General features: G+C 34.1%; 5 protein-coding genes and 1 pseudogene across 7 annotated transcripts; 4 read left to right on the plus strand and 2 right to left on the minus strand.

Moving 5' to 3' along the window:
* The first annotated feature begins 3,035 nt into the window (after positions 1 to 3,035).
* Positions 3,036 to 11,920, plus strand: LOC133306938 (topless-related protein 3-like). Of its 2 annotated transcripts, none has more exons than XM_061507350.1 (25): positions 3,036 to 3,379; positions 3,996 to 4,175; positions 4,278 to 4,391; positions 4,579 to 4,737; positions 5,152 to 5,326; positions 5,426 to 5,555; positions 5,842 to 5,957; positions 6,089 to 6,221; positions 6,325 to 6,434; positions 6,613 to 6,682; positions 6,756 to 6,829; positions 6,901 to 6,996; positions 7,073 to 7,165; positions 7,454 to 7,581; positions 7,704 to 7,938; positions 8,030 to 8,200; positions 8,289 to 8,372; positions 8,795 to 8,947; positions 9,037 to 9,147; positions 9,269 to 9,448; positions 9,528 to 9,656; positions 9,769 to 9,864; positions 10,601 to 10,783; positions 11,006 to 11,181; positions 11,442 to 11,920. In XM_061507350.1, the coding sequence occupies exons 1-25, from the start codon at positions 3,300 to 3,302 to the stop codon at positions 11,656 to 11,658; spliced, it is 3,393 nt and encodes a 1,130-aa protein (XP_061363334.1). In that variant the 5' UTR covers positions 3,036 to 3,299; the 3' UTR covers positions 11,659 to 11,920. The 2 variants fall into 2 exon arrangements, with proteins under 2 accessions (XP_061363334.1, XP_061363335.1); XM_061507351.1 differs by having other exon boundaries at positions 8,030 to 8,197; positions 11,445 to 11,920.
* Positions 11,921 to 18,426: 6,506 nt separating this feature from the next.
* Positions 18,427 to 22,121, plus strand: LOC133306929 (pre-mRNA-splicing factor 38). 2 transcript variants are annotated; one of them, XM_061507329.1, is made up of 6 exons: positions 18,427 to 18,778; positions 18,937 to 19,058; positions 19,138 to 19,228; positions 19,717 to 19,846; positions 19,947 to 20,017; positions 21,344 to 22,121. In XM_061507329.1, exons 1-6 carry the CDS (start codon positions 18,489 to 18,491, stop codon positions 21,792 to 21,794), a joined length of 1,155 nt encoding a protein of 384 aa, XP_061363313.1. In that variant the 5' UTR covers positions 18,427 to 18,488; the 3' UTR covers positions 21,795 to 22,121. The 2 variants fall into 2 exon arrangements, with proteins under 2 accessions (XP_061363313.1, XP_061363314.1); XM_061507330.1 differs by having other exon boundaries at positions 19,717 to 19,834.
* A 5,491-nt stretch (positions 22,122 to 27,612) lies between these two features.
* On the plus strand, positions 27,613 to 30,575 carry LOC133306936 (single-stranded DNA-binding protein, mitochondrial). The gene is made up of 6 exons (XM_061507348.1): positions 27,613 to 27,736; positions 28,198 to 28,397; positions 28,872 to 29,080; positions 29,155 to 29,255; positions 30,083 to 30,142; positions 30,316 to 30,575. Exons 1-6 carry the CDS (start codon positions 27,670 to 27,672, stop codon positions 30,330 to 30,332), a joined length of 654 nt encoding a protein of 217 aa, XP_061363332.1. The 5' UTR covers positions 27,613 to 27,669; the 3' UTR covers positions 30,333 to 30,575.
* A 1,632-nt stretch (positions 30,576 to 32,207) lies between these two features.
* Positions 32,208 to 35,580, minus strand: LOC133306923 (probable protein phosphatase 2C 5). The gene is made up of 9 exons (XM_061507320.1): positions 35,433 to 35,580; positions 34,490 to 34,721; positions 34,014 to 34,185; positions 33,720 to 33,937; positions 33,529 to 33,636; positions 33,298 to 33,423; positions 32,969 to 33,201; positions 32,610 to 32,801; positions 32,208 to 32,530 (listed from the first exon to the last, which is right to left on the minus strand). Exons 2-9 carry the CDS (start codon positions 34,697 to 34,699, stop codon positions 32,497 to 32,499), a joined length of 1,293 nt encoding a protein of 430 aa, XP_061363304.1. The 5' UTR covers positions 34,700 to 34,721; positions 35,433 to 35,580; the 3' UTR covers positions 32,208 to 32,496.
* A 321-nt stretch (positions 35,581 to 35,901) lies between these two features.
* LOC133306916 (uncharacterized) lies at positions 35,902 to 39,483 on the plus strand. Its single transcript, XM_061507310.1, has 4 exons — positions 35,902 to 35,992; positions 36,072 to 37,656; positions 37,820 to 39,178; positions 39,429 to 39,483. The coding sequence occupies exons 1-4, from the start codon at positions 35,902 to 35,904 to the stop codon at positions 39,481 to 39,483; spliced, it is 3,090 nt and encodes a 1,029-aa protein (XP_061363294.1).
* A 7,416-nt stretch (positions 39,484 to 46,899) lies between these two features.
* Positions 46,900 to 53,662, minus strand: LOC133306919 (kinesin-like protein KIN-14G; annotated as a pseudogene).
* Between the last annotated feature and the right edge of the window lie 11,937 nt (positions 53,663 to 65,599).

Consider the following 65,599-nt stretch of genomic DNA (forward strand, 5'->3'; position numbering starts at 1 on the left):
ACGACGATTAATCCTCAAAGTTAATCTAAAAATTACATATTCCAGAATAAAAGAATACAACGAATTAATCACAAAATTTCAATCATGTTCATTTACAAAATTTGGGTCATAACTCATATAATCAACACTTTGATACTAAATACAAAAAATCACAAAATAGGATTATATGATATTAGAATACTAAAAGATTTAAGCTTCTTGTTGAAAACACGATTATTGATTTTTTGAAAGGTCATCTTGCTTCTTACTTGCTTAGATATTCGTGCAACGTTTGAAACACTATTCTTCTGCAGTTTAGGCACTCCCTATGTACAACTGTGGGTGGGACAAGTTGTGGAGCGACTATTTTTCAACATATTGTGAATGTAGAGAGAACCTAGCCAAACTTATTAATCATTGTCTCCTTTCTATCATGGGCATATGGTTTAAGCCTATACTATTACACATTAATCAGTACATGTTGCAGATATCTAAGTCCAAATCAATTGATCACTTAATTAAATGAGTTTTATATTGCTCCCCTAAATGGGAGATTTTTTAAAGTGATCCCGGACTATTTTTTTAAGGTGATTGGAAAAATGTGCTTCCCTTTTTGTCCCTCATTTCTTTGAAAATTCCCTCTCACTCCCTTGTCCTTTGCTACTTTTGGAATGAGACCATGTGTACCGGTCCCACTAAAACAAAGGCCAAAGCTCCCTAAATGGACCATAACTTAGTCCATTTTTATTAAGTCCATGTTTGGGAGCTCTTTTTTCTAACTTCTCTTCTCCTTATAAGCAGGAGTTTAGCCAAACATAATTTTACAAATACTCTTATCATAAAGAGTTTTTTTTACAATGAATAAAAAAGTTAAAAGTTAAAAGCTCTTATATAAGAGGAACTTTTTTTTCAAGTTGTATGCAAGTTTTTTTTGAATTCCCATATTTATTTTCTAATTATACCTTTATTCTAAACTTCTATTTGTGAGTTTTATAATTTATCCTTATAATTTATTTTAATAACAAATCATTTTGTCTCTCTCCCTTCAAAATCCTAAAAACAACTTTATACAATTGTCAACCAGCTTTTGGAGTCTGTTTGAATTAATTTTTTTAAAGCTAAAAGTAAATTTTAAATTAAAGCTAAAAAAAAAGAACTTAAAAAAAAATTAAAAGCTGTTTGGTAATTACATAAAATTTTAAACTTAAAAGCTCAAACCTCATTTTTAAGAAAAATTGATAAGAGCTTAAAAAAAAGTTTCTCCTAGGAGCTTTTGACTTTTTTCTTCATTATAAAAAAACTCTTCTTATTATAAAAGTTTTTGTAAAAATTTATTTGTTCTAACTTTTGCTTATAAGGAGAAGAGAAGCTAAAGAATACAGGATTCAAACAGGCACTTAATTAGCTTTATTCTTAAGCTTTTTTTTAACTTTAACTCAAAAATAACTTTTAACTTAAAAAAAATGTCCCAAAAGGCTCTAAAACAAGAAAAATTATAATTGATTGAAATTCATAATAATTATAAAAAAATTCTAACATTATTATGAAATTATTAAGTAGAAGTTTGGACGATTTTATATTTATTTATTATTTCAAAGTTAGAGATAAAAACTTAAAACACAACACGTAACTACAATGAAGATAAAGGGTTATGTGTAAGACTTTTTTATAGAATATTTTTCTTGTTTGTTAGCAGTTAATTACCATGTTAAAAATAACATCAAAGTATAAAATCCCTAAAAAAGCTAAAGCATTAATTGTAGACAAGCAAATACAGAGAGGAAATGAAAGTGAAAATAAATATGATATGACACGCATAATTCTTGCCTGATTATATTTGCAGTAAAGCTGCATTCAAAGAGTTATATGTTTTTATGATTCTGTTATATTATTGTGAATAATTATATTTTATAACAATTATATTATTAGGCCCGTATGAGATATTTTAAGGCCAAATTTTTAAATTGGAACTTGAGACTTTTGTGTTAAACGAGCTTTTGTATAAGTCCAAATCTGATTCAAACAATTAATTTTAGACATGTAAGTTCAGACACGAGTTAGACCAAAGGCCTTTGAATAGCCCCTGATTCCTTTACCATTCCTATTTATTTTTATTTAAAATTGAAATAATGCTATATCTTTTTTGTAAATTCTCTCATATCTTTTAAATTATTTAAATAAGAAAAAGTATTTGTCATTTTAAATGACGTAAAATTATGTCATTTTAGGAGAAAGATAGACACAAGAAATGAAAATCATGGAAGAGAAAATGAGTGATTTTTTTTTAATTTATTTTTTTTAAAAAAAAATTATTTTGTGTCTATCTCTCTCCTAAAATGACATAACTTATGTCATTTAAAATGACAATCATCAAACCCTTTAAATAATTATAACATTCGACATTTTAAGTATTTAAAAAGTACTAAATATCTTTTGATAATTAAAAAATATTAGGAATATAATGTTTCTTAAGAATATTTATTGACCCATTTGTAGTTTATTTTAGAAACAAACGAAATAGCTCATGCCATTGATACTGAAATTAATGGCCTCATTAATATTGGTCATTATAGTATAATAATTGGTTAAGACTCAAGACATTGACCAGATTGAGATCTTTGATTCTGAGTCTGTGACAACTAGACAAGAACGAATTACTAAAAAAAAAAAAAAAAAAGTGGGCCCCATAATTAAACTCCACCCGCGCGTGGAATTTGTATACTTTGAAAAATCAAATTTCGCGAGAATATGGGAAACTGAAGAGAACATATAAGACGCGGAGTAAAGAAATTGATATCTCGATCCAAAGCGAAAGCGACAGCACCAAAAAGAATGGGGTCAGGTGGACGTGTGCGGAGAATATTCACTATATTTGAATTAGTAGTTTGGAATCCGCGATTCTCTCTCCGGTTGGCTTATCACTCACGAAATGATAGCTGAGAGTGATAAGCACAAGTGCTTATCAAATAACAAGATGGACTTATATCTGATGGGTCAGTAGAAAAAGAAAGACCCACCCCTGTACAAACGCATCGAAGATAGCGAGACCAAGTCTCTCCACTCACTCTCTCTCTTCTTCTTATCCGCAGCCTTTCAAACCCTAGAAAATCTCGAACACCGAGCGCTTATAAATAATCCTCAAGAGGCTCTAAATTTTTGAGGATTTTGAGTTTATGTGGTTCGACTCTGATTTTCCTCTGGTTGGTGGAATTGTAGTTCTGTGCTCTCTTGTTTTCTTTTTAGCCTTGAGGTTTTCGTGTTCGAAGATCGGTGTTCAGATATCGAAATTATCGGTCCGTTTTCAGATTTGAGAGGCTGCTATGACTTCTCTGAGCAGAGAATTGGTGTTTCTCATACTCCAATTTCTGGAGGAGGAGAAGTTCAAGGAGTCGGTGCACAAGTAAGCCCTCTTTCCTTTTTTGTTTTCTTTTTCTTGTTTCTCCTGTCTTTTTCTCTGCAAGTTTTGGATGTATGTGACATTGCGTGTGGTTGGGGGTGGTATAAATTAGAAATAAACTAATCTGGTTTTGTAACGTTTTTCGGCTTACTGTTAACGTTGTTCTTCTTGTAATTTATAATTTGGATGTGATTAGCTGAATTGCAGTGTCGCGTTGCAGTATATTATCTACTTGACTGGTATATTGACCATTGATTTTTTTGATTTTTTTTTATGAGGATTCTATCACCCTGCCAACTAGGCAGGGGTATTACAATATGTATTTGTTCTTTCTTTCTTCGTTGCTGTTACTCCACTTGTCTTTCTAAGGTGGGGAGGAAAGCAATGAACTACTTAAATATACGGAAGTAAAACTTGTAAACCTATTTGATGGTACTAAACCTGTTTCCTTTCGTCCAGAAAGGCTTAGCAATATAGTGTCGTTACATGGAAGTTGTAATTGAGATGATAATTTAAGTAGTTCTGTTTTTTCAGTTGTCTATTGTAAGAATCTTCGTTGTCATTTGGCATCAGCTTGACTGATCGTTTCACTCTTTTAAATGGTTCTTAATGTGGGCAGGCTTGAGAAAGAATCTGGGTTCTTTTTCAACATGAAGTACTTTGAGGAAAAAGTGCAGGCTGGTGAATGGGAAGAAGTTGAGAAGTACTTGTCAGGGTTTACCAAAGTGGATGATAATAGATACTCAATGAAAATATTCTTTGAAATCAGGAAGCAGAAATATCTGGAAGCACTTGATCGGTATATAGAACTTTCTGTGCTTTTGAATTTTTTCTAAATGTATTTGTGCTTGTTATGGAACTTCACATCTTGCTTTGTCTCTGGCGTTCTTTTAAATTTTAGGCAAGAACAGGCAAAGGCTGTTGAGATATTAGTGGGTGATTTAAAAGTGTTCTCCACCTTCAATGAGGAACTATACAAAGAAATCACCCAGCTATTAACTCTTAGTAATTTCAGGTAATATCTTGAATATATAATCTAATGTGATGCATTGTTGTCAGTGCCTTCTCTTCTGTTAGGTGGATGAGATTGCACAATCTGATTCATATCTCAAATCTTGGCGAATCTTGATTCGGAACTCAGACTAATTAAGTAGTAAGCTTGACAATTGACTGATTGAGTGGTATTTCGTCTCGTTTGACAGGGAGAATGAGCAGCTGTCCAAGTATGGTGACACCAAAACTGCGCGAAGCATTATGTTGATAGAGCTAAAAAAACTCATAGAGGCAAATCCTCTTTTCCGTGATAAGCTCCTCTTCCCTACTCTTAAGTCATCGAGACTGCGAACTTTAATCAATCAAAGGTATATGATTAAGCAAGTTAAAGCTTTCTGCTGATTCTCTCTCTCTCTCTCTCTATATATATATATGTATATATATGTGTGTGTGTGTGTGTTTATTCATTTCTGCAATTTTAGTCGGACTCTGTCATTTTCTTTTCACCCGCATGGCTCATGGTGTTCATACCACAACGTGGCAAATGTGAAATAAATCACATGGCTTTTGCTTTCTGGACATGTATAACTAGTATATTAAGTATTTTTTGCATTAGGTTTTAACTCCTTATATATTATTGGTTTATTTGGTAAATGATAAGAGCTTGGAAGTTTTTCTACACCTTTTTTAATTAATCATTGTAAATTTCGATTTTTAGCTTGTTATGCGTTTCCTTTTCTTTTTCTGATTAGTTAATCTATCTGTTTCCTTTATGAATGCAGTCTGAACTGGCAACATCAGCTTTGTAAAAACCCAAGGCCAAACCCAGATATAAAGACTTTATTCACAGATCACGCATGTACACCTCCTAATGGTCCACTGGCTCCTACACCTGTCAACCTTCCCATTGCTGCAGTTGCAAAGCCTGCTCCTTATACTTCACTTGGGCCTCATGGTGTATGATACCTTGCCTTTCAAACAACTGGTTACATACATTTTTAATTGATTAATAATCTAATTGTTACCATGTTCATTAATCAATAATTTGTTGTGTAGCCCTTCCCACCTGCTGGTGCAACTGCTAATGCTAATGCTTTGGCTGGTTGGATGGCCAATGCCTCAGCTTCATCATCTGTCCAAGCAGCTGTTGTCACGGCATCAACCATGCCAGTCCCACAGAATCAAGGTTAAAATTGCATTTACCCTATTACCCTTCTTTTTCTAACAAAAACTGTTATCCTATTTTTACCAGTAACTCTCACAAGTCCCATGAAATTTGCATGTTATGTACCCTAGTTTCTTATACTTTTTAACTTCAATTCAAGAAAGCTTACTATCGCTATCATTAGTGTCTGGGCTGTTGCAATTGTTTTAATTGGCTAAGTGAGTAAGAGAATATCTTCTTGATATTTAGTTTTATTCAATAATTTCAGAAGATGATTTCATGACTTCCCCCACCCTTTTTTAAACAGTGTCTATCTTAAAACGTCCTAGAACACCTCCGGCAACTCCTGGGATGATTGATTATCAGAATGCTGATCATGAACAGCTAATGAAAAGACTTCGTCCTGGTCATTCTGTAGAGGAGGTAATTTTGATTAATTTCTATTCAATTTAGCTGTGCTTTGCATATTTCATGATGCCAAGTGAATTTCTTTTACTTATGACTTTGTAATGGTCGGTGACTCATGTCTTTATGGTTCATTTATATAATTTCAGGTTTCCTATCCTTTGGCTCGACAAGCCTCTTGGTCCCTGGATGATCTACCAAGAACGGTGGCTATGACTTTGCATCAAGGACCCTCTGTGACAAGCATGGATTTTCATCCTTCTTACCATACCTTACTTCTGGGTATATTTTATCATGATTAAGTGTAATATCCCTGTAGTTAAAACACCAACAAAAATATAACTTATAAAATTCCCTTCTGATGCTATATATTTCCAATGAGCAGTTGGTTCTAATAATGGTGAAATTACCCTCTGGGAGCTCAGTTTGCGACAAAAGTTGGTGTCAAAGCCGTTCAAGAAATGGGATATGTCGACATACTCATTACCATTTCAGGTTTCATACTGTGCCATATTTATTGTTCTACAGTACCCTCAGTGAGCCAGTTGTCAGTCTGAACTAAGAAAATATGTCTAACTTAAGCTATCATGGCCACTATATTATTATGCTTGGCCATTAGTCTTGGCACATGAGAATTCAAAACCTTTGGAATTTATAGTTGAGAACTTTTCAGGCAGCTATGGTCAAGGATCCACCCATGTCTGTCACCCGTGTCACGTGGAGCCCTGATGGAAGTTTAGTGGGTATGTGACTCAATATTTCTAAAACCAATTTTGAAGGTCTTATGTGAATATCTAACTGGTTACTTTGCTGTAGGTGTTGCTTTTACTAAATATTTGATTCACTTATACGCGTACACTGGATCCAATGAGCTAGCCCAGCGTATAGAGGTGATATTCTTCGCATCAAACATAGCCAATTTTTTTATTGCAGTTTGATTTACATTTCCTTTTTGACGCAGGTTGATGCCCATATTGGTGCCGTGAATGACTTGGCATTTGCTCATCCAAATAAACAGTTGTGTATTGTGACTTGCGGGGACGATAAGTTGATAAAGGTGCTTAGAATCTACTGATTGCAATTTTGGATTATGCAAAAATTATCTATTTTTCTGAAGAAGAAACTCTTAATAGGTGTGGGATTTAAATGGACGAAAACTATTTACTTTTGAGGGGCACGAGGCATCTGTATATTCTATCTGTCCTCATCACAAAGAGAACATTCAGGTACGAAGTAGATATCATTATGGAGGCAACTATAATTTTGGATGTTTATTCTTTGGAAGGTTTAGTGCATTATTTCATGTGCTATAATTCGACATATTTTTACTCTACTAATTTACCTATATCTATATGTGTAGATACATTTATAATAGTCTGAGAAAATTCCAACCCCCATCCCCTCACGCACATATATATTGGCCCCTTTACATGAAAACATGTATTGTTTAATTGCTTGCAATTTACATGTACTCACACACATGCACACTAAAGATTGTTATTGTAACTTTGTAGTTCATATTTTCAACTGCCATTGATGGGAAGATAAAGGCCTGGTTATATGATAACATGGGTTCTAGGGTTGACTATGATGCCCCTGGTCACTGGTGCACGACAATGCTTTACAGCGCTGATGGAAGTAGGTAAGTTGGATTTTGGTGAGGGTAATTATTTCTCTAAGTGTCATGTTCAATGTATGATTGAGATGTTTTATATTAAAGTGTCTTATCATGTCTTCCAATTTATTTTCCCCTCCTTTCTCCAGATTGTTTTCTTGTGGGACAAGTAAAGAAGGAGAGTCTTTTCTTGTTGAATGGAACGAAAGTGAAGGAGCCATTAAGAGAACGTACAATGGGTTCAGAAAGAAGTCTGCTGGTGTTGTGCAGTTTGACACAACCCAAAATCGCTTTTTGGCTGCTGGTGAAGATGGCCAAGTGAAGTTTTGGGACATGGACAATATTAATCTTCTAACAAGCACTGATGCTGATGGTGGATTACAGGTCAGATTTTTATTATTAACTGTTTTAATTATTGTGGAATATAATTTCACATTATAAAATACCCCTTGTATGGTTGCTTGAATCTATTCAGGGCCTTCCCCGCTTGAGATTCAATAAGGAAGGAAATATTCTTGCTGTTACTACTGGGGACAATGGATTCAAGATACTTGCTAATTCTACTGGTCTTAGATCCTTAAGAACAATTGAAACCCCAGCATTTGAAGCATTGAGGTCACCCATTGAATCTGCTGCAATGAAGGTAGTGATATAGTAATTTAAACTTTTGCTTGGTTCCTGTTGTTTAGATCAAAATATGTATTTGTAATGTCCTCTTTGTTTATATTATATAGGTACCTGTCTCTGCTAATGTTAATGTCAGTCCCGTCAACTGTAAAGTGGAAAGAAGCTCCCCTGTCAGGCCTTCTCCAATTCATGTATGAACCTGATTCTGTGAACTTAATAATCATTATTATGATGGTAGCATTATGACATTGGTAGACATTTCATTTCTCTATTCACTTGCACACACTTAACCCGTGGACTGGTTTGATCCTTTTATTCTTTCTTATAGTATGCTTAATTCCATTATGCAATACCCTTGCATGCCATGGAGGACCACCTTTTGGATACCTCTGCTTTCCACTTTATGGGGAACATGTTCTTCACCATATTGTGGGCTTACTATTAGATCCAAAAGGTGTACTTGAATGTTTTACATTATCATTAGATGATTTTACTCCTTTGTGGAATAACTTAGTTAATTGTAATTTATATCTTTTAAGTTGCGTATGAATTATTTAGTGGATCTTTATAATTGTTTGCTACACATGGATTTGTTTTGGCTTTTTCAATCTAGAATGGAGTTGATCCCATGGGTCGAAGTGTAGAGAAACCAAGAACTGTGGAAGATGTAATAGATAGAACTAAACCATGGCAACTGTCTGAAATACTGGATCCTGTCCAATGTCGCTCAGTTACCATGCCTGACAGCACAGATTCTTCCAGCAAGGTGTGTTGACTGTTGATTATATGAGATTGCCATTATTCTATTGCAAACTCTGTTCTGTGCACTGCTTTAATGCTCTGATCCAAATATAGGTTGTTCGACTTTTATATACGAATTCTGGTGTTGGTATTTTGGCCCTTGGTTCAAATGGTATTCAGAAGCTGTGGAAGTGGGCTCGCAATGAACAGAATCCTACTGGGAAGGTCGTATTAAGCAAATAATTACTGTACACATTTCCCCCTTCAGTCCCTTCTTTTCTTTATGCTTTTCATTAGTTTTTCCCTTTCAATAGAGAACTTAATTCTGAAGTTTATGTTATTACAGGCCACTGCCAGTGTTGTTCCACAACATTGGCAACCCAACAGTGGTCTTCTTATGACTAATGATATCTCGGGAGTCAACCTTGAAGAAGCAGTCCCTTGCATTGCACTCTCAAAAAATGACTCATATGTTATGTCTGCCTGTGGTGGAAAGGTTTCACTGTTTAACATGATGACATTCAAGGTGTGTGTCTGGATATACAACCCTGATATTCCATTCAGTTGTTAAGTTTATTGGCTACTTATGGTTTACGTTTTTCTAGGTAATGACAACATTCATGCCGCCACCTCCTGCTTCTACCTTCCTAGCTTTCCATCCCCAGGATAACAACATTATAGCCATTGGGATGGAGGATTCTACCATTCACATCTATAATGTCAGAGTAGATGAGGTAATTACTATCTGTGACTGCTTATTTCCTTGTTTTGAGAGTCACATTGTTATTTCCAAATATTCTCACACACCCACTCATGTACTTTTTTATTTTTGGGGGTATGTTCTAGGTGAAATCAAAATTGAAGGGTCACCAGAAGCGTATTACTGGTTTAGCCTTTTCAACCAATCTTAACATCCTGGTTTCATCTGGTGCTGATGCTCAAGTAAGTCTTGTACCGTTCAACTTTCTTACGAGATTCAAAATGGCATGGAAAGCCTTTTATGTAAATCAGTTAGTGCCTAATAATTTGTTCTAGAGATCTTTTTGTTGGTTATCATACTTTCCATTATTTGTAATTATCCTTGTTATGTTAGTTCTACTTCTCAATCTAAAGGGTGACAGAATAATAGCCTTGCTTGTAGATTCTGGACTATTGTGAAATTAAATAAATATCCACTTCATTCAAATTATAATATTAGAAGGTGCCATCACTTATGATTTTGTTAATTCAAAATCAATTTCTCCTTGTTTTCTCTTTGCTTTGACTCCATGATTTTTTTTGTTCTTTAATTTTGTTTATTTAATCTAACTACCTTTGCTATTTTGTCTCCGTGGGATTCTTTGTTTTTTGTTTATTTTCCCCCCCTGTATGTCTATCCAAGGATTTCTATGGTTAGCTAAGAAGAGGTTGAAGAGTTTGTACATGATGAGTAAATGCACTCTTGTGCAATTTTGTTGTTAGCTTGCTGCAATCAATAAATTTGTGGATTTTCTTTGTCTTGCTCTTTTTTCGGTGCTAGAGTTGAATTACTTGTGTTTTACTCATATTTGTGCCTCTAGTCCTCTACTACTCTTATCAATTCCATTTTCTTCCCTATTAGGAAATTATACCACTTGCCGTGCTCAAGTTTTTGCTTTTTTATTTTTTTTATTTTAAGAATTTCTATTATGTTGTACAGCTGTGTGTGTGGAGCATTGATACATGGGAGAAAAGAAAATCAATTCCAATACAACTACCTATGGGAAAGTCACCTGTTGGTGATACACGAGTTCAGTTCCATTCTGATCAACTTCGCTTGTTGGTAGTCCATGAGACACAATTGGCAATTTATGATGCCTCTAAGATGGAACGCATTCGGCAGGTAGGCAGTTTCTTCTAGTATTGATAGTGCTGCTTGATAGAGACCAGGAAGTGGATGATGTACGACCTAATTCATCAATTAATATAAATATACAGAAGATAGGAAAGTTTTATCCTATCAATTGGTGAATTGGGCTGTACATCATCCACTTCCTGGTCTCTATCACTGCTGGTTGTTGGCAAAATTTAAATTGAGATATGCTCATAAAGTCTTTTGCTGCAGTGGGTTCCACAAGATGTTCTGCCTGCTCCCATATCATATGCAGCCTATTCTTGCAACAGTCAGTTAATATATGCTACATTTTGTGATTCCAACATTGGGGTTTTTGATGCTGATAGCTTGAGACTAAGATGTCGTATTGCATCATCAATATGCTTGTCACCGGCGGCTTTAAGTGGGTAAGTTTCAAATTAGTGGGTTGGACTCAATTTAGTCTTTATTGTATTAAATATTGAACATTTGTTCAAGGTTTTGGTTACTGTTTCAATTTATAGATATTAATACGGTGTTATTTATTTCAATTTAAAGATCATCCATACTATGCATTTTGTGAAACAAAAAAAAAAAATCCTTCCTTGGATTAGGGTGCGTATGATTTTTTATTTGCAATTGCAAAATTCTTTAGAGCTTGATCCTTGATCTGGGTTGTGTTTTGCAGAAGCCAAGCTGTGTATCCTCTTGTGATTGCGGCTCATCCACTAGAACCTAATCAATTTGCTGTTGGGTTGACGGATGGGTCTGTGAAAGTGATAGAACCCGCTGAGTCAGAGGGTAAATGGGGATCTTCTCCACCTATGGACAATGGAATATTGAACGGCAGGACAGGATCATCATCTACAACAAGCAACCACACGGCCGATCAGGCGCAACGATAAGATTCCTTGTATTATACTAGCATAGTTCTTTCCATCTGTAATTTATCAGCCTAGATGTTTAGAATTTGATTCACCAATTTGTCTCTCTTCGGTATCAGGTCAGCTTGGTTATAGAATGATAAATGTTTAGATGAACGCTCTTGTATACCTTGATTTATTCTTAACTCAATTTTATTGTTTATATCTTATTGTAATGTTCTTGTCTCTTGCTAACAATGTGTATCTATTAATTCTCCTAGCATATGGTATATATAAAATCTGTCGTCAAATTATCCATTTTTGGATTGGAATTAGGAAATGTGGGAGAGAATTCCATCCCCAAATTAAGTAGTCAATGTTTCTATTTATTTATCTGGTATATTCTTCACCTCCAAATTTGCAAAATTACTTTTTTTTTCCGGTGTTTTAATTCTCTTTATATGAAAAATAGATAGTTATTACCAAAAAAGATAGTTTATTGTAACATTTGAAATCTTCAGAATAATGAGACTCAATAGTCATAAAAAATTGTATTTTTCATTGATTTTTAAAATGATATAAATACGGGATAAAAAATAATTTAAAGAGTGTTATAAAATTTAGAATTTTTATTATTCATTAAGTTAGAAATTCTATCTGTTAAGAAACTCGTAAAATAATGCATAATATAAAAGATGTAAGAAATTTTATGTTATTACATATTGTATTTATATTTATGTGTATTAAATAAGGAATTAGTGTTTTCATAGGAGATAAAATTATTTTCTATACATATATATAAAATAGTTTGGGTCTATTTTTGTTCTCTCTCTTCTTCTCATGTGGCTCACATGGATTTCACATACAATATATATATATATATATATAGGAAAAAATATTTATTCTTTTAAAGGACACAAGTTGTGTTATTTTAGTTTTTAACACTATGTATAACGGGTAGTACATAGTTATAATATTAAAAAAAATTCTCTCCAGTCATTTCAGTTGACATGGAGAGAGAGAAAAAAAAATCTTTTGATATTATAACTATGTATTACTTGTAATACATAGTGTTAAAAATTAAAAAGACATAACTTGTATCCTTTAAAAAGATAAATGTTAAACCCATATATATATATATATATATATATATATATATATGAAATAAAATTATCTTTTTAACATTAACTTCATTAAATAATATATATTTTATCAAATAATGTAACGTAACCAATAAAGCCATATTTGCTATTGCTTGGGAGATACGGGGAACTCATTTTTGTTAAGCTTTAGTAAAACTCCTTATAGAACCTTGCTCAAAAGCCAATTCAATTATCACTTCGCATTCTAGACAGTGATCGTTTAATCAAAGATCACATTTTAGTAACAGCAGTTTCCCACATATTTTTTACTTCGAATTTCTATATCAAACCTCCACCGGTCTTCCAAGGCTGGAAGTACCAATTATGGACTTTGTGTGGTTTACATTGAGAGAGAGAGAAAGAGAGACTGCTTTCGGTATCCGCAATTATTTTATTTTATTTTTTTAAATTGGAATACATCCATTGCTGAAAAGAATTCAATTCCTCCGATAGTTCTCGAACTCCCGTGGTTAGTTCAAGAATGAAAACACCAATGTTAGGGATTTACCTCTAAGATTGAGAGAAAAACGAAGAATATAACTGAAAATACGAGTTTGTTATTTCTGATATGTAACATGTTACATCGTTTCTCCCTTTATACAACAGCTCTCCCATTATAATGTTAACAAGTAACAACCCACTACTGTAACCAATTACATGTATTCACGTGCACAACTACTGACACTGATCCTACGAGGCATAATCCTCCAACGTTATTGGTCTTCTATGTATACGAACAAACCTCTTATGCTGTGTAACATTCCCCCCTCTTCAGATGGGACCTTGCCCTTAAGGTCAAAAAGGATATAAACTACAAAACTCACTTTCTCGTACCCAGGATGCCTCATCTGAAAGGCTATTGAACCACTGGACAAGTAGCTCCCATATTTGTCTACCGCGAACAAGAGTTGAACGAACATCCATAACAACAACTAAAACTTGAACTAGCATGTTATCAACAGATAACTCTGGTAAAGGTCTCAAATGAACTGGGTTCGAAGAGACAAATGACTTCAACTAAGATACATGAAACACAAGATGAATTTGGGAGCCAGCTGGTAGTAGCAACTCATAGACCATAGGGTCAAGCTTCCCGATGATAAGAAACGGGACAAAAAATCATTTGCTGAGCTTGTGATTGGCTTTACGCTTAACACTCACTTGACGGTATGGCTGAAGTCTCACCCAGACTCTATCACCAACAGCAAAAGAACGTTCTTTGTGGTGCCTATCATGCTGAATTTTTATTCGATTCTGTGCACGATGGTGATTGACCCTTAGGCGGGCAAAAATCTCATCACGCTGTTGGAGCAATGTATCCATGGAAGAAACCTTCGTCAACCACGACGGTAGAAGGGAACCATAGGAGGTGGTTTGCCAAAAACAGCTTGATAAGGAGGCATTCCAATCACTGAATGAATTGCAGAGTTGTAGTGATACTAGGCCAAACATAAAATATTTGACCACTTCTTCGGTTGCTCAAAACAGAAAGAATGTAGATACTGCTCCATATATCTGTTAGTTGCCTCTGTGAGGCCATCAATTTGGGGGTGATAAGAAGATGAAGTCCTCAGTGTCGTCCCACTCAACTTAAAAATGAGTTCAAAACTTGCTAACAAATATGGTATCACGATCAGTGAGAATTGAGCGAGGAAAATCATGATTTCTAACCACCAGTTCACAAAACAAATTAGCAACTGATGCAACAATATATAAGGAAGATAAGCGACCAAAATATGCAAATTTAGATAACTTGTCAATGATAACCACTATCGTCGTATACCCTTTGGAAGAAGGTAACCAACGATAAAGTCCATTGAAAGGTCCTAAAAGTTACCTTCAGGTAATGACAGAGGCTGCAACATACCAACATTTTTTGAAGTCTCATACTTCACTTGCTGACATGTCAAACAACTGATAACAAAATGTTGAACATCTTTGCGCATTGTGCTAAAAAAAAATTAGCAGATAATCTGAGAAAAGTCATGGAGACACTAGTGTGGCCACCATCCAAGGAACAATGATCTTCCAAAATTAGAGTAGGGATCAACGAAAAAGTGAGACTTAGAAGATATCTATTCTTCTGAAACAAAATCTCATCTTGTCACTGCACATCAGGTACACTAGTAGGCTGGTCAATTAATTGCTGATGTAACTAAACCAAGAAAGGGTTTGAGCTATTTTGCTGCTTAATAGTAGCCAACACATCAAACTGAGGCTCAGAAAATAACATGTTCAAGGAGCTTTCTTCATAGACACGTGAAAGAGCATCAACAACTAAGTTTGTACGGCCTGGTTTATACTCTATGTGAAATGAGTAACTGTTAACTCTCCCAGATGAGAGTTAATTTGTTATTTTTATGATGAATTTGCTGCATAAATTCCATATAAGTTGTCTTAATTGCATGATTATTAAGCTAATTACTGCATATTCATGATTAAGTGCTTTGAGATGACTAAGTATGAAAAATGAGACAATTGGTTTTGTGTAAGAAAAGATGACTTGTTGAATGCTTTATCTTTGCAGGAAAAGTTGATGTTCAAGTGCTGTAGCAGAGAAGCTGATGAAGTAATGATATAGCAATCGGGACGGCATGACAGCAAGGACAGGGGAACAACTGAAATTCAAATTTTAAAAGTTAGTTATTTTCCCAACAAACGGATAAAGCACTAGCAAACAAGGGATAAGGACGTTTTTGAAGATCAATTCTTATCTCAAATCCCAACAATCAAGGATAACAAACTCCTATCTAGTCAGCAACAATATTGGCAGAATAAAATCAAGAAGATCAAGATTTTATCCAATCAAATGCCAATAGCCCAATAAAATAAGGATAAGATAAGGCTACAACAGCACAAGTTATGGATTTTCACTCATAAATCTGAGGCCCAATTAACCAACCATTTGTTCTATTTAAAGAGGAGTCCCCTACGAATTCTAAGGCCAGGAACGACTGAAGGTAACACCACACCATGTTTAGAGAGAGAAAGGGAGATTCTTGGAGGAAGAAGAGCTGCTGGAACGTTGCCGAAGCAAGACCGTGACAGAGTTTTACAACATCTTTTTAGTCTTCTTTTCTATTTTTCCACGGATTCTTTCTTCTTCTTTTCTGTTTTCTTTAATTCCATCATGAGCTAAATTGCTCCTTAGGTTAGGTGATAAAGTACCTATGTTGTAACACTATAATGGATGCCTAAACTTTGTTTTTATTAATGTTTAATTAGTTTTTCAAAGAGTTTCCTTATTCTTATTCATATATGCATTCGAGAGATACATATATGATATTGAGGAGGTTGGGTCCGAGAGGTTTCCTAATCCAAACCCTTATTGAATGGTGTGGATTAATTAGATTAAGAAAAATAACTTAATTAAGTTATGGGTAGAGAAATCATTCACACCACATAGCCTTTGAAGTTGAACTTTAACAATTCAGTAATTAATTTGGCCATAGAAATGTGAAAATTAGTTATTGGGTATATATATTAGGTTGGTCAAAAGTCCGAGCATACTTTTATATTTGGTTAGTACTTAAGCATTGATAAAGCATTGTTATAGCATAATTAATTGCTTCTACTGTATCAGGGTAATTTTAGATCTCAAGTATTAAAGAAAATTATAATATTCACGTAAAGCTATAATCGGTAAGCCGCATGTACTTGACCAAAAAAAAAAAAGAGCATCTATTCTTCTTTTTTTTGGAGAAAACGTCAAACTACGTGTACAAGATTGAAAGAATTCAGCATATATCAAAATAAGAATGAAATTGGTATCCCCGTAAAAATTATGTAGATTACTTCTTTAATATAATATGGGAGAAATTTTTTTATGTTAAGAGATAAATAAAATGGGTCTTACCAATTTATAGAAAAAAGAAAAAGAAAAAGAGAGGCATATTTTTTGAAGTGAGAATAACATGAGAGATTAATCTCATGTAATATAAGAATATGATTTTCAAAAAACCATATTTAAAACATCTTTCTATGCTAGTAGAACATTTTTTAAGCGTTCAAAGTTGAGCCAAAAACAAGCTCCTTTTTTTGGCGTTTCTATCTACTTGAAATGTTTAAGGAGATCAGGGTTTGAACAAATTTGTGGTTTTTAACTCATGGAAACATATATAGAATATTAAAAAAAAAAACAGAATGATATACCTACCTATCAAAACTTACACGAATTTGACCTAATTATTGACTACCAACATCTATTATATGATTAACATTTATTACTAAAAAAGGTGTAATCATATATTGAGTTTTATAATAAATTTTACTAACCAATAAATAATTCGTGAGTTATTACGTTTAACCGGTAACCCAATTGTAAATTTTTAGGATTCTTTTCTAAAGTTACTTTAGACAACTTTATCTAATGTTCGTTGAAACAACGTCGTTTTGAGGCAAAAATCATGGTGTATTTGTAATTTTAATTTATTTCAGGGTTATAATAGTCTGTATTATTCTAAATTTTTAATTTTTCAACCTCAAAACGACGTCGTTTTAGTGAACATTAGACAAAATTGTCTAAAGTAACATTAGATACTTTTTTCCTAAATTTTTATTATAAATGTGAATTAATGATAGGCAAAATCATTTTTGCTGGTGTGGTAGAAAAAATTTAACTGACACATATTTATTAGGATACGGCATTATTCTGGTAATTTTCTTTTTTAAAATAACAGTGAATCTCAATTTTTTATTTCTATAGCAAATGTTTGCTTTCTGCCTCTACTGTACAAAAATCGAACCTCTAATTATATGAAAAATAATGAAGATCCCATAAAAAAAAAAAAAACCCAAGAAAAAGTGGGGCAAGATCCAAAATGGGGCCGGTAGTCCAGACTAGTGAGACCCAGAAATTAAATTGTTTTATATTCTTAAAGTTAAGGACTATGAAGTACCGATACTTCAAAAATCTTGACGTGTCGTGTCCGACACTTCCCGACACACTCCGACATTCCCCGACACTCCAACACACATTATAGAAATTAAAAAAAAAAGGTTCAGAGGTTGCGTTGCGTTGAGTTTTTGGTTTCAACTATTAGATTCTTTGGATTACGATTACCATTTTATTAAATTTAATATAAATAATTGGGATATCTTATGTTTCCTTGCAAAGTTGATGAATATTATAAGTTCGTTTTCATTTTTTTGTTAAATTATTGAATATTAAATATAATATACACTACATAAATTAAAAATATTATTTAATATCAAAACGTGTATTAACGTGTCGAAATCTAACATTTTTTAGAATTAACGTGTCGGAGTATCGTGTCGTGTCGTGTCACGTGTCCCGTGTCAGTATCGGTGCTACATAGGTTAAGGGCTTCGATGTTTGTTATTTTAAATAACATAAATTATTATGTCATTTTATAAAAAAGATAGACATAAATAATAGAAATCACGAAGGAAGGTTGTGAGTGATTTTTATTTAATTTAAATTTTAAATAAAAAATTTATTTTGTGTTTATTTCTTTCTTAAAATGACATAACTTTATATCATTTAAAATGACAAATACTTCTCCCAAAAGTGTAAAAACCAAATTTTTTTTTAAACAAGTAATGTGCGGTGAAAATCGTGAAATCGAAATGCACCCCCCCGTCTGAAAAAAATCTCTCTTATTTAAGAAATGAAAAAAAAAAATAAAAAAATTTGTCTATGCACGAGGGGAAAGGATTAGGGTTTATGTAATCCAATTACCGTGCACTTCGCCGTTGGCACTATTATTGATGGCGAATCGTACGGATCCAGCAGCAAGGAGCATAAGAGGGACGAATCCTCAGAACTTGGTTGAGAAGATTCTCCGATCGAAGATCTATCAGAATACCTATTGGAAGGAGCAATGTTTCGGCTTAACGGCGGAGACCTTGGTCGACAAGGCGATGGAGCTCGACCACCTCGGCGGTACCTACGGTGGCAACCGCAAGCCCACCCCATTCATGTGCCTCGTCATGAAGATGCTCCAAATTCAGCCCGAGAAGGAAATCGTCATTGAGTTTATCAAGAACGAGGATTACAAGTATTTCCTTCCTCTTTCTCATCAATAGCTGAAAATCGTTGTTGCTGATGTTTGTATTACTAAATTTCGAATGATAATAATGAAATGGTTTCAAATCTAACCCTAAATCTCTTGATTAGCTTCTAAAGCTGTTAACATTTTTTAAATATGAAATGCAGATATGTGAGGATACTTGGTGCTTTTTATTTGCGTCTTACTGGATCTGATATTGATGTGTACCGGTACCTGGAACCTTTATACAATGACTATCGGAAACTGAGGCGAAAGTTAAATGATGGACGTAAGCTATCAGTTTTCATGTGCAACTTTGTTCCAGATCATTTCTTCATCAGTTTAACTTAACTCTTGTTTTGTTGCAGAGTTTAGTTTGACACACGTGGATGAGGTCATTGACGAACTTCTCACAAAAGATTATTCCTGTGATGTTGCGTTGCCGCGCGTCAAGAAAAGGTATCTTATTATTTTATTTTATTTTTTTTGCTTCTCAATTCGAATGTTTAATTGTAAAACCTACTTCTTGTAAGACCATAGGAGACGTTTGAGAACAAATTACTGTAATTTGAATGTTTTATGCTAGCTGATGAAAACATATTTTTTCCTCAGAGAATACTAGGGAGAATGTAGGAGTTAAAGTAGTCTTACACGAAAGACCGAGCATCATATGTTATGCTTTTTTTTTGAAGCATTTAGGTGTTAAAGTAGTGATTTCTTTTGAAATTTAAATTCATGAGTTATCTGCTTTATATTTGAAATTGAGCTTTGAGCAATTTTTCCGGGTTGTTTTGCTATGCATCAAGAATGATCTTTATGATATTTTTAGAGTTATTGTTTTTGGGCATGTTCTTTGTTTGTTTGCGAACTGTGAAGTTGATACGAGATTACAAACGTGTGTTTTGGTGATATGGAAGATGTTTAGTCTCGTCTTTTGTTTTCTATAGGTGGACTCTTGAATCTCTTAGTCAACTAGAACTTAGACGAAGTGCACTTGAAGAAGATTTTGAGGAGGAAGAAGAGAAAGAGGATAATGACCAACCTGTTGATGAGCTTGAAGATAAGGCCTATGAGAAGGTGCTTCCCTTTCTTTCCTAATTATAATATATCTTCTTTATCTTATTTTTTGAATGTAAGAAGTTCTGATGTTTTGGGTTATTTATTGAATAATTTACAGGATTATTATCGTGGGCGAAGCCCTACAAGGGAAAGAGATAGGGATAGAAGACGTGATAGTCATAGATACAGGTACTGTTCTATCCTTGCAAGTGTTTTGTAACTTCATATGAATTGTTATAGATGTGAATCTTGTCACTGAAAAAACCTTTCTGGTACTTCTTTTCATTTGCTTTTTGTTTTTTTCATCAACTTATTTGCTAGTGAAGACCAATATCTGGGCCCCTGGGTCTTAAGCCTCAAATCAATCATAATTTTCTTATAATAATGTGATTTTAGGAAGACTAAGCTTTTTTTCCTGTGGATATGAGTGAGTTATATTGGAAGCTGTTTTTGAACTTGCACAAAGCCACACACATACACCCACCATCTATCTATATACATATCATCAAAGTTATACTTCAATTTCCACTATGGCATTCAGAGCCATATGTGGTATACAACTGCTTCCTATAGTAAAGTTTAATGATCCTGCCAGGTTTCTCTGCACTGACAGTGTGCAGTGAGAAGTATGATGGGTCAGACAGTTATGTTGCATTGATAAATGGTGCTCCATTATCATGGTCCAATATATTGAAGAGTTGGTTTATCCTTTTAAATGTTTATCGGCTCATCTTCTTACCCTTTTTTTCTATTCATTTTCATTTTCTTGATTTTCACACTTGGTTATCAGTTATCACAGCAACTGGTTTTCCCAACTGTGATGTGTTGTCCCCTTATGCTTTGTCTTTTTTCTATGAGATTACCATTGAAGATCTATCAAGATAGTTTAATTTAATATAAAACTTTTGTACAATAATAGAAATTGCAATGGGTAAAAATAGGAAGATAGTACAAGAGGCAAAGGGCAGAAAGATAATAAATCCTCCAGGAACTTAAAAAGTAGGATGAACTTAAGATGAAACTTTATCGTAGCACCAATAGTCCTTGAATGTTATGTAAATGTTGTAGTTTATTCTTTCTTTCTCTTCAGCATGTTAGTTCATGATCCCTTCAACATGCGACTAAGCTATTTGAAACTGAGTTACTTGCAAGTTATTGTTAGGGCAGCATTATTATAGTGAAGTGACAATTATCATATGTCAATTTTAGGAACTGTATTGCTTGCACATGCATCTGAATGGTTGTTTAATTGCTGCTGGTAGTTAAAGCAATCAGGTTGCTTGACATTTTGATTTATTGATGGTCTTATTTCCTTGATGCTGTCGTGTTCTTGAAAATCTTAAACGGATCTTTAGTGCGAGATTCTGTTGGTTATCAGTTCCCTCCTTGTAACTTTAGAATGAAGTGACCGTGGCACTCTATGAAGTGTAGAATGGACACATTTTGTCATTAGTGATAAATTTCTTTGGCTTGTCAAGTTTACATTTCATTTGCTTTTTTATGTCCTTTTCATAGGGATCGTGACTATGACAGAGATTATGATAGAGATCGTGGACGTGGCCGAGATAGAGACAGGGAAAAGGAGAGGGATAGAGATAGGGAGAGGGACAGAGATCGATATCGTCTAAGGGAAGAAAAGGATTATGGTCGTGAGAGGGAGGGTAGGGAGCGGGAGAGGAGAGACAGAGATCGGGACCGTGGAAGGCGAAGGAGCTACTCAAGGAGTCGTAGTAGGAGTAGGGATCGCAAGGATCATGATGTTGGGGACTACAGAAAGAGACATGGTCGGAGTAGCTTAAGTCCTAGAAGGCATGGAGATGGACTTGAGGATGGTGAGCCAAAGAAGAAAAAGGAGAAGAAAGAAAAGAAGGAAAAGAAGGATGATGGGACTGACCATCCAGATCCAGAGATTGCAGAAGCAAACAAGCTACGAGCCGCCCTGGGTTTGAAACCACTGAAGCTCTGATTTGAGCAATGTGGCTTGAATTTGCTCTTTTGGAACCACGGAAGACCCGAAGATAAAATGGTAATAGCATTTTACCTCGTGGTTTGTGGCACTTGACGCGCTGCTTGCCTTTCCTGCACTTCCCAAGTGGCAGTTATCCGATCAATGGGAAAAGTGTCTCATAAGTTTACTGTTCGCCAGCTTGAGCTTGGTTGTCCATAGCTTTCATTTTGATTGATTGCATATGTTTTGATGAGACCATATCCGGAGCCTAAATATGAAATTTGAACTACAGAAAATTTCAGCAGCCTTGTCATTGGAGTATATAATTAACTCTTAATCGAATTTCATGGGTTGATTGAATATTGTGATTTGGTTATTAGAAAATTTGAAAATACGACTCGAATCTGTGAGCGGATAATTTGGTTGAAATTTACTGTTAACATAAGAAGAATTTTAAATTCAGGTAATTTGATACACAGAAATTGAAATTATAAAATTTTATAAATTCTTCTAACTGCAATGTTAAAATTACGTGTTAAAACCGAAGTCCTGCATAAGTTGTTACAAATGACCGGGCTCTAATCTACCAGCACCCTGATAATGGGGAAGAACATACATAGTAACATTCGTAATATCCCAATGGAGAAAATTATAGCATTTGTTTGTTCAGATCAGAGTTAAAAATTTCTAACAAAAAGCACCCTAAGTCCCTAACTACGTCTGATCAGAAAAGACCGTCTTTATAATAACTTAAAGGCACCTGGAGAACTCAACGGCTTGCATTTCCTTCCCATGAGAATCCTTTTCTTGCATAGTTCCCCGTCCTTTTCCTCATCTCTATTTTCATCATCTCCTTGTGCAAATTCCTTTGTCACTTTCTTTTTCATGAGAGCCCCGATCATCTTCAACTTTAGGCGAATGATCAGTATTTTCGAAGGAATCCTAACCAAACGGCAATATGAACTTGCCTTCCTCCTCACTTGTCGGAACCTGGTGACAATATCATTACCATCACTAGTAAATCTGTTCTTCTTCGATTTGGCATTGATGAAATTGTTCCATCCTTTGTTCTTATTCTTATCTAGAAAGCTCAACAAAGGAAGATTCATTTTCACACGTTGGTTATGCTTTTCTTCACCTGCTTGATCAGGCAGGGCATTCCCCTCAAGAGCAAGAAGCTGAGACAATGCAGCTCCAACTGGCTCATTTGACGATGTCCTTCCATCGATGTGCCACTCTTTTTCATCTCCATTTTTCTTCACGTTTGATGGATGATATCCCTTGTTTCCAAGGACACAAGAGAAGACTGAGCCAACTGATTTCCTTGGGAATTGATTCCCGCCCTTAGTCCTTGCGTTCCCGTTGTCTCTGTCATTAGCACTATCAGTGGCTTTGTCTTTGACTTGGAAGTGAAACTTTCTCTGCATTTTTGTGACCACCACTAATCTGGGGATCTTAATCCTTAACTTCAGATGACTCTGCATGGTCTTCATGCTGATGAAGTATGACGTAGAAAAAGTGTTTTAATTTGGGCTTTCCCCATCATTTATTCTCTTTCCATCAAAACAAGTACGAGGTAGCAGTTATTGTCATCGAGGTTGTGCTTGCCGACAAGAAACAGAATATGGGGTGAAGTGGGTGGTTAATATTCAACATACACGTTGTGAGTTGAGAAGTGGGTTCGTACGTGCAGCGGAAACGTGGAGCAAATATTGCCTTGGCTCGAGTAACTTTACATCTTCATATTGCTAAATTATGATGTGCGGCTATAGATGTGTTAAATTTTGGATGAATCAATTTCAACATCACAGTCATGTCACTATTTTAATAAAATTCCAGTCTTTCTTATGTAGTTATACGAAGGCTTTTTGACCCATTTTGGGTCAAGTCAGCCAAAAATTTGACAAATAGTATGAATGTGAATTATTTTCCCAATGGAGGGTGGTCAGTCTTCCCACCCCCTAACAACACTATTTTTTTTGAGCTTAAAAAGAAAAAAGTATGGATTAACAAGATTGTGCCATGTGACATAATATGGTGAGTGTTAGAACAACCACTACTAGAAAAGTCTTTATTATCGACGGAAAAAAATTCCGTTGAAATTATTGAAAGAATTTTCCACGGAATCTATTTTCCGTCTAAAATTTTGTCAGAATTCCTTTTCCGTCAAAAATTTTCGACGGAAAAAGATATTCCGTCGAAGATTTTCCACGGAAAAGGACTTACATCGAAATTTTTTGAAAAATAAAAATAAAAAGCAATTATATTTTGTGGACTTTTCGACGGAATTTCGATTCCGTCGAAGATTTTCGACGGAAAAGGGATTCCGTCGAAATTTTTTGAAAAAAATAAAAGAAAAAAAAAATTATATTTTGTGGACTTTTCGACGGAATTTCGATTCCGTCGAAAACTTTTGAAAAAAATAAAAGAAAAAGAAATTATATTTTATGGACTTTTCGACGGAATTTCGATTCCGTCGAAAACTTTTGAAAAAAATAAAAGAAAAAGAAATTATATTTTGTGGACTTTTCGACGGAATTTCGATTCCGTCGAAGATTTTCGACGGAAAAGGAATTCCGTCGAAAATTTTTGAAAAAAATAAAAGAAAAAGAAATTATAATTTGTGGACTTTTCGACGGAACCGTCGAAAACTTTTGAAAAAAATAAAAGAAAAAGAAATTATATTTTATGGACTTTTCGACGGAATTTCGATTTCGTTGAAGATTTTCGACGGAAAAAGAAATCCGTCGAAGATTTTCGACGGAAAAAGAATTCCGTCGAAAATCTTTAAACAAATAAATGAAAAAGAAAATATATTTGTGTCTTTTCGACGGTTGGCAAAATCAAATCTATCGAACTAATGACCTGCATTAATGGTTTTCAAATTCAATTTCGTATGTTTGTGTTATTTTTTTAGAAATTGAAAAATTCAAAAATTCAAATTGTTAGTACATAGGTGTCTTTGAGATAATCTGAGAGTCAGATCGACCTATGTAGGTACAACAAGTTGAATATTTCGATGAACTCAGCTAGCTCTGGGACAACATAACATTGCTAGTGCTCTATATTATCATTAGATAGATTGGGTCTAATGGGCTCAAGCCCATTTATGTCAGTAACTATGTTGGGCCTGATAGATCGCAAAGAAACACCTTAAGTTGTCTTGTATTCTAGCATATATGGTTTGGGCCCAATAAGGCATAATGGGCTTAAGTTGAAAAAGCCCACATATTGAGCTAAGAGATAGTCGGTGGCATCATTGGTCAAGTTGGACTTGATCCATAATGTAACCTATTTGTGATTAATTTGTTAAATTAACAAAATTAATTTGAATTCTAATTTTGAATTTGTAATTTGAAGTTTGAATTTAGGGAATTTGAATTTAATAAAATTAATTTAAATTCTAATTTTGAATTAGAAAATATTCACTAAATTAGATTTATTGAAGATGGAGAAAATAAAGGAAACCAATCAATTAGATGGATTGGAAACAAATCAATTGGATTGATTGACCAAAATTAAGGAAACCATTAAAATAAACCATTAAGGAAACCATCTAATTGTTATTTGTTAGTTTTTTAAGGTTACAATATATACTTATTGTACACCACTTGCTAATTGTATAAGTCTTTTCTGATACTTAGCCTAATATATGATATGGACTTTTGTGCATTTACTGTATTCTTTAAGAAGATTTTATTTTGATATGTTATTTACTTTGATTATATTTTTTATCAGGTAAATTATAGAAATTGGTATTAATTTTGTAAAGAGAATTTAAAAAAAAAATCTATAATTTTTCGACGGAATTCATTTTCCGTCGAAAACAATTATAACAATTTTCGACGGAATTTCATAGATTTTTTGTGGAAATTTTTTGACGGAATCCATTTTCCGTCGAAAACCATTACAACAATTTTTGACGGAATTTCATTGATTTTTCGTCGAAAATTTTCGACGGAATTTATTTTCCGTCAAAAACAATTACAACAATTTTCGATGGAAATTTATTGAAATTCCGTCGAAAATTTTCGACGGAATTCATTTTCCGTCGAAAACCATTACAACAATTTTCGACAGAATTTCATTGATTTTCCGTCGAAATTTTTTGACGGAATCCATTTTCCGTTGAAAATTTTCGACAATAATTTTCGACCGAATTTTTAATTCCGTCGAAAAATTTGTTAGCCACAAGGAAAATTTCACGGCCTGAATTCCGTCGAAAATACAATTTTCGACGGAATTTTCACCATTTTCGACGGAAAAATTCCGTCGAAAAAATGAACTTTTCTAGTTGTGTTATATGGCTAAGTATGATTGGTCCATACTCTTTAAAAAAATAATGAAAAAATAATGGTCCTTCTTTTACTATAAAATATTCATTTCTCCATATTTATCCACTTCAACTATTAAATAATTAAAATTATTGATTAATATATTATTATAATTATTAATTATGAATGTAATAAATCTTAATTAATGTTAATAATTAATTGATTATTAATATTAATCAATTTTAATTGAACAATATTGATTTCATATATATTTAATAATAATATTTTATTATAATATGTCTCAAAAATACTATATGAATTTATTAATTATTCGACGAAAAATTATTCAAATTTTCAATTCGTTAATTATAATTAATTAACTGATTAAAATTTTGTATAAATGAATTTATAATTAATTAATAGATTTACAAATCAATTAATGAATCTACACATCAGTTCTAATAATGAATTTACACAATTCAAGCAGATACGAAAATTTGTAAAAATCAATAACTAGTATTAATTGAGAATTATTATATTTGTAATAATAATAACAATAATATATTAATTAATAATTTTAATTATTTAATATTTGAAGGGAGTGAATGTGAGAAATGAGTATTTTATAATAGGAAAAAATAGTTATCCTTTTATATGATCTAACCTTATGTCATTTTAGAATTTATTGGGTCAAATTTATTAATTAATTAGTAATTCACAATAAAATTCAACAAATTCTAACCATTGATTGACGAAAATCAACGATTAGAATCTAAAATGACTTAAGATTAGATCCTTTAAAAGGATAAATATTTTTCCGTAAGAAATTTTTTTTTTCATTATTTTTTTAAGAGTATGGGCCAATCAGGTTACCCGATGCATCAAATTAAGTCACATGACACAGTTTAGTTGAGTCAGTTGACCCATGACCCTTTTTTAAATTAAAAAAAAATAAAATTAAAAATAATATCAGTATCGGATTGCTACCTTACACTGACCCACCTCCTATTAAGCACTAATCAAAAACTCTGACATGTCATGCCCGACACTTCAATATGTCCGACACTTCCCTACACTCAATACTCATTGCAAAGGATCAAAAAGGGTTTAAAGGTTATGTTGCATTACATTTTGAATTTCAACTATTAGATTCGTTGAATTACGATTATCATTTTATTGAGTTTAATATCAACATTTGGAATATCTTACGTTTCATTGCAAAATTGATGGGTATTATGAGTGTAACTTTTTTTTTATATTAAATTATTAAATATTAAATATAATATACACTACATAAATTAAAAATATTATATAATATCAAAACGTATCAAGATTTAATATATTTTAAAATTAATTTATTGTCAGAGTATCGTGTATCGTGTCGGTGTCGGTATCGGTGTAATATAGCCCACCTCCATTGAAAAAATAATTTGTAATAATTTTTTTGCTAGTTTGAGCCGACGGGCCAATCAGCTGTTATATGAAACTCTTTATGGGCCGGGCCCATTTGAGGAGTGGCCCCGATTTCTTAAACCCACAGTGTGCGTTCCGCTTTGCATCACCGAGCAGTGTTTGATTAAACCCTTGTAGTTGTTCGTCTGTGGAGGTTGTTGCTGAAAATGAATTCTGTGGCGTTGAGACTTGCGAAGCATCTTCGAGTGTGTTCTCTAACCTCCTCCTCCCACGGTGTGTCTCTTTCTTCTGTTTTTTTTTTTTTTTTCTCTGTATAATTTATAAGTTAAATGTGTTTCTGCTGTACTCAAAGTAACAACAACGCATGCATTTGTGTCCTCATTTCAGTCATCTAAAGTTCCTTTAACTTGTTGTTGAGACGCACCTACCAATGCTTACTTCATTAACTCTAAACTAAATGGTTCTATTGTTCAATGGCTGAAGGAAAATGGGATTCGAGATTCCCCTTTTTATTTTTATTTTCCACTTCTCATTATTGTTATTATTTTTAATTCGGGGCTTTGCTGAGGCTGATTTAAGTTACGCTTTCTACCCTAAATATATATTAGCGGGTCATGTTTGTTTGTTCAAAGGAGAATTTTGTACAGCAGTTGCTAGGAAAGTTTATATTATAACTACAACAGGAATTCTGCTGCTTGAGTTATTAACTGTGATTTTCTTCCTGAATTCATCAGCTGGTGTTCCCAGATGCGGAACGTTAAAGTACACAACATCACTACCTGATAGTGATGGTGATCATCCTTCACATAATAATGGTGGAACAAAGAACGAAGAGTTGGATGAAGAAATTGATGATTTTCTTGGTAGCAAGCCCGAGCTACAACTCCAAGGTGTGGATCCCAAGAGGGGTTGGGGATTTCGGGGTGTACACAAGGTATTGATTGGTGTTAATTGACGTTTATTATTATTATTAGTGTTCTCAAGGAATGGAATTTTTATTTGGTAACTGCGGATTGCAGAAAACCTAATCTGTAAACTTAATTTAAGTTGAGATTGATTGGATTTTGGTGTGGCTTAATTCAGTATATCATGTTTTGTGTCTTCGCTCTGCTATGATTGAGTAAAAGTTTTTTCAGCACAAGGTTTAAAGATAGATTTGTTTTTTATTTATTATCAAAGCCAGGAATTTTACTAGCTTGAATAAATATAATTGATTCTGAATAATGGTCGTGGTGGAGCCAATAAAAAAGGCATTCTCCTTAAACAGAACCAGAGACCTTAAAACAGAAGAAAACTTAAAGAACAAGATTTTATTTCCCTGTTCTTCCTTAGCTCAAAATGACAACTGATATATTTGCTTGTTGCATCTGACAAAAAATATGACCAACATGGTAGTGATTTGGAGCAGGCAATTATTTGTGGAAAAGTTGGCCAAGCCCCTGTACAAAAGATGTTAAGGAATGGGAAGAATGTAACCATCTTTACAGTTGGGACAGGGGGGATGTATGACCAGAGAATTGTCGGTGCAAATGATTTGCCAAAACCTGCTCAATGGCATCGGATTGCAGTGCATAATGATGTACTGGGGACCTATGCAGTACAGAAACTTTTTAAAAAGTAAGTGTTTGAACAAGAGAATATTTGTTTTTTGGTATAAATGTTCCAGACTCATGTTTCAAGCTTTACTGCAGCTCTTCAGTTTATGTTGAGGGTGATATTGAGACTAGAGTCTATAATGATAGCATCAATGGTAATGTTAAAAACATTCCAGAGATATGTGTTCGTCGCGATGGTATGGCAAGTTATATGCATTTTTTTCCCTCTTATTCTTTATTAAGTTACAGCAAACAAACATTAAGCTCTCCCATTTGGATATTGGACATTTTATAGGTGCCTGTTATGTTATGCCTCTTACTCAGTTAGAAGTATTTAGCTCATTTATTTGTGTGCGTGTGTGTTTGTGGGTGTTGTTGTGTTGGTGGGGGGGAGGGGGGGGTATGGGGTGAAGAAACCAAGGGTGCAGTAGCTTCTGCATTGACAAAAGATATAAAATGCTTATGTTTAATAAAAAACGGGGAATTTTTTTCTCGAGGAAAGGGTGACTATTATCCGAAACTTAACGTGACCTCGATTTGGACCAATTACCCCAACATCGATGTTAATCTGATTATAAATTGATTTACCCCTCTGTGCTGCTTGGTATATAAGCTAATTGCTTGATTACAAATAATTGTTTAATCCAGCAATCACCACCATCATATGCAGTTAATTTCACTCACCATTTATTTAATTTATGGACAAAATGCATTGTAGGGTTTTTCACTGCAATAGAAACTTCAGTTTTCAGAGCCTAAATCTGTGTTCTGTGCATGGAAAGGCAGATTTTGTCTTGTTTAACTTCAAAACGGGACAGCGAGCAGTGCATTTCTCATTTTCACTTTCAGGGTTAACATGACATGTTTCATAAACATGGATCATATTGGGGTTAAAGGATTCCAAACTCACTGAAGTAGATAGAATTTCATTTAGCTTACATTCATGTTTTCTTTCTTTCTTTTTCCCCCCCTTAACTGTTTTCAAACTGATTGTTTGTATGTATGTTGTCGCTCTCCACTTCAGGGAAAATTCGCCTCATAAAGAGTGGAGAGAGTGTTGATAAAACCTCCTTGGATGAGTTGCGTAAGTTCTTTTTACTTTAGTTACAAATAATGACATGTTTTAATTGTGATTTCCCCACTCTTTGGCAGTTTTTTCTGAAGTTAGTTCTGTGCGACACATCATTACTTTTAAGATTAAACTTTTAGCCATTGACTGGTATTTCACCTGACTGGGTAATAAATTCATACTGGCAGGAGAAGAGTTGTTTTAGAAGAAATCTGCCCATCTAATGGAAGCATTTACTTCTGTAAGAATCGTAGCTTTGTCGTGAGTAGCAGCATTTGTAATGAACACCATAATGAATGCTTTGTTTGTTTTATTATATTTTCATATATATCCTTTAGCATTCTGAATTTCAGTGTCCCATATTCATTTCTTATATGGAAGCGGTGTAGAAGAACTTATTTTTGGTGTAGAGTTCAAATCCTGTAATTTGGATAAGAATATGATACCAATCAATTAATACGTAGGATATAGTTCTAAATGTATCATATCTTTCTTCTCCTCAAGTTTATTTGTGAAAACCCGCCTTTCATAATCTTTTTCAAATGTATTATGGATGATTGATAGTGGGGAAATTAGAATTGAGGATCAATTTTTAGTAGTATTTATTAAAAAAAAATTTAAAAAAAATTGATCCCTTTAGTTTTTACTTATCTGGGTTTTGGTCCTTATAATTTTTTTATTTGGATATTGGTCTATATACTTTTATTGAATTGAGTTTTAGTCCCTGTTTTACCAATACCTTAATAAGTAGAAATTACATTGACTAATAATCGTTAATAGAAAACAGAGACCAATACAAATACACATTATAGGAATTAAAGTCCTAATAAATTGTTCTCCAAAAAAAAGGTCCTAATAAATTGATCAATTAGAGTAGTTAGTAGCGCGTTATATCGGCATAGAATTGCGTGGCATTGCATTTTTGTAGAGCAGCAATAGCGCCCTGATTCGCGGGCAAATAGTGGACAAATCGAAGCCAATATGATTAACAAACCATTAAATATTAATTTCATGTATTGCCCCGTTGTTTGACTAGGTTGTTTTGTTTTATTTTGGAATTTATTTTTTATATTTCATTTAATATGATTAAGTTATGTGAGATAAATTATTTTTTTTTTTCGTTTCTCATTGCCGTTTGTTTTTCTATATGACAAATGAGATTGTTCATATAATTTAGTCATGTTAGATGAGAGATGAAAATATCAATTCCTGTTTTATAGTAACCAAATAGATAGTGCCAACACTGGCGTAGGACAGTACACAAAGTGGGATCCAACCAAGTCTGGAGTCTGTTTGGTGAAACCCTGTTACGGGAAATGCTTAAACACCAGAATCAGAATGGTTGTATCACTAGTTGTAATTAAACCCAATCCCAATCCAATTGCACTTTATTTTATTGCTCTAAAAATATCAAACCTATAATAATATTAACCTATAACTTTTATCCACGTAACAACTCCTTTATTAAAGATTTCGATTTCCTTAAATATATCTCTATTTTGAATTGTCTTTCATTTTCAAGCTAAATAGTAAATAAGAAAGGCATGTTGGATTTCAAGTAATTGATTCTGAATTACCTTGTACAAATAATGGTGTAAAAGTAAAGGTTAGTATGCTTCATTGGACAATTTTGTTTTGTGTTACAAATTTTTGTTTTGGGCAGAAACTCTTATGACACTTGCTACAATCTTAGTTTTTGGAGCTTTTTCTTGTCAGAAGAACATATAAGCGTCTCATGAATACTCTTGTTTGCAAACCATCAACTTCTGTTGTGTGCTAAGATGTCCAGTGTTCTTTTAGTTTTCCTTTTAGCTTTGGATCACAAATTTGATCGTTTGCTGTGTTCTGGTTTCTAATAAAAAAAAGGACAGAGTTGTCATATTTATAAAATATGCTGACTAACATAAATTGTTCATTAGGTAATTCTTGTTACCTTGACAAATATAATATGCATTTTATTAATACCTTCATAAATGATAATCTGTTCCATTAACAAGACAATCGTGGCTGACGGGGAAAACCCGGATATATATATATATAAACAATGAGACGTTTTGTTGGGTCAACGATTGGAGTTGCTTTTGGAAATTTGGGAGAAAACTAAATATGCATGCATGGAAGAGATGTCTAGCACATTCACACAACATATAGAAGATATAGAAGCAAGACGTGTACTATCAAAAGACAACTCTACAGAGATGTAACCATGAAAGCGTCAGTTACTTACAAACCGTTAGTAATCAAAATAATAGAACTCATCCCCTAGACAACATGATTGAAGTTCTGTCAGTCAGTCCAACAGCTGAGCGCAAGCCAAAAACAAACTTGCAACAACCTCCAATAAACCATTTCTTACTCATCGATGACAATCACCATCCAAATGTAGAATCATGCATGTTCCCACTGCCAGGGAAAAAATATATTAATATTTACTATGTTACTAGAATACTAGATTTATGCTGTCACTGCGGGCCTGCTAGACCTTTTTCCTTCCATGGCATCTTTCTTCTTCTGACAGTTTGTGCAGAGAAAAGGACCTTCCCATGGCTTAGATGCTGGAGAGAAAAAAGGCCCAGAGTTCACTGATAAATCATCACCAGGGGGTTGATCTGCTTGACAAACCGCACAGCGGAAAATCCCAGAATTCATATTAGATGGAAAATCCTTACCCAGCCTGCAATTTAAGAAAATAGAAAATTTAAGAATCAGACACATGTACATCCTATTGGGAAAAGAAACATTTATGTTCTAGCCACTTGTCGGTAATGAAGAAAAGCAACAATTAAACTCCAAAAGGCACTATGCAAATAATAAATTTAGCAGTTATAGTCTCAGAGTTACCTCTCTGTAAGCATTGCAGAGCCCTCTTCAAACAACTCCTCCACAACACCAACTGCAGAAAGTTTATTAGTAGTTTTGTTTGTAGAGTTTAGAGATTTCTTTCCAAAGAGAAGGGAAGTAAGCATATTATGTTTCTTTCTTGGAATTGTTGGTAACACAGGATGGTCCGAAGGAATAATATCTACAACAAGGCAGGTTGTATCATCCTTCAGCCCTCTTGACCTTAGAGCTTCCTGTGAAGAAAAAAAAGAACACAAAGCATTGAGTAGACAAGATAATGGGACATCCATTCCTCAAAAGAGAGAAAGATTGCCTGAATTAACCATTACCTTTACCACCAGCTTTGCAGAAAGTTCTGCAGGTAGACCCCGACATGACTTGGCAGCCATATCAGAAGATAAAGCATCCCAAATACCATCGGAAGCTATAATAAGCCTTCCACCAGCATTTGAAAGCTGAGGAACCAATAAGAAATTTTTTTAGAGCATTGAAATTTGGAACTAAACACCTCCACATAAAATGGTCAATAAACCAAGACCGTAAGAATGAAACCAGCTCACCTTCACTTGCTTAACGTGAGGTATTGGCACAATATATTCTCCCACATCTGTGTCACCAATAGATCTAGAAAGGCACAATCCACCAGGCCAGCAGCGAAGAGGCCCTACCTATAAATTTATTAAGGAACCAAAACAGGATGGTTCAGCAAGCCCCCTGATTAGAAAGGAATATGAAGAAGATCACATCATACCTCATTGCCTCCATATATATTGAGTCTTCCTACTTCACCACCACTGGCAGTAACTCGTTCCCTCTCTTCTACATTTTCTTCCAATCTGTGGTCAACCGTCAAAAGAGAAACAACACCTCCCTGGGTATCTAATATGCAACGGGAATCTCCAACAGATGCAACAGTAACAGTCCATCCATCAACCACAACAAATGTAGCTGTTGTTCCAGAAGTTTCCCCTGCAGGTCAAATTAAAATGTCAGCATAAGTGCACATGGGCAACTCTAAGAAGGATGCAAAGGAAACTGTATGTACCTTTTTGCTGAAATTCTATGTCAGTTTTCACAAAACCAACAACTAGAGCCCGAGGCAGAGCTTGCAGCCACTCATCCCTGCTGATATCTTGTGGTATCGCACTCATAACATAACTTAGTATGTTTTCCTTTGCAAAAATTGCAGCGGATATACCATTATGCCCATCAAAGATCTGCCAATCAAGAATTCCTTATGGATATCATAACCATTGTGTGAATAAATTGACGCTCCACTTGATAACTGAGAAAATGTAAGAGAAGAAAGAAAATAGTACACTTCAATTCTCATTTATTTACTAAACCTGAGAAACAAACATCTCTCCAGTGTGCACAACCAATTACCATTCAGTCTTATATTAAGCTATATTCTCATTCCTTACTATTCAAATGATTCTTTCTCCAAACATTTCACTGAAAACAAAAGGATGCTAATCATGTCAAGTAAATAAACATGTAAACCAAGAACACAAGTAATACCGCGAAGACAGAAAACAGTGTTGATGAATCCCCAGGAATCCTCTGGCAATCTGTCTTGATTAGAAAGTAATCTTCTCCTTTCTTCGCCAAGCCAGCCTGTCCACACTTGACAAAAGGCTTCTCAATTTTTTCATTTCGTAGCTCACGGCCAATCAGGGTTGCCAACGGAACAAGTGGTGGCTTCATCCTTGATAATTCAGTCTTACTCATCTTAGTTTAACATTCAACATTTCTGAAACGACAGTGAAGATATCCTAATCAATGAAATTTTTTTTGAAAAAAATAAAAATAAAAAATCATAAGATTCATGTTCAATAACGAATAGAAATCCAGAAGACTCTCTGCTACCGCTAGTAGATCTACACGTTTAGGCTGTCAATATTATCAGCAGCACAGTCAATACGCAAGAGAGGTAGCATTGTTGACTTCACATAACATAGAACCATTCAACGGTGTTTATTTAATTTCAGAATAAAATTTTCCCCTAAACAGTACATGGGCGAAGCAAGAAATCTACAAGTATAGAACAAATCATAGATAAGGTGAATTACGGTGAAACATGGCAAAGCATTACTTCACCAGAACCAAGTAACAACATTAATCCTGGGAAGTGAAATATGAAATTAAAATCACGACCAGATGACTCAGTGAGTTTGAGTTCAGTAGGAATCAAATTCCTAAACAAATTAGCGATTACAATAGCTCGCGTGCAAATTCAAACTGACAAAAAAATAAAAACATTACAATTATCTCATATTTGTCTAAATTACAAAAATGTATATGGACATACCTACGATGCTGCATTACAAAGAAACAAGTAAGTTAATAAAAGCATCATACGTTCAAATTAGAGAAGAATTTTCCAGTTTTTGCAAAAGGAATTGATGTGAAACATGAATTGCAAAAGGGGGAGAAGAGAGTGTGTGGAAAAAGCAAAACTCACAGGTGAAAAAAAGGAGGTGGAAGATTCAACATTTGATTATCATAAAGCAGAATGCATTTGGAGAAACAGGTATAAAGATCATAAACCCTAGTGGGTGTGGGTGGTGCCAACAGAAAAAGAGAGAGAGAGAGAGAGAGATCCTGCTCTGTGATTTGATTGGTAGAGAAATGTTCTAGACAGAGGAAACGCGGAAAATTAAAATGAAAAAAAAAAGGGAAGAAAATATCACCTCGTAATGACCCTTTTGTCCTCATCCTCCTCAAATTTTGTAATACACCGAACGCAAAAACACAGTGGCGTATTTGCAAACCAAAAAATGTTTGTTATTTTAAAAGAAAAAAAATATTGTAAAAAAAAAAAAAAAAAAGATAATGAGTGAAGAGAGAGAAACCGCAAGGAGGCGAGAGATGCTACGACGGAGGAGGAAGATCTTTTCCATCGAAGCACAAAAAAACCTAAAGGCCCTGCTATGGAAGATCAACCTATGGATGATCACATGGCAGAGGAGGATATCCAAGTGAATGTGACTAGCAACGGGGGAAAAAAGAAGGAAGAGTCAGGTGATTCATCTAACAGGAAGTTGGTGTCATATAAAGATTCTCTTCTTGGTTTTAATGGAGGACCCCATGTTGCTGATAGCGAGCGATGAGGAAGATTGGGTAGAAAAACTACGTAAGGAAGAGGACGAAGAAGAAGGGGATGAGGTCTTTGTTACGGTTGATGGTAAGGAGGATCCTCTTTGCCCAACGTACTCTTTTCCAAAAGCCTTGCATTTAGAAGGTTGCAGACCTTGGAGACAGGCAGTGATTGTGGAACTTCTAGGGAAGAAAGTTGGAGTTAGATTCTTACTCAATCGTTTACTGAGGATGTGGAATATCCCAGGCACATATGAGTTCATTGATCTGGAGAATGACTACTTTTTGTTCCGATTTTCAAATAAGAATGATTACTCTCATGTTTTGGAGGATGGTCCTTGGATCATAGTTGATCATTATGTGGTAGTTCAACGGTGGCGTCCATTTTTTAATCCTTATGATGATGAGATCAGAAAGCTGGCAGTTTGGATTCGTATTCCAGGACTTCCTATTGAATTCTATACCTCTCATCATTTGTGGAATATAGGTAGTATTTTTGGTCGCACATTGAAGATTGATAGGAACTCTATCAGGAAACGTGATTCTGGTGAAGGTGATATTACAGAGAGAGCAAAGTTTGCTAGAATTTGTGTCGAAGTTGATCTTAGGAAAGGCTTTTTGTCCAAATTCCGGATTGCTGATCGTATCTTCCATGTTGGATATGAGGGTCTCCACTTAGTTTGTTTTGCTTGTGGAAAGTATGGGCATAGAAGGGATCAGTGTTCCCATAGTAATCTTCAACAAGATACTACGACTTATTCTCCTGAAGTTTCTGACTCGGTGGTGCATAAGCAGCCGGAAAAAGATTCTGTTCCGGCGAAGGAGGAACCGTTTGGGAATTGGATGCTAGTGCAGCGTAACCGTCGATCAAGGAGCATAGCACAATCAAAGGAGGAATCAAGGAGCATAGCACAATCAAAGGAGGAATCATTACCATCGGGTAGGAGACAAGTTGGCGTTGTTAATAATGCAGCGTTACGTAATAAGGCAGTTTCCAATTATCATCCTAATCACAGACAGGTCATTCAATCAGGTTCAAGATTTCAAGCTATTGCTGAGTTGGCTCAAAAGGATAATAATATCTTAATTATTTCTGATTCTCCAGTGATTGATTCAATCAACATTGAATCTGGTCTGACACGAATTAATCATGGGGAATTAATTGCTCATAATGAAGAACCGTTGATGAAAAAGGATATTCAAATGGAAACAGTTTCTCCATCTGCTAACCTATCCGCGGGCAAGTCGAGAAAAGAGGTCCAAAGTCAAGGAGTAAAATTCAAAGAGAACCAAAAGAAGAAAGCAACTGCATCATCTGCTAAAGTTCATCAGCTGGTCCAGAATGCTAATATTAGCAAAGGCAGATTAAATGCTTCAAAAGGTGCAGAATCTCAAAAGAATAATTTTAAACTTGATTCTCAGAAGAATATGTCGGAGGATTTCCAAGATAGACAAATTGTCTTGCACCCTTCTATATCTAAATTCCAGAGGAAGACGTCTCATGTGGTTAATGATCAGCAAGAGACTCTTCCTTCTTCTAGTGGCTTGGATAATGGAGGTAAACATGGAAGACCACCAGATGCTCTTACGTTAATGAGGAATTTTTATCAAACTCACAAGGATTCTATCCCTTTGGATAATTTGGACGTTTTGGGTGCGACTTCGGTCTATACCAATGCTCTTTCTTAGGGCCGGTTTCTGTTCGGATAAATTTAAGATTGTTTTTATGAATATTTTGACCTGGAATTGTAGAGAGGCTGGGAAAAGGAGTTTTCCGCCTCTAATTCGGGATCTTTCTCATAGATACAGTATTAAGGTTATGGCTTTGTTAGAAACTAGATTGAGTGGTGTTATGGCGGATAGAGCTATTCGGCGTCTTGGTTTTTCTGGTCACTTTCATCGTGATGCTGTTGGTTTTTCTGGCAGTATTTGGGTGCTTTGGAACACTGATGAAGTTTCAGTGGATGTTCTTTTTTCTCATCACCAACTTGTCCATACTAAAATTTGTTGGGTAAAAGAAAATAGAGAGGAGTTCATGACTTTTATTTATGCAAGTCCGCGAAGACAGGAACGTATTCAGCTGTGGGAAATTCTGTCTTCACTGTTTGATCAGTCCATGAGGAATGCAGCTTGGGGGATAGCAGGTGATTTTAACACTTATTTGTATGAGTATGAGAAGCTAGGTGGTAATGGGCATAACTGGAATAGCATGAGGGAATTTCGTGATTGTTTAGATGAATGTAGCTTGTCTGACATTGGCAATCAAGGTCCTATTTTCACTTGGCAAAGAAGAAATCTTCAGGAACGTCTTGATAGGGTTTGCGCTAATGATAATTGGAACTTGGTTTTCCCTAACCGTGTGGCTTTCAACTTGCCTTTCTTTGGCTCAGATCATCGACCAGTGTTATTATGGGAAGGTCAACCTGCTATTTATCCGAGAGGGGAGCGTCCTTTCCGTTTTCTAGCGTCCTGGTTAACAGAGAGCACTTTTCATGAGGTGGTTAATGGATGTTGGTCAAACAATGTAAACTGGATGCATGCTATGGAGACATTTCAGATTAATGCTTCGGAATGGCATAGAAATGTTTATAGGATTGCTCTGAAAAGAAAGAATGATTTGCATGCAAGGATTAGAGGTATTGATAGATGTCTTAGTTATCAGTACAGTCATAGCCTTGAGATGTTGCAAAAGGATCTATGGAGGGAACTAGACAAGATTTATCTTCAAGAGGAAATTACTTGGTTTCAAAGATCGAAATTGAATTGGTTTGCTCTTGGAGATAGGAACTCGCGTTTCTTTCATTCTGTGACGGTTGCCAGACGTAGGAGGAATCGCATAGATACGTTGAAAAACTCTGAGGGAGTTTGGATTGGTGATCAACAGGTTTTAATGGAAATGGCTGTTTCTTTCTTTGAAAATCTGTACACAAAAGATCCATTACCTAAACCGGCTTTTCCAGTTCGTGGCTTTTTTCCAGTTATTGAAGCGCATGCTTTAGACACGATGAGTATTATGCCAAACAGTAAGGAGATCAGAGATGTAGTCTTCTCTTTTGGTCCATACAAGTCGCCTGGGAAGGATGGGCTTAATGCTCTTTTCTTTCAATCTCAGTGGGATAAGGTGGGTGAGTCAGTTATCTCTTTTGTGAAAGGTGTGTTCCTTCATCCGGATAATATCAAAGAGGTTAACCAAACTTTGATTTGTCTGATTCCTAAGATTGATGTGCCTGAATTACTTAAAGATTTCAGACCTATTAGCCTTTGTAATGTTATTTACAAGACTGTAACTAAGATTGTGGCTAATAGGCTGAAATTTCATATGGCTCACTTGGTTATGCCTAATCAATGTGGTTTTATTAAGGGTAGACAAGGAGCGGATAATATCATTGTGGCTCAGGAAATCATCCATTCCATGAATAAAAAGAGAGGAGGTAAGGGTTGGATGATTGTCAAAGTTGATTTAGAAAAGGCTTATGACAAGATTTCTTGGGAGTTTCTGAAAGACACGCTTGTGGATGTTGGTTTGCCTGAGAATATTATTTCTCTGATCATGTGTTGTGTCTCGTCATGTACAATGAATTTGTTATGGAATGGATCAACTACGACAGAATTTTCTCCTAATCAAGGTCTTCGTCAGGGAGATCCTTTGTCTCCTTATCTTTTCATCCTTTGCATGGAAAGACTTGCTCATTTGATTAATGTAGCAGTTCAAGAGGACGTTTGGAAGCCTATCAGATTGAATAGAAGGGGACCACTGCTTTCCCATCTATTTTTTGCAGATGATCTTCTGCTCTTTACAGAAGCCACAGAAGGGCAAGCTGTTATTATTAATAAGATTCTTGATTGTTTTTGCAGGTGCTCTGGTGAGAAGGTTAGCAAGGAAAAAACAAAAGTCTTCTTCTCCAGAAACGTTAATCATACCCGAGTGCAGAATCTAAGCCAGTTGATGGGCTACTCTCCTACAAATGACTTGGGTAAATACTTGGGTATTCCTCTTCGTCATAGCCGTGTTACAAAGAGTACGTTTGGCTATATCTTAAATCGGATGCAAGCTCGTTTAAATGCCTGGAATCAACGTACTCTTTCATTGGCAGGAAGATCAACTTTGGCTAGGTCAGTTCTTACTGCAATTCCTCAATATCCTATGCAAACTTGTATTATTCCTAGTGGTACGTGTGATCGTATTGAGAGTGTAACTAGGAATTTCATTTGGGGATCAACTTCTGAACGAAGGAAAGCTCACCTGGTTTCTTGGGAGACGGTCTGTTTGCCGAAGAATGTAGGGGGGCTTGGTTTTCGTAAAATTAAAGAGAATAATATGGCTTTTATCATGAAGCTAGGTCACCGAATCATGACTGATCGTAATTCGTTATGGGTTCGGGTCCTTCGTAGCAAGTATAAGGTGGAGGAAAGGCTCATTCCAAGTATCTCGGCTTCCGCAAATGATTCTGGTTTATGGAAGGCTATTGTTAAGTATTGGCCTCAAACTCTAGAGAATTCTCGTATCATTTTAGGGGATGGGGTTCATACGTCTTTTTGGATGGATTCGTGGGTGCCAGGATGTCCTCAACTTGTTTCTCTGGCCGTTCAACCTATTCCTCCTATTATGACTCATTGGTCTACGTCTCAATTTGTAACTTGTTATGGTAATTGGGACTGGCCTTTATTTCAGCACCTTCTTCCTACTTCAGTATTAGACAAGATTCGTAGTGTGCTCCCTCCTACAGTGGATCCTTCTCCGGACCGTGTTATTTGGGCAGGTAGCCAAGATGGGGTTTTTTCAGTGAAATCAGCTTATAACTATCTCATGGGTACCTCGCATTATCATCAGGATAGGATTTGGAAGGTAATTTGGGCTTGGCCTGGTCCTGAACGTATTAGACAATTCTTATGGCTTCTCTACAGAGGTTCTCTTTTAACTAATGTTCATAGAGTGCATCGTCACATGGCTACAGATGCAGGGTGTCTGAGATGTCATTATAATCTTGAGGATAGTTTACATGCCATTAGAGATTGTCCTAGTGCCAGGGAATTATGGGAGCATTGGGTTCCTTCTGATAACCGTAGTGACTTTTTCTCCATGGATCTTCACCTATGGATTCAGACAAATCTAGGATTAAAAGGTCCGTTTCAAACTGATCGAACTTGGCCTTTGTATTTTGGGGTGATAGCTTGGTGTTTGTGGGGGGAAGGAAATAAGGCGATCTTTGATCAAACTATCACCTCGAAGTATGGTCTCATTAGGCGCATTACCTATACTTGTGGTAATATTCAATTGGCTAATGAAACCCTTACTAAGATTGGTCATCAGGAGCTTAGAAGAGAGGAACGTCTTATTCACTGGAATTTTCCCTCTGAGGGTTATGTTAAACTTAATGTGGATGGTTCCAGCATAGACAGTGGGCAAAGGACTGCATGTGGTGGAGTCATAAGGGATGCTGCTGGGAACTGGTTAACTGGTTTTACAAAATTCCTTGGGAGTGGTACTTCTACTTCAGCGGAAATTTGGGGGTTCTTGACAGGTATGGATCTGGCTTGGCATAAGGGATTTAGGAGAGTCTTTGTGGAGGGTGAATCCAAGGTGGCTTTGGAATTTATAAGAAAAGGGTGTGACGTAAGTCATCTTCTTTCTGCTTTAATCATTCGAGCTCGTAGCATGCTTCAAAGAGACTGGATTATTCAGCTTAGTCATACTTATAGAGAAGGCAATTTTGTTGCTGATTGGCTTGCTACTCATGCACCTCATCAGGATGGACAACTGATTGTGCTGGATGTCCCTCCAACGGCTTGTTTGGAATTGCTTCGTAATGACTTGAGGGGAGTTAGTCTCCCAAGATTGTGCCCAGTATAGGGCTTTTTTTGATGTTGCTTTAGTTTTCATTGTATTTCCAAAAAAAAAAAAAAATATTGTTACTGTACTACCAAATAATAATGATATTATTAATGTTATTATCATATCTTAATTGTTGATTTCTGTGAATTAATAATTATTATTTATTGTGAATTAATAATTAACTAATAAATTTGATTTGTAAAAATAATAATCATTGATTGGCGAAAATCAACAGTTAAGATCAATGTTATTAAAACTGGCCCTGTCAATGACCCGGTCGAGGTACTGGGTCGCTGGTTCAACTAGTGGGTCACTGATTGAACTGTATGACCCGGTGATTATATATAAATCTATAATTTATTAAAAGAATTATAAATATACTCAAATTGCTGAAAAAATAATATAAATTCTAAATATTTTAATATAAAAAATAATAAATTATACATTATTGTCCAATAAAGGATCAAACAAACACATAATGTTTGTTATATTGGTGTTTCAAGTGCGGTAAACGACATCTCTAATTATCAAATCAAAATTCTCTGCATAGTGCATAACTGATATAATATTAAGATTGTAGGTATATAACTTATGTAAGTCAATAAGTAACATATCACTCAAATATGTCAATTGTAATTTTATTTTTGAAAAAAAAATTGATTTTTTTTTTAAATTTCGGGCCAGGTCACCAATTTTTCACAAAAGCCGCCAGACTGTACAATGTCTGATACCTGACAGATCCAATATGATAACCGGACCGGTCAGATGACCGGTTGACCGAGTTTCGGATCGTCTCGGCCGGTCCGGTCCAGTTTTCACAATATTGATTAAGATGTGATAGTAACATTATTTGATAGTACCAATATCCTATTCCGATTAAAAGATATATAGTTGTGTTATTTTAATAAAAAAAATATATTCTAATATTTTTTATTTAAATTTAATTTTTTTAAAAAAATATTCACTTTTTCTTCTATAATTTTTATTTTTTATAATTTTTTTTACTTAAAATGATATAATTTCACGTTCTTTTAAACCCATTTCCAAAGCTACATGAATGCCCTCGTTACTTCTTTTTTTCTTCCTACTTTTCGGAAAGAAATAAATAATAAATAGCGCTAAGATATTTTTGAAAACAACTAATCCAGATTACACGGAATAGTTATTTAAGAGATAAGCTTGTTGTTTCGAAGCAAGTTGAAACCAGTCATCCACTTGGATTAGCCTAGTGGTGTGGAGTGTGTGTGTTAAGTGTATGTAGTGTAGTGGTGTGTGTTCAATTCTCATGTAATGCAAAAAAGTTGAAACCAGTCACACTTTTTATTTTTTCTGTTTAAATTGAAGACACCAAAGTGATATTTTAACTTTTATAGAGCACTACAGTCTACAGATAAGTTCAAAATAAAAATAAAAATTAACGAACAATTCATAACTAGTTTTTGAAATTACTTATAGTTTTTCAAAAATATATACGCATAATTTATTAATGTAAGCTAATTTTAATATTAAATATGTGTAAATGATTTACGAAGGGTATTTGCGTGAATAAAATTATCTATATCTATTTTAGTAATTATAAAATACCGACCTAATTTTCTAATGTCCCTAGAAAATATCGTGATTTTTGTAAGCAATGAGTTGTCTAAGGCTAAGCAAATCAAAAGCATCCATTCCGTGTCAGGAAAACGTCTACGTCCGTCCTCTTAATCCCATTGCTTCATCAATCAAATTTTTAATTAAAAAGAACAAAGTTTATTAGCGCTGTGTCAATTCCTTGATGCATTGATTTGTTCCTATTTTTAGTACCTAATTTGATAATCAAATTTTGTTCCTTGAAAATGTTTGACATTTTCTCGGTTCAGTTCTTGTTATGATTTTATGGAACCACGACCAAATCAAATTAAAAAGTAAAACAATAATGAAACAACAACCTTATATTTGGTTAGCCTGTCTTTGGTTTCAAACTTAATAAATAACGAATAATATTAAAAAAAAAGCCCAAAAAATAAATAAAAAAAGTTAAGGGCCTGCTAATGAATGGTTTTTGTTTTTGTTGAAATTATACAGAACAAATATATGATAATACGATTCATTACAGCTTAAAAAAGAAGACTCATTAAACAATATAACACTAATTAAAATTATCATTAAAGTTTCCTTAGATTTAAATAATTAAAAAAAAGGTATAAGCTAGGCCAGACTAGTGAATATGCAGGGTTGTACTCCAATTGGCACGCTTATTATAATAAGTAGTGATTGTGTCGCATCACTCAAGTTAAGGAGGATTTATAAACAAAAGTCAAAACGGTGCTGACAATATTATCATAATTTAATTGTAGTTCCATGTATGTTTCTGCTATGATTGCGCCAACAACTTTTCGCAATAATTATTTAGTAACCTTTTTTTTTTTTTTTTTTTAATTTCCTCCCATCCCGCCGGCTTGATAACTTTTGGTAAAAATTAATATTTAACAGAAACATTTGCATCTGTTTTAGAAAATGTTTTAAACATAATAATACATAATTAATTCAGTTGTATAAATAATTAATTAAAACTATTTATTATAATTAATGATTAAAATTTTTAATGAATCATACGTAAAAAATATTATTTTTTCTCAAGAAAATAAACACAAAAATCACTATATATTAATGTTTAATTGATTTGATGTAATATTTGATTAGTATTATGCATACCATACCCATAGGAATAGTGCAGTGTCACCCGAATGAATATATAAATAGCTCAATAAAAATGAAAAATTGACATGGATTGGAAATATTTATCAATCAGATCAAATTTAGAGTGCTTTTGGGAAGAATGAATACAAAGATGGATGATAATGGAAGAATCTACAAGAAAACTTCAATTGTGTATATTTTTTTTCTTATTTAATTAAAGTTATTTTCACTTTAAATTTTACAAACTTATATATATTTTAATTCTGATATAAATTTCAAATGTGAGCACACGCGAATACACTTGATGTACAATAAGCTTGGTCGAAACTCGAAATTATAAAGCCACACAAACTGTTAATACTGATTTTGGTGTAAAATGCAAGACAAAACTTTTGTCTAGTTTTTTTATTGGGATTTTTGTCTAGAATTATAAATATAATGTATGAGTTTAGTATATCTAGGGTCGTAACACAAGATAATACTAACTCTTATTTTTGAAAAAAAAAAAATTGAAAAAAAATTAATATTACAAGAGAGAGAAAAATTCTCAATATATATATATATATATATATATATATATATATATATATATATTTTATATATATATATATATATATATATATATATATGAAAATGTTATATTTACTATATTTTTTTTACTACCTCTTATTATCAAATCTTAACCGTTGATTTTCGTCAATCTAATGATTATAATTTATTGAAAATTGATAATTAATTAATAAGTGTGACTCATATTATAACCGTTAGATTGACAAAAATCAACGGTTAAGATTTAGTAGTAAGAAGTAATAAGAAAAAATAATAATAAGTATAACCTCCCCTATATATATAAAATCAAAATCATTTTAAAATCGTAAGAGATAACTACATTTTCACAGGATAAACAATATTCTCCCTATTTATTTAAAAATTTGTTAAGAGACTCGATCACACGGTGGAAAAACATATTACCTATCATTTTTATGGTTATTCTCGTTTAAGTTTCACTTTTTCGTATTTTTAGTAAGGGAAAAACAAAAATAATATTGTAGGAAAATTGTTAGTTTATGTTATAAAAATTGTGGGACCCACACTTATTTTTAAAAAACAAAAAAACAAAATAAATGTGAATCCCACAATCCCTGTCTCTACGACATAATTTAACTATACTTCTCTTTCCCTTTTAGTAAAATACCAAAGATAATAAGATATGCTCTGACGTGGCCACGTGTTGACGTTATCTCCGCGTTTTAGTCACTGATTTCAAAGGTGGCGGATACCAGCTGGAAGCCCACATAACTGGATATTGTTGGGGCCATCCTAACATTTGCTTTTTTAAATAAAATTATATTTATAATTTTAAAAATAATTGTGTTTATAAAAATTATTTTAATTAATTAATAGCATAAAAAAATTATACGCTCAAATTACGAAAACTTTCTCATATCCTACTCAAACGAAAAATAAGAGGAACTTCTTATTTAAAAAATAAAATAAAAATAAAAATAAGAGTAATTTTATTGAGATATTTAATTTGAATAAATCTAGAGATGTCAAAACGAATTTGGCTCGCCTGACCTGTCCGCCCAAATGGAATGGGCTAAATTTTTCAAGCCCATCTACCCGCCGAGCTTAATTTTTTTTTTTTGTAAAATATCTAATTCCCTTTAATCAATAGTAATATTTGGCCATCATCCTTCCTTAGCACTTTAGATTTATAGGTGGATAACTTCTAGTGTGAAAAAAATTTGAGCATAATTCGAAGGCAATACTTTAGATAGATATTTGCCTATCCTTTGAATTGATTTGTTTCAAAAATTAATTCACATGTTTGGAACCGATTATAAAAAATAAATTTGAATTAAATTTTGTATTTAGAATACCTTAAAAATAAAGTTCATTAATTTTTAAAACTAATTTTTACTTTCTTACTCTTAATTAAAACAGGTAGAATAATAAAATAGTAAATAAGGGTCAATTAAAAAGATTAAGACTAAAATCAGATCAAATCCGCTTAAATTTAACCAAATTTGAGTGAATTTTTAAATATTCATAATTTAAATTTAAACTTAAAAAAAATTCAAAAGCAAATCAATTTTCATTTTAGATTTTTTCAACAAAAATATTTATTTCTAAATCAAATCAATTTCTAAAATTGGTGATTCTAAAAATACTCCCACGATTGTTTACTCTCTTTTTTTCTTCCTAATCATACTATTTTCATATATTTCCATACAAATTTAAACAATGTAATGCTGCAGAGAACAGCCAATTAAATACATGGAAAGCACAAAAACAGAATTATCAACCTGTGTCTTTCTTTTCTTTACTCCCCTTTCAATTAGTCCCCTTGTGTTTCCTAGTTCTAGTGCAACTAAGGACACAAGAAATTAAAGGGTGGGGAATTTCCTTTTCTTTTATATACAAAAGTCAGATCTCTATATACAAATTGATTTTGGGATGGCTACTCTTTATCATCACCAGCTAAACACAGGAAACTGTTTTATTGCCCCTCTAATGTTAGAAAAAACATCTCTTTCTCTTTCTCTTTCTCTCTACAACTAATTTATAGTATACACTATACACAAAAAAATTGTTAAGGTGGTGGAGCAAGAAAACAGGAACCTTATCACTTGGACTTGCTTTCTCACTTGGCATTTCGAGTTCTTCTGTTAGCGTCAATAGAAACTGGATGCTTTCTGGGATGACTAATTAAGGTGGGTTGTTTCCTTGATGTAGAAGGAATCAATGACGGGATCATACTCCTTAATTCACATAGAAGAGTTATAGGAAACACAATAAAAAGTTAGTTGATAATAATACGAACCTTGAGAAAAACAGAAAATACATGAAGTGCAGCACCTATAAATACCTGGTTTCTTGGTTCTTCTTTTGTCTGGGATGAGCTGATTTCTTTGCTTTAGACACTAATCCGTTGGAAAGACAGGTTGCTGTAGGTGATTGTGATTTCCAACTCATGTCTGATTCTGAACATTCACTAGTTGCTAACTCAAACTCATCGGTGTCATTTGTGGTGGTCATCTCCACGCATGTTTTTGAAGGGTCTGAAGGATATATGGGACTTGACCTTGAAGAAGATGACTGTTTGCTTTCTGCTTCCCACTGTCCTACAAGGCTATCATCAATGATTAAGCTGTCATTCCTGTCCCCAGAAACTAATTCCTTATCATCCTCTTTCCCGTTTACCCCAACATGTGGCCAAGGAAGTGAATCCCTAACCATGTCTTGGAGATCAAGGCTTCGTCTTTTCAACTTGGATGCGTCCTTTTTCTGGTCCTACAAAACCATTTTTGACATGCATGTAAACATCATTTTTTGAAGAATATACGTGTGACCAATGAAAGGGGGGCGAACCGGAGTAATGATAAAGTTGTTCTTTCATGACTGAAAGGTCATGGGTTCGATTCCAGAAAACAGTCTCTTTGCAATTATGCAAGGGTAAGGCTGCGTACAAGGATTGTCTCCATCCCACATTCGCTAGTCGGGTTTAACGGGGAGTGATTTTTTTATTTTTTTTTTATACGTGTGACCAATGAGCTGCTGGATTTTGGACTCCATGTATAATCAGCTCATTCTTTTTCTCGTGTCATACTTTTTGAGATGTTTAGTATTAGTACTAATCACTTCCAAAATTTAGTTCATTATGTTCAAAGATGATTACTAGACTAAATGTGTTTAGATTATCTTATTATGTATTTAAAACAACTTGTGATCAAAAGTTTACTAAAAAAGATTTTGAAAAGAAAAGGTGATTTTTATCCAAAAATCAATGTACACCAAACATGCACTATATATATTTCTTGGAGTTATGGTTAGTAATATGTTAAAATTGGCGGGCTTGTACCAGTGATAAAGCTACTCTTTTGTGACGGAAAGGGAGAAGTGGTTTTGATGGTTAATAATATGTTACCTCCATGCTACTAGAATCATCTCTTGGTAGCTTACGACCTCCAGAAGTCCAGCTAGGTGGTACAGGGGAAGACAATTGAGGTTTCAACCTTTGTATTTCGGGGATGCTCTTTGCAGATTGTTGAAAGTGTTCTGATTCTCCATCCTTCCTCGCTATGGTTGCCTTTAGACTAGCAATCTGGAAAAGAAGGCAGTAGAAACAAACATTCAACACTGGAAATGCACCATTTGCAGATGTAGTGATATAAGCACCCATTAATTTGTTAATTTCATATGACCCCCCCAAAAAAATGTAAGAACCTGTTCTTTTAGCTCTTTCACATCGGCACAATCTTTGTTAACTCGAGCAGCACCTAGTTCAACAGTGGAGACCCTCTCAGCAAACTTCAGTGTACTAATTGTTTCTCCAAGGGCTTCATACTCCGGACTAATATGAACAAACATGAGAGTCTTTGCCTGGCCTCCTGATAAGTACATATATATACATCGAAATTAGCTCCGGAGTAATTGAAGGGATATTAGATGGAATTATTGATATGAAATCATACCAAGAGAATCTTGAAGCAGCTGAGTGAGTTTACTGTTCCTGTAGGGAACGTGTGATTGCTTTTGGGCAAGCGAAGCAATTACATCTCCTAAAGCAGAAAGTGACTTGTTAATATGTTGAGCCTCCTTCAGTCGATCTCCTATGACCTCAGATTTATCAACCCTCTCACTTCCTGCCAGGTCAACTAAGTGTATACAACCACGAAGACTATTTCCTGCTGTAAGTTCTCTTCCTTGAACATGAACTGTCAGGCAGCTGCAGTTATAGCATTACAAGCTAGTACCAATTAATAACATGATGGAAGAAAACATACACAATCAAAAAAGGATCAAAATGTGTTATAGTCTATCAACAGAAATAATAATTGGAAAAGTACAAAGTGTAAAGTTTTTAAGAGTTAGAACAAGAATACTTTTTCTTTTATTGGAAAAAAAAAAAAAAAAAAACTCATAATTAGCTAGATCATATTGTTAAAAAAGAAGTCAGTGCTTAAGTTTAAGAATTTAAGATAAAAACTCAATCTGCACCTATGAGAACGACTACTCCGATCATTCATGGCAGTGGCACTAACCGCCCGATTCTTTTGTCCCAAGTTCATCAAATGTAAGACATCAGATGTGGATGAAACAGGAACAAGGTTTGCATCTGGCACGTTGACTCCACTTTGGGAACTGTTGCGGATTTCTAATGTATGCAAGTGTTAAAGGATCACATACAGGATCAAGATAATCATTAATTAAAAAAGGCATACATAGATCCAGCATCCAGAAAACAATTAATAAACGCAGACAAAAAAGGATATCTTTTGTTAACACCGTCTGTCATTAGTAGGTCTCTGACTTGCTCATTGTAAATCTCAAGCATCTGAACAGAGATATCATAGTGAATGGTGTCTTTCCTCTGTTGAGAGAGAAGGAAAAGATCTCTCAGTGCACGGTAGTTGACACCAACTGTTTCCTCAGTAAGATTGTTTGGTCCAGACTGCATGTTCTTACAAGTCAGAGGCGAAAACAAAAGTACAAAGGCAAATACACAGACATTATCTGAATCTCTTACCATAGTATGTGTTTTTCCTGATCCTGTCTGGCCATATGCAAATATACAGACATTAAAGCCATCCAGAACAGAACGAATCAAAGGTTGTGTATCTGAGAAAACCTCCCCTGCAGGTAAACATATGGAGTAGCAATAATTAGAACAAGTGATCTAAAGTTCGATCCCGTCCCATTTTTTTATCTCTCTAGCAAGGATAATAGAAAGTCCAACCTTGGGTTGCAGAAGGACCAAACACTCTGTTGAAACTAAATGTCTTCTTTCCCTCTTTCCCGTTTTTGGAAGGTATTATGAGTGAGATACTTCCTTCATCTATGTTACCGACAGTGCCATGATGATTTGGTTGGCCACCTATTAAGGGTCGAACTCTGCAGTACACCCTAATATTCCCTACAAACATATAAAAAAATTTGGCCATTTAGTCTCACTCAGAAAATAAATAAGGAGAAAATTTGTTTAGAGTCTGATTATTTTGAGTTTAACCTTTCAGGTCCTGCAGTTGATTGTATAACTTGCGGTTTTCTTCAAGAACTTTCTGATATCTCGAAGCAGCAGAAGATAGGCTATGCAGGTGCCTACCTATTAAGGTTAGGTAGTAATTAGCTAGGTTATGGATATTTCTGTAACAAAAAAAATGTGGGATTTTGTAAGTAGTATACGTACCTAGATAGATAAAATCCTCCTGGTGTTTCTTTTGCAGAAACTGTATTCCAGTTTTTGTATGATGAACCATCACTTTCAATTCCTAAAGATTGTCAACATCAAATTCATTACTTTATCTTATGCATTCCTGAAACAATGTCTACCTAAAATTCCTACATGTATCCCCATGCCTAAACACAAAATTCGTTTGTTTTAAATTTTGGTAGAATTTTTTTTTAAGAAATTGATCATTTGTGTTCGGAAATGATATTTTAAAAAATCAATTTAAAAGAATTTATTTCAGTTGAATAATAAAATAGAATATTTTTTTAAGGATAAAAAATGTATGTTTTTAAAAATTTGGTGGGACTTACGCTTAGAATTAATTCTATTCAACGAAAATTAAAAAAAATTCACTTCTCTGCAAATCAATTTCACTTACTTTAGAATAGATTTTAAGAATTACCAAAATTCTGATAGCAACTAAATAGCTACTTAATCTAGCTATAGTTGTTTGCTAATATACCATCATCTCATCCCACACTCATGCAAATATGCAACTTTGGTTATACATATATGATATATTCCTACCACAAGTTACCTGGATGTTTTCATTTTGCCGTTGAACTAACTTTTGAAAGTTTTCATTTTGCTGTTGAAGTAGCTTTTGCTGCTTCAAAAGCAGGCTGCTTGATTCTTCATCGCCATTGTACTTCACACCATGACATTCCTTTTGTTTAACCTCTACATCTTCATTTTCTTCCATCTTAATAATTGAGCAGACCAAAAATTAAGTCATGCATTTGCTCATGATACTAAGCAATCTATGAACACATTTGACTTGCAATTGCAAAGCAAGTACTTCCGGAAAATCTCTTCTGAAATCTAAATTTTACCTCTTCATCATCACAAGCAACTTTTAAACTTGAATTCTCTGCTTCAGATGGTGCCTTATCTTCTTGAGATGGTTTAAACTGCCATTATAAAAATTTTGACATAAAACTCAGTAAAGACACCCAAGTTTTCTTTGACAGTGTCACTGATTTGAGGTAGAACCAAGTTAAAACCTAAGAGATATATACCGTTTCTTGTTGGATTAGCGTGCGACGTTCAAACTCCTCCATGACTTTGCTAAGCAGAGACTCCACCAACTGTTATAACAAAATACATTAGCTCTTAAGTAAAGAGGGAACTAAAAAATCCCCAGAAAAACTAATCCAAAAACGAACGAGTGCTGTGCATGCAAACTTTGGACCTTGAGAAACACATGGGACAAGATGAACAGTGAACTATCTATTATAGCTGAGGACAAGCATAACCCTTACAATGGGAATTTCTTCTTGCTTCTTGTCAGAGAAATATTCACGAACTAGTGAATTCAAGGAAGGAATAGAACCCTGCAGACACCAATCCAAAAAGCTGAGACATATGCTATATTCACTCACCACATCTAAGACAAAAGAAAAAGATTATAAACAACAATAATATTCTCTAACCCTTTCACTTCGATCATGCCCCGCATCACTGTTTGGAGAATGATCACCCAGCCAACCATTACTATCGCCTAAAGACATAGCCCTTGACAAAGACCTCATGAATGGTTCTGAGGTTTTCCTCATAATTGGTTTCCCTGAGATCAGTGGCTTTGGATTCCCACCACATTTCCATAACCCGTTTTTGCCTCCCAGTTTCCATTCACTGTATGACTTTAGTGCTAAAACACAATTCACTACCCTCGAAGATTTCCCTCCCTGCAAATACACCATGTGGTTAAAGCAGAACAAAATTGCATCATGATTAAATAATATTGCATTGAACTCTTTAAACTTAAGCTAACAATCACCTGTTCCAAATCAGAAGCTTCAAAGGTGGGAAGCCCCATTTCCTCCACAGCTACTAGAAAATTCCTTACATTTTCAAAGTATTGATAAACAGATAGAGCTGCCCCATTAGGAATAATAACACTATCGCTGGGGGCTTCAACTACCTAACAATAAAGGTCCAATATTCCTATGTTAATACTCAAATAGCAGAGCTGGATTTCAGGACACAAAACAAAACCTACCTTGGGTACTGCTCCAGGTTGAATTTTGTTAAGAGCAGTGCAAAGGATAATGCCACTACGCAATGCAATCCTGAAATCTTCTTCAGAAGGTTCAGCTGGCAAGTCTTTCCCTCCAACAACTCCTGCTGTCTTTTGCAGCCACCCAGCTGCTTCATTCCTTCTTATGGCTGCAAGAAGAGACAAAAGTACTATATGTCATCTTTTCTTGCAAGTTGGCCAAGTTTCATGCATTTACTACTTATTCTCGTATCTTTTTTGTTTTGATGTTGCAAATAATTTATGATTTATATTATTCTCTAATACACCACGTTAGGTAAGAGCTATCTGAACTTGAAATTCATCTACTCATGTTAAGAAACTCCACAAAATTTCATTAATTATTAATTAAATAGGGAACTATGAAGATCGAACTTGTGACACCGAGGCTCTGATATTCTGATATCATGTACAGAATTAATTCAACCAAAAAACTTAAAATATAAAGCTTCTTAATGATTTATATTATTCTTGATCAACACGAAGAAGAGCTGATAAAACCAAAATAACACAATTTTCAACATTGCAAACACGTGACATTTAATTGGAGGCAACCATCTTCATATATAAACCAACATTCTACCCCAAAATAGAGAAGAAAATAACAATGTCGATGGATTGAAAAATTTTCAAAAAAAAAAAAAAAAAGCAAATTAAGAGAACAACAGAGAGAGGGGATCGATATGTACAAGCTTCTTCAGCCTTCCTTGACGCCAAGTCGATGTCGCTTAATCGAACTCCATGCTTTTGAAGAACATCTTCAACCACAGATACAATAGAGAATGGCGAGGCTGGCTCTGTCGCCATTACTAGGCCTCAACCAACACGTACTCAAAATAAAAAAAAAATAAAAAAAAAAAAGATTTGAAACCGTTATGTGACCCAGAATCTAATTCAAATCCAATATGTTACCCAAAAGGAAATAATCCAAGCCTTCCATAAAAAGCTTCAGCCTTGGGAAAAATTACACCATAATTCTTAGCTAGCTAGAAGGGACAAAAAAAGAGACGGAGAAAAAGAATGAACATGTAGACACTGGGATTCTGAGAGGAGCGATGTTTCAGCTTATATTCCCACTAATGTAATTTCTATCGCAGATGGTCAAATATTCTTAGCAGAATCACAGAGAAAGGTAAGGAATTGTAGAAAGTAAAGAGAAAGAAAAATGGATTTTGAAATTTTCTCTCACTTTCTCCCGGTTCTCCGGGCTTTCTCCCTCTTGTTTCATATTTCTAATATTGACGTAAGAAAAACTACACCGAACCTGGTTCCGAGCCTCTCGCTTGATGGTTTGCATAATTTTAAAGGATGAGAAAAAACAAACTACGATATTGATTTCTGAAATAAGTAATAATTAATATTTGTATGTAAATATGATAAGGCAGCGGTAAATACTTTTTAAAATTACTTATTTATTTCATAATTCGAATAGCGTCTAAATTATAACTATAATTTAGTTTAGACTTGACTAGTTGTACCGAGTTATTGACTTGTAGTAAAGAAAAGCATTCTTGGTAATGTTAGTAACAGAATATCTACAGAGAAAACTACCTCAATTCTCAGTCAATATTAATAAGATTATCTTCTATAAAAAGCCATGTCTTTTTTTGTGTGTGTAGAGAAAGCCATATCTCTTTTATTAATAGCATGAAATGACGAACTAAAACCTGTTGTTAGCAGTAATTATTTTCATTTTTAGTCGATTTGTTACTCAAAACAAATAGTTTTAAATAAATATGACCTGTTAATATATATATGTGTGTGTGTATGGTCGCTTATAATTTGTAATTACCTACAGAGTCTAATTTTTAGTTTTATTCTTGGCTTTAATTTTTTCAGTAAATGTAGATAAACTATCTACATTAGCTCTCAAAACGACATTATTTTGAGTTGATAAATTAAAAATTACAATAAAAAAATTATTATAACTCTGGAATAAATTATAATTATAAAAATACTCTTATTTTCGCTTCAAAATGATATCATTTTGGATTCAATGTAGATAACTACAGTAGAAAAAGCAAACCCATAAATGTTTATATAAGATGTTAAACTTATTAAATCATTATTAAGTTTAAAACATTTCAAATATTAATAGCGGATCAAAATTACATTCTTATTTATATAAATGTTAATACTTAATTTCTTTTTTATTTCGCTGTGATAAAACCTATACTTCTTTATAGTATTAGTATCCTGACAAAAGTATGAAATTGATTCTATAATAAAAACACGGGGTTTACATTTATTATTTAACATGACACAACACATTTTTCTACACACACAATATTTTGTGAGACCCATATTTTTTGAAGAAAAAAGAAAAAGAAAAGATTATGGCACGCAAAACGAATTTTTATAATATTACGCAATCACTTTTCCTACAACATAACTGCTATAAAACCCTAAAAACATATAAGATAATTAGATTGATTAGTTATTTTTTTTCTAGGAATCTAATATATATTTATATCTACATGTCTATGCATAATTGTATGAAAGTCTATAAAAGATGAGAATATCATCTAAGAAAATGAAGAAATTAAATTTCCATCAACTAAAGAAATATTATTGATAATTAATCAATGTTTATAGTTCAATTGGCAAACAGGCCGAATAGGTTCCGAGAGAATCATTCGATTTTCATCAAATATATATTTAGAGAAAGGCAAAGAGTTTTATTAAACTTTGATTCAAGATTAGTCTATTAAAAATGGGAATACCGGGGCAACTCACTTAAGCGTTGGTATAAGAAAGAAATATATTGATAACTAATTATATTACTAGTACTAGATAGTAGATAGGATAAGATTAGGGGTGGCAATTTGGGTTGCCCCGTCTCGCCAAAAATGGGGCAGGGCGGGTTGACTCGTCAAAAAATACGGGTTGAAAAAATGAACCCATCCCGTTTTATGGTGGGTTGGCGGGTCAACCCACCAATCCGTCAATTAAAAAAAATTAATTAAATTTCAAAAATAAATTATATTTTTTGAATTTTTCTAATATTATTTTATTTTATTTCACACTTGTCTATATTTTTTTAGTCTCAATCTTAAATGTATACTAATATTTGACAAACATTCTTTAGGAATTTATATATAGATAACATTTGTCATAAATAAAATTGTTATTCTTTATTTTTTCTAGGAAGTACTAAGATAAAAAAAAATTGGATATCACAAAAATTTAAGGACTAATGAAATACTACCTAATTGTGTGTGTATATATATATATATAACCCGGCGGGTTGAACCCGTTTTGAACCACTTCTAGGCGGGGCGGGTTGAGGTGGGTTATCTAACGCCCGACTGCTTCAAGAATCAATGACTATCCCCACATACTAACACGAGACTTTTCAATGTGCTTTTTCCTCACTCGCACACTTCCCGGAAAAACTTTCCAGGAGGTCACTTATCCCATAATTGCTCCAAGTCTAGCACGCTTAATTGTGGAGTTCTTCGACCCGGGCTACCGAAAAGCAGATGCATCTTGTTAGAATGGGTAGTACCAATTAATTCTTATAAGCTATCCCAAACTGTGCAGTCTTATACCTGCACAGCCTTTGGAATTCCTCTCTTTCGGGTGTCGATTCGATTCATTCATGCATGTAACCCCCCACTGGAAGCCTGTCAAGAGCCCTCATTGTCCATGCCTCTTTGCACCGGCAATCACTCCCCGTCCTCGTCAGCGCTCGGGATGTTACAGGTTGAAAACCTCAACCCAACCCGCCCCGTTTTGGCGGGTTGGCGGGTTGACCCGCCGGGCTCAACCCATATTGCCACCCCTAGTTGGGATCTAGTAACAGATAATTATGGTATTTGTTCAGGGCGTCATCAAGGTGGAGATGATGGCCCCGTGTTAATATGTTATATGTGTGATTCCCATGCGGGAAGTTCCTGTATGTAATTGGTACTGTGATGGTTGTAGACCTTGGGATCTTCAAGCTCCCAAGAATCCAGACCAAGAACGTATGGCTGATTCAGAGCCTTCGCGGTAGACCACCTCATGTTCAAGATCACCCCTTTTAATCAAAGATTGGGCATCCTTCATCTTCTAGATTTACAGTCAGAAGTCTTAAGAATCACTTCAACCCAAAATCTTAAGGCATTGGGATCGAATTCGTGACTTTATGATCACTGAAGCTAAGCTCTGATACGATGTAAAAAACTACTTTAACCAAAAACCTTTAAATGTTGGATGAAAACCTTCTTAATAATTTATATTAGGATTTTATATTTCTGCAGCAGTTGGAAAAGAAAAGAACTTCCCGCTTACTCTTCGAAAACTGAGCCAATCCATTTGTTTTTTTTATTTTGTTTTTTAAGTGGGGCCCGCTATGATTTTGTCTAAAGATTTCCCTTCTGCTGTTGAATGAGAAAATGATATCCTTTTATATTATTCTCTAAGAAGAAGTGTCGAATGAGCTTCTCCACTAGGGCATCAACTTTATCAACATAGATTTATGCTACATTAATTGAGTACCGTATAGGCTATTTATATTTTTTATTCTAAGTAAATATAACCAAAATACATTCGTTTACATATTTGTTACGAGGATCATGGTTCCAAACTTCCAAACTTCCAATTGTGGTCGCAGTTGGTTAAGATTCGGGTCAATATTGTCATCTTTCTCCATATAATATATCTGAATGTTTTTTTCTAAACTGACATGGTACCATAGTCGCTGAGGTATGTAGCTATTATGGACGGGACATACGACACGTTCACATTGGTTAGAAAAGTGGAGGCATGGTGGACCAAAGTCGCTACATTGTGTAGCGACTTTTCCAGCCAATATGAACGTGTCACGTGTCCCGTCAATAGTAGCTACATACCTCAGCAACTATGGTGTTGTGGCAGTTTGAAAAAAGATTTACTCTCTGTGGCATTCAAGTATATTATATGGAGAAAGATGACAATACGGTCAATGTCCCTTAAGATTCAGTCTCTTATACTATTGTATACAGTATACTACAAGGGTGTGAATTCGAATCTAAGTAAAACGAAATCCTTTACTTAAAGCTATTAAAATGGGCTTTAGTCTGCGTGGGTTACGGCAAAAAAGACAAAAGGCCAAATGGCCTATAACAATAAAAGTCCGTATGAACCAAAAACCTTATGGATTAGGATTAATTTGTGGATATCCAAAATTATAATTTTTTTTTTATCATATTCAATACATTTAAAATTATTATAATACTTTTACCAAAAAAAAAATATTATTATATAATAAATAAATATTTAACATTTTTATAATTTAATTTTTTCGATAAAATAACTATTTATATTGAAAATTTAAATATTTCAATTTGTCTCATTTGTAATTAACTGAGAATTTTTTTTATATTCGAGATAAAAAAGAATTGATACATAATTATAACAATATGGTTAAGAATTAAATTATAATTTTATTAGGGGACTGTAGTAACGATTGTGATAGGAAGATGTCAGTTGCATAGGACAGTGACATAGGTTATTGGAGGATGTTGGTGACAACCATGAACGAAGGTCATTGGTGACAATGTTATCTGTGTTAATTACAATAGTTGAAGTAGTATGTCAATGGCAATAGTTTTTGGAACATGTAAGTGAGAAAAAATAGAGTTTTATTAATGGGTTTGCTTTTTCTATAGTCAATATAGATAATTTATTTATATTGAGCTCAAAATGATGTCGTTTTGAGGCAGAAATCAAGGTATTTATTTCAGGGTTATAATAGTCTTGTTTATTATAATTTTTTAATTTTTCAATCCAAAACGACGTCGTTTTGAGAGCGAGTGTAGATAACTTATCTACATTCACTTTAGAAACATTAAAACCTTTATTAATATCATGTTAAAGGAGATAAGTTATTTCATATCATATGATAAGTTTCTAATTTACTATGTATTAAGGGTTAATATGAGCATGAAATTGAGTTAAAAGTAATTAAAAGTTATGAGAATTATAATTAAATTGTTATTTTATTCTCAATAATATTCTTATAAAATTTCTTATATTTTGCAGTAAACTTCAGCTCAATAAAGAGATAAATTGGAGAGATCTAGTAGAGTTGATTTTGATTTCTTAATCATTGAAGATCTTATCAAATCTTTCTTTGAATCTTTTTAAGGAGAGTTTTCCTTTAAATATAAAAGAGAAGATTTGAAAGATTAGATTAAAGATATGATTGGAGATTCTAGTGAAGATTCCATTAAGATATTATGAGAAATTAAAAGATATGATTTCATCCCTACAATTCGACAGAGGCAACAATATTAAGAGAAGAATTCTGGAGAACTTGAAGATTGAAGATCATTGATATTTCTTCTTCATCTTTTTCTTTTCTTTCTTTGTCATGAATTCTTTTTACTATTTTGATTTGTTAAAGTCAGATATGTCTGGCTAAGTTCATTTTTTAGTTGAGATCACGGATCCAATGTGAATCCTTTTTAATTTTTAAATTGTTTTTATAATTAATTTAATTTAGTTAATTTTATTTTGCCTGTTAATTTTTCCATATACTTTATAGAACTGATCACTCTATTATAAGGTTTTGAGGGAAAGAGCTCACAATAAGAATATTGTGATTTTAATCTAGACAAGGGTAAAATAACAATCTGTGTATGATCTAGACATAGGCTTACATAGATTGCAGACTTTTACTTCATTTGCTTAATGCTTAATTCAAGAAGAATTACTAGGACACTAGGATTCTAATTGAGTTAAAGGGTTGAAAACTCTACGACATTAGGGTTCAACTATTTAATAGCGAAATAATCAATTGTCCGAGTTAATAAATTAGTTAGTTTTAAAATTCAATTAAGGAATATAAAGGAGGATCGGAGGTGAAGTGCATCCTGCCTGCAATTCTTTTACAAATTCAATTATTCATATTTTCCTTAAGGTTCTTGATATTTCTTGCATGCGTTTGATTCTTATTGTCTTTAATTTTCTGTTAACAAATATTTTCACAATCAAATCGAATTTTTCCAAATTAAGGGGAATAGTTAAATTAGTAATTGGTGCATTAATCCTCGAGGGAACGATCTTTACTTATCACTTTTATTACTTGAAACGAACGGTATACTTGTCAATTTCGCAACAAGTTTTTGACGCAGTTGCCAGGGAACGAACCCGGGTCGTCCACGTGATAGGCAAGAAATACTCACCAGTCACCACTATACTACAACGGCAAGTGATCCCAACTAAAAAATGAACTTAGCCAGACATATCTGACTTTAACAAATCAAAATAGTAAAAAGAATTTATGACAAAGAAAGAAAAGAAAAAGATGAAGAAGAAAGATCAATGATCTTCAATCTTCAAGTTCTCCAGAATCCTGATCTACAGCGTGAGTCTCCTTCTCTTAATTTTGTTGCCTCTGTTGAATTGTACTTTGTGTTTCCAAGAGTTGACTTTTTATAGGGATGAAATCATATCTTTTAATTTCTCATAATGTGTTAGGTATAAATATAGAGCTTTGTGAGCTGATTCGCAGTTTCATCTGTGCATGAGTTCAGAATAAGAAATAACATTTTTTAAAGGGTTTTTTTTTTGCGGTCATTGTAAATAAGTTATCTATACTTAGCTAAAAATGACATCATTTTGGTGCGAAAATTCAAGATATTTTTAGAATTATAATTTATTTTAAGGTTATAATAAACTCTCTCATTATAATTTTTTAACCTTTTGTAACACCCCAAATTCTAACAATTGATAATAGCATAAATAATTTCAATAATTTTTGTAAATAACAGCGGAAGTTCAAAATAATCAAATTTGGAAAGTGTTACCGCCGCACTTGTACTATGGACAGGTGCAAGGCTAAATTTATTACATTAAAAATAAAACCAAAGACTAAAGTTTAAATAAAGGAAATATGTCTTATGCATTTATTTAAATCTCATAAAATTTCTAAACTTAGAAACTAGCTAGAAATATCATATCCGAGTCGTGATCCTCGCTGCCCACAGCTAGCCCCATCATTTGCAACATGCTTCACTGAAAATCTGCTCCCCCGTGAAGGATCATTGCAGTTAAACAAACACAAAAGTCAGCAAAGCTGGTAATCCAAATCCGATATACAAAAATAAAAATAAAAATAAATAAATAAACAAAAAGAATGTAACTCTTGATAATCCAATACAATAATATAACTCAAAAAATTCGAATCAAATGTCAATTTGTTATTAATTATATTAATATTTATTTAATCCATTTAGTCTATTTAGTGGGAAGAGAACCATGGTAGACCCGGGGAACCCTGCCAGTCTACCCTGTGACCCGGGAAACCCTGCCAGTCACAAACAAATCACTTTGGCCATAATCAATTCACATCTTCCTAGTGTGCACACCTCTTCCTAAAGTTGCTACTAGTATCCCGGGGAACCCTGCCAGACACCACTTTGGGAAGAACAGATATAATCATTTTCACATCAGTTTCACATCGGAGGCATAAAGCCCAAAAGTTGTGTTCATCACTTTGGGAGGTACCATCCCAAAGCTATCCTCCCACTATTAATTTTTTTTTATACAAACATAACAAAATTCCTCAATTTATTTCAAATATATGTAATATCTATTTTCTGCAACTAACAATTAATTTCTAATTTATCAAAACATATATATATTTTAGTGCCTCAATTTATAAAATAAAGCACGGGATTCAAAAGAAACAATTGTAACTAACAACATATACTGAAAGCATGTATTTGAAATAGGTTGATCACGTAAACCGAGAAAAATATCATTGCAAATATATGCATATAAGCAAAAGTGAAGGACATATTAATTTGCAAATTGAAAGAAACCAATCAGGCATCTAATTTAATGGAAAGTGACGCACAAAAATCGAGAAGGAGAGTTTTGTTTTGTGAACAATGTTTACATATATAAAAGCAACGACAATTTGAATTCAATTTAAAGAATTGCACAGAAACCGAAAGAAATTTGCAGCGAGGTGTATACATGCAGTTCCGAGTTCGACAGAAGCAAATTGAGAAAACATTTAGCAGATAGTAATTATTAACAAAATCGAATTTATAAGGAACGTAATTATATATACAGGTCAACACAATTATCTGGGATTAGGATTACATGCAATATATTTCATATGAGATAGCCCTATGATATATTTAGGATCATAATTATCCCATCAAAATTCATATAAAATTAACATAACACTTCTAAGGATTAGGATTACACATACCAAATTTGACATAAAATATAATCTAAAAATACCTAGGGATTAGGATTACCTGGTCTCCGTTTTCGCTAACTTTTAGAAGAAAAGAGTAATTTGGGGCAGAGAACCGGTTGATAAAAAAATATAAAGATTGAAAATAATTAAAATAAACTTTTTGGAGTGAGAAGAGAAAGAGAGTAGTAGAGGAGAGTGAATTGGTTTGGTTAGGCTAGGTCTCTATTTATAGTTGAAGTTTAGTGCTTATACATTACTGACTCAATGCTGACTCATCATATCTAAACAATTTATGTTTGTTGAGTCATCATATCTAAACAATTTATGTTTGTTAAGTCATCATATCTAAACAATTTATATTTGTTGACTCATCCTAATCCAATCAAACATTACCAATCAAATAATCAAACATTAAAGCATAATGATCAATCAAATAATAACAATTTATCACCCATTATTATTATTACTAATTTATAATTTATTACTATTATTAATTATTGTATTATAAATTACTATTATTTTTCTGGGATATTACATTCTACCCTCCTTAAAAGAAGTTTCGTCCTCGAAACTTAAAAGTTTGAGCTTCTCAAATAACTAAAAGGCATAAGGTACTAGAATCTTAAAATTGTAGCACGTAAACAAATTAGCAAGCAAACAAATTAGCAAGTAGACAAAATATAAATTATAGGATAATATACGACGATTTTGAACATTTTTATGCCAATGAATTGGTAACTAATGTGTTGCTAACTCTTACCTCTCCCTAAAAGAAAAGTTTCGTCCCCGAAACTTAATTGCGTACCCTCTTCGAATAAAAACGGGTATTTATTGCGCATATCGTCTTCTACCTCCCATGTTGCTTCTTCTACCTTTTGACTCCTCCACAAAACTTTAACTAGTTTGATTGACTTATTTCTCAAAATTCTTTCACTTCTATCAAGAATTTTTACAGGACGTTCTTTATATGTGAGATTTTGATCTATCTTGATAAACTCAGGCTGAAGCTTGTGCAAAGGATCTGGTATATACTTCCGGAGTTGAGATACGTGAAAAACATCGTGTACATCCTCCAATTCCATTGGAAGAGCTAGTCTGTATGACACTTCACCAATTCGCTCAATGATCTCATATGGGCCAATACACTTTGGACTCAACTTGCCTTTCTTTCCAAATCTCATCACCCCCTTCATCGGTGATACTCTTAAGAATACTTTTTCTCCAGCCTCGAATTCTACTGGTCGTCGTCGTTGATCTGCATAAGACTTTTGTCGATCCTGAGCTGTTTTCATCTTTTCTTGAATCACTTTAACTTGTTCCATCGATTCTTGAATCATATCTGGACCCACAATGCCAGCTTCTCGAAAATCATTCCAACATAATGGGCTTCTGCACCTCCTACCGTACAATGCTTCGTAGGGTTCCATATCGATGCTCGCATGGTAGCTATTGTTGTAAGAGAATTCGACCAAAGGTAAACACTTATCCCAAGATTGATTGAATTCCAAAGCGCAGGCTCTTAACATGTCTTCAAGAGTTTGAATCGTCCTTTCCGTCTGTCCATCTGTAGCAGGATGAAAGGCTGTGCTATATTTGAGTTGGGTTCCAAAAGCTTGCTGAACCTTAATCCAGAAGTTTGATAAAAAACTTGTATCTCTATCTGAGACTATGTCCTTTGGGACTCCATGCAACCTCACTATATCTCGAACATAAGCATCGGCCAACTGGTTCAAACCCCATGTGTTTTTCATCGCAATGAACCTTGCAGTCTTAGACAACCTGTCAACTATGACCCAGATAGCATTCTTGTCTCCTCTAGTCAGAGGTAAACCCGTGACAAAATCCATAGAAATTGACTCCCATTTCTCCCTCGGAACTTCCAATGGTTGCAACACTCCTGCAGGTCGTTTGTGCTCAATTTTCACCTTTTGACAAGTAAGACACCTTGCTACAAATTCAGCTATTTCTCTCTTCATCCCAGGCCACCAAAAACTCTTCTTTAGATCTTTGTACATTTTTACTCCTCCTGGATGAACTGAGTAGGGCGTATTGTGTGTTTCTTCTAAAATCTTTCTCTTTATGCTTTCATTGTCTGGCATGCATAATCTATCCTTGAACTTCATTGTGCCACCTTCCTCAATTTCAAAGTCTACAGCTTCTCCTTGACTTTTCTTCTCCTTAATTCCTTGCAACAAAGAATCGGATGCTTGCGCTTCACGGATCTCATCAAAGATAGTTGGTTGAATGGTGAGAGCATTAAGCATAACTTTTAGATCCGTGGGTAGAAATATTTCAATCTCCAACCTCCTGAACTCTTCATATAATTCATTGGGTACTACAAAAGCATTAAGGGTATGTCTCAATTTCCTTCTAAGTGCATCGACCACTACATTGGCTTTGCCTTCGTGGTATTAGATCTCGAGATCATAATCCTTAATGAGTTCTAACCACCTCATTTGCCTCATGTTAAGCTCCTTCTGGGTGAAGATATACTTCAAGCTCTTGTGATCCGTGTACACCTTACAAGTGGAGCCATATAAATAATGCCTCCATATTTTCAGAGCAAAAACCACAGATGCCAACTCCAAATCATGGGTGGGATAATTTTCTTCATGCGACTTCAACTGCCTTGAGGCATACGATATCACCTTTCCGTGTTGCATCAGAACACAACCAAGTCCATTTTTGGAAGCATCACTAAAGATCTCAAACCCACTTGTTCCTGATGGCAATGTTAAAATCGGAGCTGAAGTAAGACGCTTCTTGAGTTCTTGAAAAGAGACCTCACAAAATTCATCCCAGTGAAACTTCGTTGTTTTACGTATTAACCTTGTCATTGGCTGAGCTGTCTTCGAGAAATCCTTCACAAACCTTCTATAATAACCTGCCAAACCGAGAAAACTCCTGACTTCCGCAATATTTGTAGGCCTAGGCCATTCAGTGATAGCTTTAATCTTTGCTGGATCAACAGAAACTCCTTCTTGAGATATTACATGACCCAAAAAGGCAACCTTCTCCATCCAAAACTCACATTTTGAGAGTTTTGCATACCATTTATTCTCTCTTAGAATATCCAATACAATCCTCAGATGTTGCTCATGCTCTTCCCTCGTCATGGAATACACCAAAATATCATCTATGAAGACCACCACGAATTGATCTAAGTATTGCTTGAAGGTTCTATTCATCTGATCCATAAAAGCTGCCGGAGCATTCGTTAAGCCAAAAGGCATGACCGTAAACTCATAGTGCCCATATCTGGTACGAAAGGCCGTCTTTGGGATGTCGTCTTCCTTGATTTGTACTTGATGATATCCAGTCCTCAAATCTATCTTTGAGAACATACCTGCTCCTTTCAATTGATCAAACAAGTCTTCAATCTGCCGGAGCCATCCTATATGGCGCTTTTGATATCGGAGCAGTACCGGGCATAAGATCGACAGCAAACTCTACTTCTCTATTAGGTGGCATACCAGGAATCTCTTCGGGAAAAACATCTGCATACTCCTTGACCACGGGTATTTGTTCAATCTTCTCCTCGAGAGTTAAGTCGCGTACGTTGC

The sequence above is a fragment of the Gastrolobium bilobum genome, unplaced genomic scaffold (genome assembly GCF_033153095.1).
Source record: "Gastrolobium bilobum isolate Gb01-03AN ecotype WA unplaced genomic scaffold, APGP_CSIRO_Gbil_v1 utg10034, whole genome shotgun sequence".
Taxonomy (NCBI): Eukaryota; Viridiplantae; Streptophyta; class Magnoliopsida; order Fabales; family Fabaceae; genus Gastrolobium; species Gastrolobium bilobum.

Coding starts and splice junctions, on each gene's coding strand:
- LOC133306938 (XM_061507350.1), top strand. CDS start 3,300: ATGACTTCTCTGAGCAGAGAATTGGTGTTTCTCATACTCCAATTTCTG. Junction 6,222..6,324: donor TTACCATACCTTACTTCTGG/GTATATTTTATC, acceptor TCCAATGAGCAG/TTGGTTCTAATAATGGTGAA. Junction 10,784..11,005: donor AGATGGAACGCATTCGGCAG/GTAGGCAGTTTC, acceptor CTTTTGCTGCAG/TGGGTTCCACAAGATGTTCT.
- LOC133306929 (XM_061507329.1), top strand. CDS start 18,489: ATGGCGAATCGTACGGATCCAGCAGCAAGGAGCATAAGAGGGACGAAT. Junction 18,779..18,936: donor ATCAAGAACGAGGATTACAA/GTATTTCCTTCC, acceptor TATGAAATGCAG/ATATGTGAGGATACTTGGTG. Junction 19,059..19,137: donor GCGAAAGTTAAATGATGGAC/GTAAGCTATCAG, acceptor GTTTTGTTGCAG/AGTTTAGTTTGACACACGTG.
- LOC133306936 (XM_061507348.1), top strand. CDS start 27,670: ATGAATTCTGTGGCGTTGAGACTTGCGAAGCATCTTCGAGTGTGTTCT. Junction 28,398..28,871: donor GATTTCGGGGTGTACACAAG/GTATTGATTGGT, acceptor GATTTGGAGCAG/GCAATTATTTGTGGAAAAGT. Junction 29,081..29,154: donor GTACAGAAACTTTTTAAAAA/GTAAGTGTTTGA, acceptor GCTTTACTGCAG/CTCTTCAGTTTATGTTGAGG.
- LOC133306916 (XM_061507310.1), top strand. CDS start 35,902: ATGGAAGATCAACCTATGGATGATCACATGGCAGAGGAGGATATCCAA. Junction 37,657..37,819: donor AGACCACCAGATGCTCTTAC/GTTAATGAGGAA, acceptor CTGGAATTGTAG/AGAGGCTGGGAAAAGGAGTT. Junction 39,179..39,428: donor GCTCTTTTCTTTCAATCTCA/GTGGGATAAGGT, acceptor GGTTTTATTAAG/GGTAGACAAGGAGCGGATAA.
- LOC133306923 (XM_061507320.1), bottom strand. CDS start 34,699: ATGAGTAAGACTGAATTATCAAGGATGAAGCCACCACTTGTTCCGTTG. Junction 33,637..33,719: donor ATATATATGGAGGCAATGAG/GTATGATGTGAT, acceptor ATAAATTTATAG/GTAGGGCCTCTTCGCTGCTG. Junction 32,802..32,968: donor TCTGCAATGCTTACAGAGAG/GTAACTCTGAGA, acceptor CTTAAATTGCAG/GCTGGGTAAGGATTTTCCAT.